General features: G+C 46.3%; 1 long non-coding RNA gene across 1 annotated transcript; it reads right to left on the bottom strand.

Annotated features, from left to right (window-relative positions):
• Positions 1-13,219: 13,219 nt before the first annotated feature.
• LOC144833376 (uncharacterized) lies at positions 13,220-59,772 on the bottom strand. Its single transcript, XR_013610966.1, has 3 exons — positions 59,676-59,772; positions 25,418-25,467; positions 13,220-15,521 (listed from the first exon to the last, which is right to left on the bottom strand). It is a non-coding gene; the product is annotated as an uncharacterized LOC144833376 (long non-coding RNA).
• Between the last annotated feature and the right edge of the window lie 12,317 nt (positions 59,773-72,089).

Raw genomic sequence — 72,089 nt, forward strand, 5'->3', positions numbered from 1 at the left:
GTCCCTGGGCGGTGCTCCACTGTAAAGTCCATCCCCTGTAGGGAAATGGCCCACCTGAGCAGTTTGGGATTTTCACCCTTCATCTGATTAAGCCACAAGAGGGGCTTATGGTCTGTCTGAACTAGGAAGTGAGTTCCAAACAAGTAGGACCTCAACTTCTTCAGGGCCCAAACCACAGCAAAGGCCTCCCTCTCAATGGCTGACCAACGTTTCTCTCTAGGGGTCAGCCTTCTGCTAATGAAAGCAATGGGCTGGTCTTGACCATCTTGATTAAGTTGTGAGAGCACAGCTCCCACCCCCAACTCAGAAGCATCTGTCTGTACAATGAACTGTTTGGAGTAGTCAGGACTCTTCAGGATAGGTGCAGAGCACATGGCCTTCTTCAGGTCATCAAATGCCTTCTGACAGCTAACTGTCCACTGAACCTTTTTTGGCATCTTCTTGGATGTCAAGTCATTTAATGGTGTCACTATAGACCCATAGTTTTTCACAAACTTTCTGTAATACCCAGTCAGGCCCAAGAAGGCTCTGACTTGTGTCTGGGTAACTGGAGGAGCCCAGTCCTGTATGGCCTGGATTTTGCTCTCCAGTGGCTGAACCTGGCCTCCACCTACTAGGTGGCCCAGGTATACAACCTTACTCTGCCCTATCTGGCACTTAGTAGCCTTGATAGTTAGGCCTGCCTTTTGCAGGGCCTCCAAAACTTTCTTCAGGTGGATCAGGTGATCCTCCCAGGTGGAGCTAAAGACAGCAATATCATCTAGATATGCTGCACAAAAGTCATCCAACCCAGTAAGGACTTGGTTCACCAACCTTTGGAAAGTGGCAGGTGCATTCTTCAAGCCAAAGGGCATTACCACAAACTGATAATGTCCACTAGGGGTAGAGAATGCTGTTTTGGCTTTTGACTCTTCAGCTAGTCTGATTTGCCAGTAGCCAGCTGTCAAATCAAATGTGCTCAGAAACTTGGCAGAAGCCAATCTGTCAATGAGCTCATCTGCTCTTGGAATGGGGTGAGCATCTGTCCTAGTGACAGCATTGAGACCCCTGTAGTCCACCCAAAATCTCATTTCTCTCTTTCCAACTTGGGTATGAGGTTTTGGCACCAGGACTACTGGGCTGGCCCATGGGCTCTCTGATTGCTCAATCACTCCAAGCTCCAACATCTTTTGCACCTCAGCCTTGATGCAATCCCTGACATGGTCAGGTTGCCTGTAGATCTTATTCTTCACAGGCAGACTGTCACCAGTGTCCACCACATGGGTACACCAGTCAGTCTGGCTGGGTGTGAGTGAAAACAAATGCCTGTGGGCCTGCAAAACTTGTCTGCAGTCCATCTGTTGCTGGTCAGTGAGGCTGCCCGCCAAGGCTACTCCATCAACTGAACCATCATCAGGGTTCTGAGAAAGCAGGTCTGGGAGAGGGTCACTCTCTTCCTCCTGATCCCCATCTGTGGCCATGAGCAAGCTCATGTCCTCCCTGTCCACAAATGCTTTCAAGCGATTCACATGGATTACCCTGTGAGGGCTCCTGGGTGTTCCAAAGTCAACCAAGTAGGTGACCTCTCCCTTCTTTTCAATGATAGGATAGGGTCCACTCCATTTGTCCTGGAGTGCTGCTGGGGCCACTGGCTCCAGTACCCACACCTTCTGTCCTGGTTGGAACTCTACCAGTACAGCCTTTTGGTCATGCCAAGCTTTTTGTAATTCTTGGCTGGCCTCCAGGTTTTTGGATGCTCTCTCCATGTATTCAGCCATCCTGGAGCGGAGACCAAGTACATAGTCCACTATGTCTAGTTTGGGCTTTTTGAGAGGTAACTCCCATCCTTCCTTCACCAAACACAATGGACCTCTCACAGGGTGGCCAAACAAAAGTTCAAAAGGGCTGTAGCCAACCCCCTTCTGTGGGACCTCTCTGTAAGCAAAGAGCAGGCAAGGTAAAAGAATGTCCCATTTCCGCCTGAGCTTCTCTGGTAATCCTTTTATCATGCCTTTAAGGGTCTTGTTAAATCTCTCCACAAGCCCATTGCACTGTGGATGATAGGGGGTGGTAAACTTATAGTTTACTCCACACTCCTTCCACATTGCTTTCAGATAGCTAGACATAAAGTTCGTGCCTCTATCTGATAGTACCTCCTTTGGAAAGCCCACTCTTGAGAAAACTGCAATGAGGGCTTTTGCCACCACAGGTGCTGTGGTGGTCCTTAGGGGAATAGCCTCTGGATACCTGGTGGCATGATCCACTACCACCAGTATAAATCTGTTCCCAGATGCTGTTTGGGGGTCCATTGGACCCACAATATCAATTCCAACTCTTTCAAAGGGAACCCCCACCACAGGTAGTGGTATTAGGGGGGCCTTTGTTGTGCCACCTGACTTACCACTGGCTTGGCAAGTGACACAGGAGCGACAAAACTCCTTGAAATTTTCTGACATATGAGGCCAGTGAAAGTGTGAAACAAGCCTGTCCCACGTCTTGTTCTGGCCTAAGTGTCCTGCAAGGGGAATATCATGGGCCAAGGTAAGAAGGAACCCCCTAAACTGCAGAGTTATGACCAACCTCCTGGTCATGCCAGGCTTGGGGTCTCTAGTCTCTGAGTAAAGGAGTCCATCATCCCAATACACAGTATGGGTACCTTGGGCATCCCCAGCAGCCTCAGCAGCAGCCTGCTGTCTGAGGGGTTCAAGGGAAGGGCAATCTAATTGAGCCTGCCTCAGGTCTGCCCTTGAGGGTCCCCCTGTCCCCAGAAACTCAACCTGGTCAGGTTCAAGTTCCTCAGAGACAGTCTCCTCTTGGACTGCAGAATCAGTTTCCTCTGAAACTTGATCCTCAACCTGGGGCAAGGTGGAAGGCTCAGCCTTTCCTCTCTTGCTCCTTCTCTTGGATTGTGGTTGGTCTATTGTTCCAAGATCCACCACTGGTTCAGGAAGGAACTTCTTAGCCTGAGACCTTGTCACTGCAAGGACATGCTCTGAAATCCCTAGCATTTCTGCATGAGTCCTGTACTCCACTTCTGACCATGCTGAGCTTTCAAGATCATTGCCTAACAGACAGTCTACTGGAAGGTCTGCACTCACAACAACTTTCTTTAGGCCATTTACCCCTCCCAAGGAGAAGTTCACAACTGCCACACTATGGGAAGTAGTGCAGTTGCTTGCATTGGTCACTAGGTAACTTTCACCTAGTACAATCTGTCCAGGGTCCACAAAGTCAGGTGTCACCATTGTGACACTGGCACATGTGTCCCTGTAGGCCTGAGCCAGTTTCTCATTAATTAAAGGCGTCTGCCTATATTTGCCCAGGTTACTGGGACTCACTGCAGTGGGCAAATCTATGTCCACATCATATAGGAGAACTGCCTGTGTAGGGATTCTGACTAGGCCAGATCCTACTTCAATACCCAGGGTCAACCCAGCTACACCCTTGGACTGTGTTCCACCACTGCTTACTGTACTAGGGGTTGCAGTTGCTTTAGGAGCTGGAGTGGTGGGGACTGGATTTGCCTTGGTGCATTCACTGCCCCAGTGTGAAACTGATTTGCAGGTATTACACCAAGGTGTCTTTGGACCTTTGTTCTTCTTCTTCTTGTTTCCATTTTGGGAACCACCCTCCTTACTATTAGTTTGGGGGCCTGAAGACTTCTGGTCTTTTTCTTTATCTTTCTGATTTCCACCCTTCTGGTCTGTTTTCTTCTGGTCACCACCTTGGTTCTGGGGTTTCTGCTTAATCCTTGTTCTGACCCATTTGTCCGACTTCTTTCCCAATTCTTGGGGAGAGGTCAGATCAGAGTCAATAAGGTATTGATGCAACAGCTGGTTTGTACAGTTATTAAGGATCTGCTCTCTCATTATAAGATTGTACAATCCTGTATAGTCTGAAACTTTACTTCCCTGCAACCAACCCTCCAAAGCGTTAGTGGCACACTCAACGAAATCAGTCCAGTCTTGAGTCTGTGCTTTTTGGGTGTCTCTGAACAACAACCTGTATTGCTCAGTGGTTAGGCCAAACCCTTCAATAAGAGCACTCTTCAAAACAGAGTAGTTTTTGGCATCCTCAGGTCTAACTGTGAGGAGCCTGTCCCTCCCTTTCTCAGAAAAGGAGTACCATAAAATTGCAGCCTACTGATCCTGAGGAACCTGCTGTACCATGCAGGCTCTCTCCAGAGCAGTCATCCATTTGTGGATGTCATCCCCTTCTTTGTAGGGGGGCACAATTTTTGTCAGGTTTCTATTGTCATAGCCCCTGTCTTTTTCTCTTGGAAAATTGCTGCCACCAGTGGCATCTAAGCCACTTAATTTCTGCTCTCTTGCCAAGGCAAGTCTAGCTTGAGCCAAGGCTACCTCCTCCCTCTCTATCTGGAGTTTGACAGCCCTCATTCTGGCCCTATGCTCTAGCTTTTGAGAAGCAGTCATGCCTCTCTGTGATTCCCTTGAGGCACTAGAAATATGAGAGTCCCCTGAGGGAGATCTCACTCTTCTGTTGCCTGGGAGAATGACATGGTGGGATCTGGGGAGGTGCTGGCCCTCTCCATTCCCCAGTAGGTCTAAGTTGGCCTGGTTAAGCCTGGCAACTGGGACCTGGCTACCCCTCTGATCCTGATCTTCTGGGTCCTCTACTTCTGAGTCCTCCTCCTCCTCTTCTTCTTCCTCTTCTCCTTCCTCCTGAGGGGGATCAGTTACAGGGGGGTTCACTCCATCTCCTGACTCTAGGGAAGCTTCCTTCGCCCTCTCTAAGTCATCCTGTTCTAGGATGTCTATCAGGATCTGGCAGGTGGGACTTCTGCCCCTTTTTAACCCTCTTGAAATGCACAAGGCAATCAAGTCCTTTCGGGTTAACTTGTCATAGCTGGAAGTTGCCTTGGTAAGGTCAACTGTCACAGGAGCAGACCCTGAGGCTTTTCCTGTGTCAGACATGACTGCTAGTGAGGTGTAAGTGGTGCACTTACCTACACTAAGTGTTTTCCTACTGTACCTTGCTAGTGAGTTGTAGTCAGGGTGTGCTAATCCCTTTAATCTACAACTACTAAGTTCAGTAGAACTTAATATGCTAAGCTTTTGATTTATATGTACCTAGAGGTACTTGATGTGATCTTTCAATTTGATACAAAGATTGCAATGGTAAAACAACAGCAAGCTCAAATCCGCACCGCTGCTCACCAATGTGAGAAGTTGGCCTGATAGGTGATGTTTCCAATTCTGGAACCACCTATTATCAGACCAAACAATCCCTTATGGTGTCTGGTTGTAAGTCAACCTTATTAGACAAGCTATCCTAGGGGTAGCATGGACTAAGCAGCCTAAAGGCTTAACTTAAGAGGTCGTGTTAAGCGAGCTGTTTTACCACATACAATCCTGTAATATCAAATGAAAGGACACCACACAAGTATATATTATAAAAATATATGTGTTTATTACTAAAAACAATCCCCAGTATTCTTTATGAATAAAGGGGCACAAGCGTTAAATCAAAAGCACTGTTTAAACATACAAAGTTGCACAATTATGGATGAGGGCAGGGGGCCACTCAAACCATATACTAAACAAGTGGTATAAGAGATGCCACTCGAGCAGTGGTTAGGCCTAGGGCCTAGGGAATCGCTGGGAGCAGTCGGGACAAGCAATGCTGAAGTCGGGAACGGCCCACGGGATTCGGGAGCAGTGCGGAAAGCGCACGCATGCACCAATGTTAACCAATGGTGCGTAAAAAGTGTAAAGTTAGAGTTTAAGGACACTTCCGCTGAACCTAGAGGAACAAAACTTAAGACACAGACCCTAGAGATGTGTACCAGTGTGGGAACACCGGCGGAGCAAAGTTACCTCACCCACAGGAAGCGGGTGCACAGGGTCGAAGTGGCGTCGGGTTTTGACACGCAGGCTCTTGGTGCTTGAAGCTGAAAGGGCTGCAGGCGGGGTGAAAGTGAAGTGTCCGGTGGAGTCCAAGGGAGGACTCAAGTTGAAGAGTACCTGAAAGCAGAGGGGACAGAGTCTGGGTCACTCAGCAGTGACCAGGGTGGAACCAGGACGGAACCAGGCAATGTCGGGCGCAATCAGGTGGTCGTCGAGGAGCTTCTCTCCGCTGTCACGTGGGCTGTGGGGCATCTGCGACGTCCAGGAGCAGGTCACGATCTGTCCCACGTAGGCTCTCGCCGACGGCGCTGTCGGCTTCAAGATTGGAGCAAACAACACTTGGCAAAAGCAATCCACGCGGGACCAGGAGATTGCTTCTCACTCGAACCAGGAAGGTCAGAGTGGGTGCTCCTTTTCAGGGGAGCTGGTGTAGATCTGGAGCAACCAGATTCACAAGTCGTCTTTGTAGTTTCATCGGCACAGGGACCACTAGCCAGCTGGCAAGTGACCGGGCCAACGCGTTGAGCCAAATGGAGCAGAAGGGCCCCACGCAGCACTCGTCGAGTGTGGGGGGCTGAACTTCGTTGCAAGAGTGGCTCAGGGTGGGGGCTTCTCAAACCCCGGTGCACAGCTTCGAGGGTCACTCGCGGGCTGCACGGTCAGCGTCTTGTGGTCAATTCAAGATGGCGTGCCCCACGCTTCCGGTCGCCTCCACGGGTCTCAGCTCTGCAGGGACTGTGGATCGGGCTGTTGGAAGGCAGGCAAGCTTGATCTCGTCGATCTCTGTCGCTCGAGTTCCGGCGGGAACTGCAACAAAGTAGACGTCGAGGGCTGGATGGTGCCTGCTGGTGCAGGGTGGTCACTCCTTGACCACAAGGGAGATTCTTCGGGCTTCCACGTTGAGTAGGAGGTCCAAGGGTCCAGAGTTTTGTTTCTTATGTTTCTTCCAGGAAATCTGATGTGCATTGGCACTGCTCCCACTCTTATTCGAATCTGGGGGGCGTGATTACCTGCTAGGTCCCCCCCTATGGGAGGGACCCAGGAAGTGGGTGGATACACCCCCTTCCTTTGATCCAGGCCGCCCTGGCACGAGGGCTGGAGTGCCCCAGAACCGGTTTGGCCGGATTATGCAAGGGGCAGCCTTGTGCGCCCCAAGCAGTGTCTGGTTTCTTTCAAACCTCCCTGCTACAATCCACTATCTCCTGTCTGGAGGGCGGTGACACCCTCCTGTGACAGGAAACCCTTTGTCCAGCCCCCATTTGGCTGAGTTTCGGTCAGCTGCAGGGGTCCAGACTCTTGTCTGTGGCAGAGGCATCCATTTTGTGGATCTAAGGTCTTTGTAGAAATTAACCGCATTTAAGTAAAGCAACATGTCCTACCCCTCTAGAGGGGTGGAATGCTATCCCCGTCGCCAGAACTGGCGAGGGGATAGTATTCCAAATCGTATGACACCTTACACGACATGTTTTGATAAAGCCAAACCAAAGTTGCTATATAACCGCGAGGATTATAAGGCACTTAAGAGTATATGGTATGGCATTATCCTGAAACAGCTTAGGGAGTTGTTCCCGACAGCTGCAGACAGGCTCAGCTCATGCTAGAGCTCCATCTCACATAAAACCACGCACTCTGCCTCCAGGATTGATGAGGCCTTCCATAGGAGTGGCTCACAGGTTTATATGTGTCCAGATATAGGTTTAGATATAGGTATACTATATCTAAGCAAGGGGTGATTACACCACCTTACCCCAGCTGAGTGAATCAGCCAGTTGTGTTAATTTAAGAACCAGCCAGGGGTGGCAAAAGATATGCTGCAGCCCCTGGTAGGCCTTGGTGGCCCCTATGCCCTGGGCACCTATAGTGCATTATACAGGGGCTGACAAGGAGTCCATTTCCAATTGTGGTATGTGCCTATAGCACATGTGTCAGGAATTTAGTGAGAGAACAGCAGGCTGGGGGTCTGATCAGCAGGCCCACAGCCTCAGTAGTCGAAAACCAGTGAAGCAAAAGCAAAAATTTGGGGTGACCATAGGATAGCAGACCCTACTCTCCTACAGTTATTGTAGTGTTTTTGTAATCCACTCATCGCATGCCAGAAGGGAGATGTATTTGGCTAAAGTTGTTTATATAGCGCCAGACTAGATCTGATCTGTGTCTCCTGCTCCACAGCTTGTACCCGTAAAAGTGCATCAATGTCTCCTTCCCTTGGAAGCAAATCCACCTGTATTCCAGTTTAAGCATATTTATTCTCATAGAATCACTTTCAACATCCACTGTTCCGCAAGTAAATTCAAATTCAACTACATTCATTTTGGGGGTTCTCCCTTCATCAGGGTATGCATGCAAGGAATCTATGTTGTATGTTGTGTGCGGAAAATAGTGCCATAAGAATTAACTTGCAATGCAATCTAATCCTACAGATACATAAATTAATAGTTTACTACATGTCCTGGTTGAGCCTAACCGCATGTCTGCGTTTGTGTTATACCAGGGTCTCCACCTTTTCAATAGTGAGAGCTACTTCTGATCTACTGCCTTTATCACGTGGCTTAGCTAAGGGTAGATGAATGCCAAGCAACTTAATTGCGCCCCTAGAGCGCCCAGTCCTGCTGCACTGAGCACATAGCATTTGTAGCACTGGGTTAGGAAAGGTTTACCTGTAGGGCCCTAAGCCTTTGTAGCACTGTTAGGTTTACCTGCGGGACCCCAAGCATTTATAGAACTGTTAGGAACCTGTGGGTTCCTCAAAAGTCACGAACAGGAGACATCTGGTTGCACGTAGCACTTTATAATAATAAGGGCATAAACAAGTGTATATTAAAACGCAGTGTATGAATACACCTACATTCTCATACACACACACACATCAAGATTAAACCTGTACTAAACACACAGGCCTCAATAACAGGTAGATAATACAAAGACTGATGGACATAATGAAGCAGACCTAGAGATACATGCATAGCACAGACAAGATCAAGGTCTTGATTTAGAGTTTGGTGAGCTGGGTACTCCTTCACAAGCGTGGTGGAGTATCCTGTCCAACAAACGGATCGTCTGCCTGACCTAGTGCAAGTCCGGTGGATTGTTTTACGCCCAGCCTTACTTGGGTGCCGTCGGTGTAAATACATAGGGCTGCCCATCCTCTTTAGATCGGGCTGTCTGTATTTTTTTCTTCTTGGGGACTACCAGGGAAAACGTGGCGGTCATGAACAGAAAAACTTTAAAATTAACCCCACTCCCTGGGAGAAAATGTCATGGGTGAGTAGTTATTTGTTTTTAGAAACACCCACTTTGGAAGCGTGTTTATAAAAAATACCAACGTTGGTGAGTGGCCGCCTGAAACATGGCAGTCGCTCACCCATCTTTCCATGCCTTCAGAGAAACCACTGTGGCTCCTCTGAACTGACAGGGCCAGTAAAAATCTCGACACGAAGTAGGCAGCCCGTTGGACCTAAAATCAGGCCTACAGTATTGATCATTGATAAATAGAAGAGGAGAGAAAAGAAAAAGATAGTTAGAAGGCTGTTTGTATGTGACCTTCTGCATAGGAATAAGTAAATGACAAGACACTGCTATGTCCCTTGCCAAGGATCAAAGGCCTTAGCTTGACAAACCCTAGCAAGGGATTTTTTTTCCAGCCTCTATGTTCAATCCAGTTCCGGAGGCACGGTGTAGGCAGGGGCTACTGGGTTGAGGTCATTTCCCAGAATGACTGTGCAAACTGGACTGAGTAAATCCTTTTTGTACTTGACTCTCAAGGTAACGAGGGCGAGCAGTTGCAGAATTCTCAGCTAGGTATTGTCGGCTGCTTGAACTCAGCGCTAAGCAATAAACCAAGAGTCGCAATAGAATGAATGACCAGCACACTGCTTATCTTGCCAAAAAAATGTGCTTTACTCTCTCAGTTGCACCCAGTACTACATACTACATTAATCAAAAACAAGTCAATATCTCTAGCCTCTTAAGTTGGCAGGTGCTGCTCTCCCTCATGTCTATCCCTCTAGTATCAGATTTGTTCTTCCGGTCTGGCCCCCTCTAATTCTCTTGGTGCATTTAGGAGTGGCATGAATATAGTACAATGTGACTCAGGCCTGCCATTGCAGAGCCTGTTGGCATGCCTGGGGTTACAATGTCGATTTGGCAAGTGCACTCACTTGCCAGTCCCTAAACTTCCCCTTTTCTACATATTAGCCACCCCTAAGGTAGGCCCAAGGTACCCCCATGGTCATGGTGCATTGTATGTAAAAGGTAGGATTTGCCGTGATGTGTGTGGCATGTCCTGATAGTGAATTACAGCCAATTGCGTTTTTCACTATTGCAATGCTACCTGCTCCCATAGGCCAGAATGGGCAGCTTGATTATAACAAGTTATAATCCTAACTGACCCAGGGAACTAGGTAGAAATTGGAGTTTTATATGCCTGAACTCAGAATGATAAAATACACCTTTTCGTGAAGCTGGTTTTAACATTCTGTGTTTGAAAATGCCACTTTTAGAAAGAAGGTATTTTCTTGCCTAACCATCCAGCCTGCCTCTGCTAGGTTGTGTATTCCATGTCTGGTTTGTGAGTGACAGAGGCTGGGGTGGCTCCAGGAGAGAGGGTGAGTCAGCACTGGGCTGAATAGACCTATATGCATTGGGAGTGGTTGGAGGAGTACCACCCGGGCCTGAATAGGGCTGTGCCTGCCTTCCACAATGCTGGCTCCACCTCTTGTTGTGCGTCTAATGACCCTGGCCCACACTGACAAAGGAAGAAGTTGTGCACTGGCAGAGTGCACCCAGAACTGGTTTTGGCTGAACACAGGCACCCTCTGCATTTAGAGGACAAAGGATTTTGCAATATAAATATTGGGGGCCAGGCCCCAGAACTTTATATCACTACTGGGAATCGGGGCCCACCTTTGCCAAGGAGAAGAACCAAGGAAGCTGAAGGAGGAGTGCTGTTGGGGTTGGCCTGCAGTGGTTACTTTACTGCCAAGGAAAGGAGAAAAGGAACTTTATGTATACTTTTACTATCTTGAGGACGATTTCCAAGGGCTTGAAGCTGAGCTTGCCTCCTGTTCTGAAGTCTCAGGGACACAAAGACTTCACCACCAGCTCCCCCTGAATTTCACACTGCCTCTGAGATAAGCTTGTCTGCTCATGCCAAGCTACCAAGGGGGTGAGCAGGGGTTATGTTAGAAGTGTAGCCCTGTACCCTGACTAGAGGAAGGGTCCCTATTTGGTCAAAGGTACCTACCTCTGCCAACTAGAGACCCCAATTTCTAACATTGGTGGTCAGGAGTGAGGATTTGGACTTGCATTTGTGGCTCATATACAGTGATTGGTGTACACTACTTGTGAGTGCAGACCATAACGCAACCACATACTTTTTGGTAGAATTTTCCTTGGAACTTCTTTTTGCTTTTTGAGAACTACCAACTGTTTTTCACCATGAGCAAAGCAGCATCCACTGCACCTGTTGACATTAATTTCGAAGAAGATAGGATTAACACTTACACTGCATCTTCTCAAAGCTGCTTGCAGGAAATTTAAAGTCTCTATGAAAGGCCTCACCAAGAAGGAGGAATACCAGAAGGCGCTGAAAGCCTGGGTAGAATGTAGGAATGCCACTGAGCATCCTGAAGAGCCTAGGGAGGAGGCAGAGAATTTAGATGGGCAGCTAGAGGGGCCAGTGGGCCTGGATGAGAGGAAAGTGCCTTCCAGAGCAGGCACCAGTGTTTCTTCAAAGCACCTGTCCCCAAGAGAGTTGGAGGACAGGGAGAGAGATAGAGTGCATAAAATGGAGCCGGTGTAAAGGAGCAATTTTTGCCAATAATCAGGCCATGCAAGCTCATTCCTCTTGGGACCAAAAGATACAACACTCCACTCCACACTACTTACCCCCAAAAAAGGACTAATAATAATTTAATTTAATTTCTAATTTAAAACATTTGTAAAGCGCGGCGTACACCTGTCGGTTTCTTGGCGCTGAAGGAGGGTATTAACTACTGAGACAAAATGGGAACCGGTAGTAGAGCCGGGAAGTAGAAAGGGTTACGCAGGGAAAGCCTGTTTAAAAAGAAACGTTTTAAGTTCCTTGCGAAAGGATACATAATGGGTAGAGGCACGAAGGTGGTCAGGGAGGGAGTTCCAAAAAGTGGGGGCTAAGGTGGAAAAATTGGACCCACCCCACTTTTTACGCCTGAAGCGTGGAATTTGAAGAAGGGACTTGGTGGAGGATCGAAGATCTCTTGGGGGAGCGTAATCTTTTATAAGTGAAGAAATGAAGGCAGGGGCGGTGCCTTGACGGGCCTGGAAAACCATACATGCGGTTTTGAACAGGGAACGCTCCTTAACAGGTAGCCAATGTAGCTCCCTGAGGAGGGGTGTGGAGTGGTGGAAGCGTGGAAGACCAAAAACCAGCCGGGCAGCTTGGTTTTGAACCAACTGTAGCCTCCTTAGGCTATATGCTGGTATGCCATTATAGACGGCGTTGGCATAGTCCAGCCGTGATATCACAAGCGCGGCCATGATCATTTTGAGTGCCTGGGGAGTGAAGAAACGGGAGACAGTGCGAATAGTGCGGAGGGTAAGGAAACAAGAAGAAACTACAGAACTGATTTGAGAGTGAAGGGTAAGCTGATTATTCATTTTAACCCCCAGTGTTTTCACCGTGGTTGAAGGAGTGGGGGCGGGACCAAGGGTTTGGGGCCAGAAGAGGGAGTTCCAGGGACTGGAAGAACCACCGGTAAGAACCAACTCGGTCTTGTCCGGGTTCAGCTTAAGGTGGTTGTGGTTCATCCAGTCCCTGATGAATGTCATAGTGTGCTGAAAACTGGAGACAGAGTAAGGGGAAGAAGATAGATCAAAGATGAGCTGGAGGTCATCCGCGTAATTATACACGGTGACCTCCAGCTGCTGAAGAGCGAAGATAAGAGGAAAGATGTAAAGATTGAATAGTAGGGGAGACAAGGAGGAACCCTGGGGGACACCACACGTGACGGGGAGTGGGGTGGTTGTGAAGTCTCCTAGCCGGACCGCCTGGGTGCGGTCCCTCAGGAAGGAGGAAAGCCATACTATACCTTGCCGAAAGGGCTCATACACACTACAATCTCCCTAGAGACAGGCGTTGTGTGTGAGGCAATTTGCTGCTCCTCTCCGCTACAGAATACTCACCTAGGAAGAACTACATATACCCAATGCACAAATACACACAATGCCTTTCACAACAAGGCTGGGGGTGGAAGAATTAGAATTTCACTCCTTGCTGGGAGCCGGTTTCCCTCACGTATCAACAATTTCCCATTGGAAGGGAATTCACCCATCCTTCCGTAAGCACTTGGTAAAAAATGGCCCGACTTTCCTCCACAAGGAACACAAACAAATAATTATATACTCTGGGGTTTCTTTATTAGTATCATGAATACACGGTATGCCAAATTGTATTATAAGCAAATATCCATCCTCAAACTATCACCTAGGCAATTGCTAAATGCAATCAGTAAAACATATATAGAACACATATGAATATAAATGTATAGAACCTGAAAACATAAGAAGATAGTTAGATAAGAATAATAGAAATATAAGAATTAGTGGAACACCTCACCAACTGTCTGCTCATCCCGCTTCCACTTTGCCAGAGGGGAGCCCATTTCTCCGGCAGAATCAGGAGACAGAGTGACACCATTTGTTCCACCGTCACATCTCCACGTCTGCCCTGTGATGGACTTTCAACGAACAGAGCTCAGACACCTCCTTTAGTACTAGTGGGAACGTAAGACAAAGCCCCTATGAGCCTCGCCCCCTATTTCCCATCAGATTCCATACCACTCCGCACCAAGGCCACAGCTTCAGCTGGCCAGGCGTATGTTATGACTTCGGAGCAGAGTACATTCCTCTGACAAGAAACGGTTTCTACCAACATGCGAAGTGCAGAAAACAAGTGAAAAGCAAAACATGGCTTCTCACCTAGAAACGTTCAGAAGATGACGAAAGCCTAGAAAATGGAGTCGCTCAAGCATAGGCCTCTATTCCTGCAAACAAGCAAAATTAGTATGCAAGACGGCATAAGAGTATGCCAAAGCCGTTAGGCAAGCACTGCCATGAAGCCAGATAAAGTTGGAAACAGAAAAGGCAGAATTAAGCCCTACTTTGTAGCGTATTCATACTATTCAGGCCTATACATCAGTATATTGGGTCAGAATATACTGAGATGGTGATGGGCAATGGTCATAATTGGGCCATTCAACCATATAAATGGCACATTCATTACATTCCACCCATGACCATTGTCCAACACCATCGAATCAAACAAAAACATTAAACAGTACGCAATCATTGCCAGAATAATAGGAGACATAAGTGAAAGATCTAGTTAAAGTACCAGGTCGAAACATACTTAAAAGATTAGGTACACATTGAATTCAACAACATATTGCAATTAGAAAGCAAACGACCAATAGTGCACCACCCAAAATGGAACGAAGTAAACCAAGATCAGGTAACCACCCAAAGAGCCAATCCCACCATCCCTGATCCAAATTTTGTCAGACTTCTGAAGATAATTCAGGTAAACCATTAATATGAGACTGGATAGATTTAGAGTGGTCAGAAAGATTAAAACAACATAAACCTTCAAAATCGGAGCAACCATGATTATGTTTTAAAAGTAAGTAATTAATGGCAGCTCTATTCTGCAAAATAGCTCGTCGTTCACCCTGTGCATCGAGTAAAAATTCAGATAAAGCAGTCGAAGTGTGGTTGATTGACTTAACCATGAGACAAGCTAATCTACTAATAGCTCTAGAATTGTAAATTGATAGTCCAGGGATGCCTACAATTGAGGCAGCTAAACTAATATATTCAGATTTAGAAATCAAATGCAAATTAGATTTGCAGTGTTCATCTAACTGAGGAGCCTCACGTACAGTCCGACTATGAATAGAAGGAGTTAAAGAAAACATCATCAAACTAAGCCTTGTTAAAGCACACGGTCCATCAGAAATGTTCGCTGGAATAAAGGACCGTAAAATATTTCCACATGAAAAGAGCCATACGGTTGGCAATAAGATATTTCTATAGTGACTAATAGCAAAAACAATATTTTTGCAAAACACAGAATTATGAACACATGTTAAGTTTACGATTGTGGCACAAAGTCCGTACATGTTGAGAAAGTGCAGAAACATTTTCTAGTTTAATCTGTGCACATTTGCCAATTAACTGTGATCGCACGTAAAATTGTAACAAACATCACACTCAGTGATGTTGTAAGTGTTTATCTCAAAGGTCTGTAATTCATTAGATTTAGTAGTCCTTTGGCTAGATTTGCAAAAAACAATAAATTGATAGATGATGTCGTACATCATCAATGCCAGTATTTCTGTCGATATTGTTAACGTTGAAGATATTCATCAAAACAGCAACAGGAGTTGGAACAGTTTCTAAACAGGTTGATGCGATATCAAGAACACTCCTCATGTTCGTCATGCAAAAGTAGGAAGGGTTTTGCACCCTGTGTGCAAGATTCTCCCAAACGTTCAGTTTGTTGGTCAAAATCGAATTCATCCTGTGCTCGCGGTCGACCGTCTTGCCTTGGGATGCCTCCAGCCCACCTTGGCCCTATGCGCACCATGCCGAAAGGAGTCCTGCGACGACAAATCCTGCAGCAGCAATCCATACAATGACCTAAAGAAAGGAGTCAAAAACAGGTATTACTCATTCTCGAAGATAACATTTATCTGCTGGGACGCAGTCCCATTTTTACTGTCTAGGTTTCATGACCAATATTGTATTATCACTGCCCGTGGCAATTACTTCAGCCGGTTCGGGGGGTTGATTGGGTGACTGAACCCACACTCTGGCTCCTGGATTTTTATCAGTGAGTCAAAACCTCCTTCTCCATGTACAGTCAGGAGCGTTGGGGCAGTTCCCTTACTGACCACACCTCCCAAAACTGGCATTATGACCAACTGGGCAACTCGGTCTCTGGGCTGGATTATTTCTTTATTTCGGCCAGTTTGGCCATAAAAAACACATATACACATTAAAGATAAAACATTCATAGCAACATACATAGTAACAATTAATTAAAAAGTAGTGCTAAAAATAATCTTTACAATCTCCATTTAAGATACATTTCATTTTGGCAGAGTTTTGTAAACATATACACGAGTCCTGCTCAGAGTACCTGGCCATGTTTCTTACGGATGATGTAAACAGAGTAAAGGAACCTACTTATGCTAAATACAATGTACTGGGTTGAATTACTTTTCATGACCCTATAGGCTATAGAACAGGATCTGGTTCCTAAAAGGTTACACATTGGTTTTAGCCATTTCTTTCTAGCGTTCGTGTACGCCCCACATATAAAAAACATATGAACCTCATTCTCCGTGCAGGCATTGAAACACATAGGACAACACCCGCCTTTAACATTCAATTCTCCCAGTTTTTTCTGTAACCATCGATCTGTGTTATAATTCAGCATAAGTATCCCATATCTGAACTTTAAGTAAAGGGACTTTGCGATAGGTGGCTCTATCTCGTCCAAGAATGATTCAAAACGGAACTCATCCTTGAATGATAGAAAGTCCTGGACTGCGGACCCTACTCTACTTCCATCTACTAATTTGTCACTCATGTAAGTCCAGAAGGCTCGCTTGACTATTAATTTGGAAGAGGTCGGTAAATTTTCAGGCGTCTCCCACATTGAGTATAAGCCCAAGAGGGTAAACCATTTTTTGATATGCACAAGCCACTGGATAGAATTAAAAGAATCAAGTTTTAACAGTTCTTGTAGACCATTTCTGTATTCTACCAATTCTGGGGTGGTCCATAACCTAACCCAAAATATTAGTGGTCTTAAAATGGCAAAATAATCTGTTCTTCTGAAATTCAGGTCAAGTTGTAGGGGTATTAAAGGTGTGCTATTTGGGACCCTTACAATGGCACGCATAAATTTGTTGTCCAGGCTTTGAAAACTATCTTTTGTCCAAGGTCCCCATATCTCTGCTCCATATAACACAGCAGATTGAATTTTAAATTTAAAAAGTTCTAAAACAGGGGTTACACTTTTACTTGTGCTGGCATTCAGTTTGCATATAATCGGTTTGACATTGTGAGCATATGATATCTTACTTTTCTCAATTTGGGCTTTCCAACTTAGTTTCGAGTCAAGTGCAACGCCCAAATAGGAAAAGTTTTCCACAGTACCTAATTTCTGACTGTTCAAGGTCAAGAACCCTCTGTCTGGATTACTGGGATTTAATGACATACATTTTGTTTTATCTGCATTAATTTCCAAACCCTTTGTCGTGCAATAACAGCTAAAGGAGTTAAGAAGTGCCTGCAGTCCCTTCTTGGTCTGAGATATGAGAATGGTGTCGTCTGCGAAGAGCAACGCAGGCACCCTTTCTCCATTAAGCTGCGGGGAATCATTAGTACAACTATTCAGATAATCAGGGACATCATTAACAAACAAAGAAAACAAAGTAGGGGCCAAAACACACCCCTGGCGAACCCCTCGTTCAATGGGAATGTTTCGCGTCAGCTCACCATTTGGACCCCACCTAATATTTGCAACGTTTCCAGCGTGCAGCTCAACTATTTGAGCCAGGAGGCATCCTGGTAGACCCACTTCACTTAATGTTTTCCAGAGGAGGCTGCGCGGGACAAGATCGAATGCAGCTTTCAGGTCAACGAAAGCTACATACAGGTGACCTTTCCTAATATACACGTACTTCCAGATCAAACAACAGAATCGAAATATTTGGTCTATAGTGCTGGTCTTACTCCTAAACCCAGCTTGGAATTTGGAGATTATATTAGAATCGTCCAGCCAGTCGTTAATCCGGAATAACAGATGTTTGGCATATAGTTTTTGCAGCGTATCCATAAGACTAATTGGTCTATAATTAGAAGGTGTCAGTCTATTCCCCTTTTTAAAGATTAACACAACTTCCGCTGCACGCCAACTATCTGGAAAGCAACAATTTGTAGACAAAACATTAAACAAGCGGTTCACGTAAGGGGCCCAGACTCCTACATCATGTTTATATAGATCCCCCGGTATTTTATCTGGGCCTGGTGCTTTAGTGTTTTTTAGTTCGTTAATTGCCCTTACTGTTTCCTCCAGTGTAAAGTTAAGGGGTTCAATAGGAGGGGGAGACCATATACTCCTGTTGTTATCGCCATCGTATTGTTTGTAAAGAGATGTGAAATGGGTCACCCAAGTCATTTCATCCAGAAACATGTCTTTCACAGCTCTACCTGCGTGCCCCTCATTTGCCACCAGCCTCCAGAATCCAACATTATCGTTGATTTTTGCAGCAGCTAACATTTCAGCCCAGATCGACTCCTCCCACAGTTTTTTTGATGTTCTTTGGACACGTTTGTATTCCTCCCTTGCAAGTATAACTTCGTCTTTTGACTTATTTTTGATGGCAAGCAATAAGTTTCTCTTAGCAATCCTGCAAGAGTGGTCGTACCATAATTTTCCATGACTGCCCACTCTTATGTTTTGTTGTTTTTTCCTTGGCATTTTTGACAGGTATGTTTTTAATTCACTAAAGAAAACATTATGGAGTTCAGTAAAGTGATCAAAATGTACAGGTAAAAAGATTTGGTCAGCTATGTGTGCAAACGTCTGCTCAAAGAGAGAATACACCGCTGCCAAAGCCTTACCATCTGCCAAAATGCGGGGCCATTTTACTGCGCGTCTATTGTTATTTATGTGAACATCCTCACACATTCTTCCGTGGATGTTCTCAGTTGGTGAGATGATAGTATCACTAAACAGAAGCACATCAATGTGAAGTTCCAAAGGATAGTGATCACTTTCCCCCCTACTTGTCACTTTTAAGTCAATCAAAAAATACCAGATACTAAGTGATACAAGTATAAAGTCTAAATTGCTGTTGGCTTTGGGGAAAGTTGGTTGTTTTAACAAATCCGAATGGAGACGGCCGTTACATGCCCTGAGACCATGATCTGCAGTTAGCCTTAGTAATTGGCCGGCCAAGGTAGAGTACTTGACAAATTTTGAATTTTCGAGTTGGGGAATTTTGTAAGCTTGGTCTTCATCTTCAAAAACATCATTGATGCCAGGAACAGGTTCGAAATTACAATTTAGATCTCCTCCCAAGATAACCGGAATGTCTCCAACTACATTTTTCAAAAAGAGATCCAAAGCTTCCAAAGTAGGTGAGACCTTAGAATGACCAATTGGTCTGTTGTATACATTAATGATGTAGCATTCATTTCCGTTAGGGGGAGTAACCTTTAGGGCCAAAATGTCAGGAGTGCCTGTATCAATAGATTCAACCCTCATGACCAGAGTGATTTTAAGCCAGATGATCAGACCCCCTGATGGTCTTCCTCTGTCAGACTGGACTGCCTCAATTCCATAAGTTTTGTATCCAACTCGGTGTGGAATTACAGTCGCCCAGGTTTCTTGCAGCAGACAAATATCACTGGTGTCGATATAGTCTGCCCATTCGGGGTCCTTTAAGTTCTTGGCAACACCAGCAATGTTCCATGATAGGATAAGCAGGCGAGGTGTTGGGCTCTGGTTATCAAAGGCTGACATGATTACCGGTTGATTGCGGACACTACCTAACTGGGGGATGGCCATTTCTTTCTCTACCTGTTTAGCCATTTCCCTAGCTCCAGTAACAAAACCCCCGTCCAAACAACCCATGTCTAGGCTATAACATACTTTGTTAACTGGTAGGGACAGTTCCTTCTTCTGGTGATTTGGCATTATCCTACGCATCCTATCCTTGACATCCTTGTTAACATCAAACATTCGTTGGTCTATTCTGGGATGAGAATTGTCATTACCAAGATTACAAAAGGTGTCATATAGCTTGGAAATACAATCTGGCATGATTCCAAGTCAGTCGACGGCATCTAGACAACTGTATCTATTAAAAGTGGGAATGCCAGACCACATATTTTGATCAACCTGTCTAGCCATGTTAGGTGCGTGACCATGATACTGATTAACAGAATTCCAGTTGGAGCCATATTGAATGGGCCTGGGTGGAGGGTAAAAAAACGATAGAGGTCTAGCTTCAATGGATGGTGTTGCTCCATATGATTTCCATTTGCAGATCTGTTCAGCACTATGGGGTTCCTCAAAAGATATGACGATACAATCACCCATAATTGATTTGGCCATGGGACCTACCCACGGTACCCTCCGAACCATAAGGATTTTGCTTTTCAAGTGGTTCGGAATGGGTTTATTTGCATTCAACCAATGTATCACTTTATTTTTTAGGGATTGGAAGTTCTCTTCATATTGCTTTCTAATACGGGCACCCCTGTGAGAACAGCTACAAATGGGCTGGCGTCAGGTGGTAAGTCTATATACCCTCCTTTAAAGTTATTATACGTATGGCTAGATTGGTATTTTGTCTTATTAGTAATATTTACAAAGGATCTGTCAGACAAGAGTTTGTTACTTGCCGGAGTGATATAGGGGTAGGCAGAAGGATTTGATGGGGGTTTCGTTAGGGCCGGTGCACTCTGGATAGAAGAGTGGGTAGTGGCAGCATTTGGCAATTGAGGTATATTGCTATTGCCCTGACTTTTCTGAGAGGGTTTATTAATGGTGTTTACAGATGTAGAAGTTGTGGGAAGTGAGTATGATTTATCAATAGTGTTTATTGATTGTTTAGTGTTTATATGTTTTACTATTCCCTCCTTTTGTTCTTGTTCATTAACTGGGTTTTTATTCGTTGGAAGTACAAGGGCAGGGGCCGGAGCTTGCTTAGGGACTATGGGTACATCAGTACAATTAAGGCTCAAGCTTGATAAGGTGATGACACTTTTCTCTACCTCAAGCAACTGGTTCTCAATACCAGTTAGCCTGACTTCTAACGGTTTAAGTAGTCTCTTAAGTGTCTCCCACACCAATTTTAAAAATTCATCCCTCCCCCCTTCTTTTTCTGTCATATCTAAAGAAACTCTTTGGCCCTCATGAACAGAATGGTCAGCCATTGTAATCGAGTTTTGCTCAACTATGCTATCATTAATACTTTCTTCAGTTAAAGGCGCCTCCTCAGATATACTATTGTCAATAATTGTCCTAGGCATATGTGGAGCACCCCACTTAATGTTCTGACTAAGTGCTACCTTTGCCTTTTTCCTAGCATAGGCAGTTAAGTGTTTGCGTTTTCTCTTATGCTTTAATGACGCCTTAACTGGCACGTGGCTTTTGTTAGACCCTTTTTCAACCAGTACTTTAGGGTTCGCCTCGTTTTTGGTACCCTAGATACTCTCTATCGTGAGATCCAAAGGAAGAGGGCTTCCGGGTTCAGAACTAACGGAGGGCCCAACGAAATCATGATTGATAAGGGGGGTTGTTCCCTCTGCAGTAGAATGAACCTCGGCCAGAGTGATAATTGCCATGGGTCCAGTAGTGCGCTCGGGAGTTTTTGAATTAGCAATACTACCTAAGGAAGATTTTTTCTTAAGTGCAAGCTCAGTGGAGAGCCTCCTAGCACACTCTAATTCTAGTGACACTTTGTGCTGGAGTTTGGTTATTTCGTTATCAATTGAAAGGCTAGTCCTGGTGATGAAATCGTCTAAGGTGCCTGTAGGCTTTTTAGAAGTCTTACTGGATTTACTCCTAGTTTTACGGACAGACATTATGTGGGCTGTACGTGAGGCAAATCAAAACAGGGAAACCAACTATATAGTTCACATAGAAAGGCCAAGAGGGAGGGCCCGGTCCGGTCGTAATCGGTCTATAACGGCCTAAAACGGCCCTGTCTTTGCCCAGTCTTAGCCCGGGCTGCGTCCCGCGCTGCGGGAGTAGAATGTTGTTATGAAGCCTCAGGAGGGCGGGGGGCGGGCCAGCAGGGAGAGCGGACCGGAAGCTCTCCGTCGGTCTAGCAGGGACTTCTGGGAATTGAAGTCCCCGCACGCTCGCAGCCCCGCTGCAGCCACACGCCCGGTACCGCTTTTCCTCCTCACCGCCTTAATGCTCCTCAAGGACGTCAGGTATTATTCCCACCTCAGCACAGGCGAAGGGGCACCCGCGGAGCGGGTGCGCCGAGTCGTAGGTGAGTGAGCCGCTGTAACTCGCTGTCAGTGTAATTTTCCTCCGTTAGGTATGCAAGCAGTTTAGCAAAGTGTCCCACTCGTTTGGCGGCAAACTGCTGTTATGAAGCCTCAGGAGGGCGGGGGGCGGGCCAGCAGGGAGAGCGGACCGGAAGCTCTCCGTCGGTCTAGCAGGGACTTCTGGGAATTGAAGTCCCCGCACGCTCGCAGCCCCGCTGCAGCCACACGCCCGGTACCGCTTTTCCTCCTCACCGCCTTAATGCTCCTCAAGGACGTCAGGTATTATTCCCACCTCAGCACAGGCGAAGGGGCACCCGCGGAGCGGGTGCGCCGAGTCGTAGGTGAGTGAGCCGCTGTAACTCGCTGTCAGTGTAATTTTCCTCCGTTAGGTATGCAAGCAGTTTAGCAAAGTGTCCCACTCGTTTGGCGGCAAACTGCTGTTATGAAGCCTCAGGAGGGCGGGGGGCGGGCCAGCAGGGAGAGCGGACCGGAAGCTCTCCGTCGGTCTAGCAGGGACTTCTGGGAATTTAAGTCCCCGCACGCTCGCAGCCCCGCTGCAGCCACACGCCCGGTACCGCTTTTCCTCCTCACCGCCTTAATGCTCCTCAAGGACGTCAGGTATTATTCCCACCTCAGCACAGGCGAAGGGGCACCCGCGGAGCGGGTGCGCCGAGTCGTAGGTGAGTGAGGTGAGTGAGGTGAGTGAGCCGCTGTAACTCGCTGTCAGTGTAATTTTCCTCCGTTAGGTATGCAAGCAGTTTAGCAAAGTGTTATTAAATCCAGATCACCACTGTTCAACAGAATAATGTTTATTTCACCTTGGTAATCAGAATCAATCACGCCACTCTGCACCTGGATGCCTTTCAGTGCTAGTCCAGAGCGTGGGGCGATCAACCCAAAATGTCCTGCTGGTATTTGGACACCAATTCCAGTTTCAATAAGAACAATGTTTCTTGGTTTCAAAGTATGCTGCTTCAAAGTATGTAAATCCAGACCAGCAGCTTCAGGGGTCGCTCTATGTGGAGCCAAGATTCCGGCAGATATTTCCCAATAGATTATCGTGGCAACTGCTGTGTGGGGCTAAAACATTCACAGAAGGAGTTAACGTTCCCATTAAGGGAGTTTCAGAGTTGTTCAAAGGACGATTATTCAGAATTTGTAAACGATCAAATAAATTATCTTTCCAGTTTCCAAAGAACCGTTCAACAGTTTTTTCAATTGATCTTTCAAAAGACCATTCATGCATTCAATTAAGCCTGCGCCTTGTGGGTATTAAGGAATATGAAAAATCCACCCGGTATTATGTTGTGCACAATATTCTTGTACCATCGTCCCTTTAAAATGTGAACCATTATCTGCCTGAATCTGTAAAGGAATTCCATAATATAAAATTAACATATCCAAAGTTTTACGTGTATTTATCTGAGTAGCATGTTTGTATAGTGATGCAATCAAATATCCAGAGTAGGTATCTGCAATAGGCAGTCTTCTAGGCTCTTCAGGACAGGTACCAGCAATTAATTCAGACTGCAGATGTTGTCCCTTCAAGTGGGTTAGACTGTCAGGCAGACACCAGCCCTGGTGGCAAGCAAGCACCTGAGTTCTCTGCAGAGCAATTTATTCCTTGGTAACAAAGGACTTTGAAATGGGGCATAAAAGAGGGCTAGATGGTCCCACTTGTATACACAACTGGTAGAAACAAGATGTAGTTTACTCTGGCACACTCTCACATTCTGAGTATTTCCCTTACAAGCTAAACACACCAACATGGTTAACACGCACTTGAGATGTTAGCGCAAAGCCTGGACAGGGACATAGAAACAGAGCATTACATGAGTGAGTGAGTATGAGGCCATCCAATGATCCTGATGAAAAGATCTCATCAGACTATTGATCCTTACAACAGGGTGCATTGCCACCACCGCTCTATCTGTTAAACCCATGACAGTTCTCTGTCGTAAAAAACGGGCACACTTGGTGTGACCCTCCAGGTCACAGGACCGGTCCAAGACCTCTCATAGTCCCTTGTAGGTAGGTTGCTTTGTGTGACTATCTATGATTTGCTGAATATACAGAGAAGATGACATACTAGGGTCAGTACTACAGCATCTCTGCATTCACTTTGCCAAATTAATATATTTTAATATATTTTTTATTTTAGAGGCACCCCATATCCATTAAAAAAGACTGAAAAAAAGTTTTCAGATTTGGAAGACATCACAGAACTTTGCATTGGCCAACCGAACCAACTGTCTATCCTCTCCTTTCTCTAAGGCCATCAAGCATGGTTCCCAAAGAGGAAACTGCCCACATCAAGAGATTTGCTCCACTCTTGTATCCGGATATGATAAATTGTTTGCGATCGCCATTGTGGTCAAATACCTTTGATGTGTCTTCGCAGCTTGCAGTTAAGCAGGCGGTGCTCCTTCGGTCACCCTCCTAATTGCACTGTGCAACAAATTACTTACACCTTTTTGTGAGTTGGAAATCCTCAAAAAGAATTATTTGTGGTCGCAAAATTCACACTCTTGAGATTATGCTACTTTTTATTTGACTGTGTACGAGGTTTAAGGTAAGCTCAATACATAATCATTTGTTATCACATGGACTCTTTCAGGTGGCACTTCGCATGTTGAGCTACCAATTTAAACGGGCATCTGTACAGCTGAACTGTGAATGGCATGTGGCTAAGGATATAGGGGCCAGATGTATCAAGCCTTTTTGTACTCGGAAACAGGTCGATTCGCAGAATCAGCCCGTTTGCGAGCGGAAAAAGCACTTTTCCTATGAATGAAAGGCTTAGGAATTCACAATGTAGGTAATCTTTATTTTTTGTGTTTACCCAAATTGCGAATGCAAATCGGGATTCGCAATTTGCGAATCCCTATTGCACATGTAAGAAGCCTTAGCTAGATGCGAACTGTGCATTTAGGAAGCGCTAATTACCATCAACTTCTAGTTGATGGAACCATGTGCGAATGTTGAAAAATGCAAAATAAATGCATTATGTCAAAGTGCAATGTTGTGCACACATGCCCGTAAGGCATGTGTCCCCTTTAGATGTGCACTATTTACATTTTGGGGATTCTTCAGGAGGGCCTTAGGCCACCGGGCACCATTGGATTTTCATTCGCTAATTTGCAGTTACCAATTTGGTAATTGCAAATTAGAAAATGCAATACCATTAATTCCTAAGGGCCTGTAGGCCCATTGGAATGAATGGAGTCATGTTATCTAATAGCGATTTGTTATTTACCGAATCGCTATTAGGTAATAATACGGAATCGCGAAATAATATGCGATTCCAAAATAGTGATTCGGTAAAAATCGCTATTTTAGAATCGCAAAATTCTAGGCACATACACCTGGCCCCTAAAGTCTTACCCCATCATTGTAGTTTAAGCACAGCACACTGCTTATAATATTGTGAGGTAGGGAAAACACTCTATGTACTGAGAAAATGCATTAAAAATAATGGAACGTTGATAATCCTATTTAAAACCTTCTCATACCAGGTTTTTCCAGAAGAGAAGTCTGTTCTTTCTACCAGATGTGATAAGGTCTGAAACAAACAAGATGGAATATATTAAACCAGGAGATTTGTTTTTCATAATTCCCAGCCTCCCCTTGTGACAAATTGTTTTCTCAAGATCTATCTCGTCTTTGTTTAACAGTATTTGGAATAACAAATCAAACTAAACACTTTAAGTAAGTATGTGATGGAAAAACAGGACTGTAACCCAACAATGCAATTAATTTTACACGTGGTGAAAGGACATCCCGTCTCAGAGTGCACTCACTGAAAGATGATATATTGAGAATATTATTGACTGATAAACAAGGAGACTTGTGCTGTGGAGTTAGGACTCCTACTTCACTACATAGCTTGATCAAGATGTGCGTTGAACAAAAACTTTTCTTGTCTTTGAGGTAATGTTCACCTGCACTCATTATTGGACCTACATGAATCAAGTTGTATTTCGGAAAAAAAAGGTATTTAGGTGAATAATTGAATGAACTACATAAGAAACTGATGAACTACAGCTACCTTCTTGAATAGAATGCTGTTAGTTTTGAGAAGACATGGGTGAACCCTCAAAAGCTGTGGATCCATGGCCTAATTGAGCCATTGTGGGAGCAATTCCTGAAGGTTGCAATTTCTGAGAATCTATTAGTGAACCCTCAAAGGTTGAAATTCTGACACTTTTAGCTGCAGGTTTCTAACCTTTTGAATATTCCCCAGCATCAGAGAAGATCTGGAAAATCTTCAGCAGTACCCCTGTGTGCCTGTGGGTGGTACCGTGCAGTTCTGTGCCAACGTTGTTCCACTTCTGAAGGGTCATAATAGTAAGGAGTAGATGAGTGTCCCCCTAACTGTGTCCATGATTTTATCAAAACATTTGAATATAGCACTCTTTCTTTCTTAATCCATAACCAGTCCTATAAACCAGACTGAGGGCCTTATTACTATCTTGGCTGACAAGGTTACTCCGTCACAAACGTGACAGATATCCAGTCCGCCAAATTACAATTCCATAGGATATAATGGAATTGTATTTTGGTGCACGGGATATCCTTAACGTTTGTGACGGAGTAACCCATCTGCCAAGATCGTAATCAGGCCCTGAGTGAGTGTGAGAGGTAATGAGATGTGGGAAGGTAATGAGATGTGCCTGTGAGTAACCGTGCAATACACAGACTTTCTATCCTTAAGGGTCTTACATAGATCCATTGAATACACTGCAAAATGGAAAGACACTACAAACCCTGCATTATTTTTCCTTTAACCGCATGCGTGCGGCAGTTATTTTTGCGCTGTGCGGCTTTTTTCTAAAAGCCGCGTTGTTGGACCTAGAGTTGTCAGGTCACCTAGGGTAGCCTGGCCTAGGGTAAGACAGTCAACTATCAGAGGCACATATGTAAAGATTGCATACCACCCAGCAGTAACTCAAAGCAATTCCACTCAAAAATGACGCTACACCAATGTCTTGGAAAAATATGAATTGGTTTAAAAAAATAGATTTGTTTTACTCTGTCTCCTTTACACCAGTATTTCTCCATCATCGTTTTCACCTTGAGTGTTGGGTCACATTTAACAATTCCAACTTATTCTTCTCGGTACATTTACATCAAGATACAGTACTAGTTTCACCCCTCCTTTTTAACAATATAATGCAGCTAGAAAAGGATAACAGTGATTATCCTAGAATATCCTATGCACCCGTAACTATTATGAGGTCTTTACACTTTTCTCTGACAGAAGGTACTTTTAGCAATACTTCGACAGATAGAACTACCCCCAGATCACTGTTCTGTGTCCGCTCTCCTCTGAACCTGAAACCAAAAGGATTACTTCATCTCATCAGTTACCAACTTCTGGGACTCAGCATGGGGAGCGAACGGGTTTCCTGGGGAAATCTCAAGGGCACAATGACTGAATTTCCCCTCACAATGAGACCTTCTGGGAGGAACCGCTCCTCAGTCCCTCTTAGCGGTAAAACTCTGGGTTGTAGTCTTCCCCCACCACACACTCCTTACTTTACAGTTGGGCCCACTAGGCCAAAGTCTCAGATCGCTGAGCGGAAAGGGAGACCACGACAGAAGTCTTAGCCGGTAACCTCTGGCTGCTCAATCCGCCTCTCCCGCCCGACCAGCCACTCGATACCAGAGCTGGCGCGGGGCGAAGGGCCACACCGGCTGACGAGAGTCGATTCTCGCCTCCCGCCCGTGTGCTCTTTTCCAGCCGACTCCGCCTCTCAAGGACAATCGGCCCAACCAGGCATGCGCGGGAGTGTAGTGGCTCCACACCCGAGCCCGCTCAGCTCCGACGGCTCTTCTTTCTCCGCTCCGCCCACTCCAGGACCGGCGGCTGCCGCACCAGATCTGCGCCGCTCAGGGGAATGCTTTCCTCAGGCAAAGCCTCTGCCTATCTCACACTGGCCCAGGGAAGGATGAGATCGCCTCTCCTGCTCGTTCACGCTACCGGCGATCTCCGCCCCTACCAGACAGTTCCTGCCTTCCCCCCTTTGGTGAGCCTCTATCCACACCAGCAGCCTGACACCACAGGTATGAGGGGGGAAACTCCGCTTGGGTAAATTGCAGAGGGAAATCAAAGGCAACTACGTCCTCAGTCCATTTAAGGAGCCAATCGAGGGGGTCACAATCAACGATCCCTCCGCATTAACCCTTCCTTCTGCTCGGCAAAACACTGCTAGAGTCTCACTGAGGCTTCCTACTGGACAATGGACTGTGCTCCTCAGCAATACAGTCACCCTCAACCATTCATAACCCTTACTTCTAGGCTAGGGGTTGGTCAGGCGCCCAGGGTCTCTAGGATTCCCACGCACCGGGGTCAGGTCAAGTAACCACAAGGGAGGAAGGGTGGTGAATCAATAAGGAAGCGTCCCTAGACTGGGAGGTCAACCCTTTGGCTATCCTACCCCCACCTTATGCTTCATCCTGTCCTCCAGCTGACTCTCTCTGGCAAGACAAAATGGCTGCCCAGCATTCCGCCTTATATAGGCTGACCCTCAGAGGTCCAGAAAGGGCCAAAAGGTTCTGGAATGCCCTATTCTGTCCTATAGGTGTGATCTCAGGTGTGACAGTTGTGGCAGTTGATGGCGACCATTTTGTGGGTCCCATCTTTTCCAGTCAGAAAAGGGCACCTAGGCCTGAGGTGAAAAACTATGAGGGCAAAAGAGCATCGAACCCCTTGGCCGACACCGTAAAACTAGTAGACACAAAAAGAGTAGAAAGGTATGAGGGGGCAAAAGGGGACAAAATAAATAATACATTGGAGGGACTACCCACAGGCAGACAGGTCTAACACGCGTCCCCCCCAGCTGAAAGTGGGGAGTGCTACCCAACCCCTTGGGAGTCCTCATCACTAAGGCGGAAATACCTAGAGAGACCGTCTGCATTGGCGTGGTCCACTCCAGGCCGATGGTCCACCCGGAAGTCCATTCCCTGTAGGGAGATGGACCATCTCAGCAACTTGGGATTCTCCCCCTTCATCTGCATCAGCCAACGAAGGGGTCGGTGGTCAGTCTGAACCAGGAAGTGCGAGCCAAACAGGTATGGCCGCAACTTCTTCAGAGCCCACACCACCGCAAAAACATCCCTCTCAATTGCACTCCACTTCTGTTCCCGGGGAAGCAGCCTTCTGGATAGGAAAACTACAGGCTGATCCAGGCCCTCTTCATTCAGTTGCGATAACACTGCCCCAATGCCATGTTCTGATGCATCTGTCTGGACAATGAAATCCTTGGAGAAGTCTGGGGCCTTCAGGACCGGTGCTGCACACATTGCCTGCTTCAACTTTTCAAAGGCTTGCTGACAAGCCTCTGTCCAAACTACCCGTGGAGGTTGTTTCTTTGAGGTAAGCTCTGTGAAGGCCGCTACAATAGTGCCATATCCCTTCACAAAGCGACGGTAGTAACCGGTGAGGCCCAGGAAAGCTCGGACCTCAGTCTGGGTCCTGGGGGGTTCCCAGGCCATGATTGCCTCAATCTTTGCCTGGAGGGGCTGCACTGTTCCCCTACCCACCAAGTGTTCAAGGTACACAACCGACCCCTGCCCAATCTAACATTTGCTGGCTTTGATTGTCAAGCCAGATTGTTTCAGGGCCTGGAGAACTGCTTGCAAATGTTGCAAATGGTCCTCCCAACTGCTGCTGAAGACAGCAATGTCATCCAGGTAGGCAGCGGAGAAACCCTCCATTCCGGAGAGGACCTGGTTCACCAGCCGCTGAAATGTAGCAGGGGCATTCTTGAGCCCAAAGAGCATCACACAAAATTGGAAGTGTCCCTCAGGCGTGGAGAAGGCTGACCTTTCCTTTGCTCCATCTGTCAAGGAGATCTGCCAGTACCCTGAAGTGAGGTCAAAGGTACTGAGATATTGGGCAGCTCCTAGCCGGTCAATTAATTCATCCGCCCTAGGGATCGGATGAGCATCAGTTTTGGTAACTGAGTTCAGTCCCCGGTAATCCACACAGAACCTCAGTTCTGGAGTGGTGCCTGGTGGAGCGGCTTTTGGCACTAGAACCACCGGACTGGACCAGGGGCTGCTGGAAGGTTCTATAACTCCTAGCTCCAGCATCTTGGTAACCTCTCCATGAATGCTAGCCTTCACCTTGTCTGACAGCCGGTAGGTCTTTGACTTCACTGGTGGGCTGTCTCCTGTGTCCACATCATGGGTACACAGGTGAGTCCTTCCCGGGACAAGGGAGAACAACGTAGAGTACTGCTCCAGTATCTGGCGGCAGTCCTCCCGCTGTTCAGGAGTTAGGGATGGGGAGAGAATCACTCCCTCCACTGACCCATCCTTTTCTTGAGACGAGAACAAGTCTGGGAGAGGTTCGCTTTCCGCTTCCTCTCCTCCATCAGTCACCATCATTAAGATGACCTCGGGCCTCTCATGGTGGGGTTTGAGTCGGTTAGCATGTAGCACCCGTAGGGGCTGTCGAGGGGTCTTAAGGTCCACCAGGTATGTGGCCTTACCCTTCTTTTCTAACACCTCAAAGGGGCCTGTCCAGCGATCCTGGAGGGCACTTAGCTCTCCAGGCTCCATCACCCACACTTTCTGGCCAGGCTCCAACTCCACCGGGTGAGCGTTGTGGTCATACCACTCCTTCATTACTGCCTGACTGGCCTCCAAGTTGTCAGAAGCTTGCTTCCACAACTTCGCCATTTGGCTCCTGAAGGCCAGCATGTAGCTCACCACATCCGGGGGGGGTTCCTGGGAGACTTTTCCCATCCATCCTTCACCAGGCTGAGAGGACCGCGTACAGGGTGCCCATACAGAAGCTCAAAGGGGCTGAAGCCCACTCCCTTCTGTGGCACTTCCCTGTAGGAGAATAGCAAACAGGGTAGGAGGACGTCCCATTTCCTCCGCAGGCTTTCAGGCAGACTTCTGATCATGCCCTTCAAGGTCTTGTTGAACCTTTCTACCAGACCATTGGACTGGGGGTGATAGGGAGTGGTGAACCGGTAGGTCACTCCACACTCCTTCCACATTGCCCGCATGTACGCTGACATAAAGTTGGTCCCCCTGTCGGACACAACTTCCTTGGGGAATCCCACTCGGGTAAAGATCCCCATCAGGGCCCTAGCCACCACATGTGCAGTGACAGTCCTCAGAGGAATTGCCTCTGGGTACCCTGTGGCATGATCCACCAGAACCAGGATGAACCTGTGACCAGCTGTTGTTGGTGGATCCAATGGCCCTACAATGTCGATGCCCACCCTTTCAAAGGGGGTGCTACCGACAGGAAGTGGTTCCAGGGGAGCTTTCAGCTTCACCCCTGTTTTCCCACTGGCTTGGCAGGTTACACACGTCCGACAGTAGGTGTTAGACGCCACTTTCATCTGAGGCCAGTAAAAGTGGGGGACAAGCCGAGCAAAGGTCTTGTCCTGACCTAAGTGTCCTGCCAAGGGAATTTCATGAGCCAATTCCAGCAGAAAGGCTCGGTACCGTTGCGGGACTACCAAGGCCCTTGATGAACCAGGTAAGGGTACCTTGGATTCATTGTAGAGGAGTCCATCCTCCCAGTAAATGTGGTAGTGTCCCGCAACGTCCCCTGCTGCCGGGGCTTCAGCCTGTCGCCTCAGTCCCTCAAGGGTAGGGCACTCCTTCTGGCCCTTACAGAACTCTTCTCTGGTAGGCCCCCCTCCACATGCCACTCAGCAGGGAGGCGCAGGTCCTCCAGAGAAACTACTCCCCCCTCCACGGACTCCTGGTCCACCACCGCAGGTGGCCGATCTGTCACATGGGGTGTGGAAGCCGAAGCAGGCTTCTCCTGTCTTCGGGTCTGTCCCTTTTTGGCAGCGGGTTGGGCCATTGTTCCAGGCTCCAACCCAGGCGAACTCCCTCACCGGGCAGTCGCAGACCTTGTGCTTACACAGGCCCAGTCAGGTGTACCTAGCATCGCTGAATGCGTCCGGTATTCCACCTCTCTCCAAGCATTGTGCTCCATGTCATTCCCCAACAGACAATCAACTGGCACGGCAGGGCTTACGGCAACTCGAAGTGAACCTGCAACCCCTTCCCACTCAAAGGGAACCTCGGCCACGGGGCAGTGGCCCATTCTGCCGTCAGCCATCGCGGCGGGGTGGAGTACATTGGGAATCACCTGCTCTGGAGACACCAGATGACTTCTCACCATAGTCATACTGGCTCCTGTATCTCTCAGAGCCTCCCCTCTCTGGCCATTGATGGTGATCCACTGCCCATACTTGGTAGTATTTGGGGGCACCTGGATCTTAGGAACCATCTCCCGTTCTCCCAGGGACACTAAGGTGACACCCGCCCACTAACCCCCCTTATCTAAGGGCAACTCCTCCCCGAGCGCTACACTAGCTACTCCCGGGGCTTTTCCTCCGGTGGGAGGGGGTGGTCTCTTTGGGCATCTGACATCCCCCTTATAATGTCCAATACCACCACACTCAAAACAGTGGACAACCCTTGGCTGCTGGCTTTGGCCAGGATGAGGGTTTCTGGGCGGGTTAGCCTTAGGGGTGAAACCTGTTCCTTTTCCCTGGAAACTGTTTTGGGGACCTTTAGAGAACTCTTGCTTTTTATCTCCCCCCTCCTTCTTCTAAGGGGCGCCCTGTCCGGCCTTTTGGGAATCCCCTCCAGTCCCCTTTGAGGACACCCGGGTACTTGCCCAGATGTCCGCCTCCTCTGCAAGCTTCCGGGGGCTGGTCAGCTTGCTGTCCACCAGGTGTTGGCGCAGCTCGGGAAAACATTTCTTGAGTAGATGCTCTTTAAGAAAAAGGTCATACAACCCCTCATAATCCTTCACCTCACTGCCCTGTACCCAGCCCTCCAATGCCTTCCTTGCATAATCCAGGAAATCCACCCAGTTCTGGGTGCTTAACTTGTGGCTCCCCCTGAACTTTTGGCGATACTTTTCCGGGGTTAGCCCAAACTTTCTAATCAACGCTAACTTCATAGTGGGGTAGTTGGTCTGCTCCTTTGGTTCTAAGGCTAACAAGGTGACCCGACCAGTAGGAGGCATGTACTTGTACAACCCACCCCCCCAGTGTTTCTCCTGGATCCCATGGGCTCTTAAGGAGACCTCATAGGCAGCCAGCCACTTGGCTATGTCATCCCCCTGACTATAGCTGGCAATTATATCCTTAGGCAGGTAGGGTCTGGACTCCCTGGTTGGTTCTCTGGTTTCGCTGCCACCATTTGGAGAGTTGGCGAGTCCTAACTGTAGAGCCTTGAGTTCTAGCTCTTTTAGTCTAAGCTCATGAGTCATCCTCTGTTCCTCCTTCTCCTGTTCTAACCTGGCTAACTCCCACTTCAGCTTCCTTTTTTCCCTCCTGTCTGTGAGTTCCGCTTCGGTCAAGCTTCCCCCGGAGACACTACTGCCCCTCCTAGAAGAGGTCATTGGTCCTGGGAGTAGGTTTCCCACCTCAGGGTGGAATAATCCCTCTACCTCTATGACCGTGTCCCGGTCTGTCCCCTCATCCTCCTCCTTCCCTTCTCTGCGCGCTTCCACCCAAGCCCTCAAACTGGTCTGGAGTTCCCCCTTCTTGGCACCACGCTTAAAGAACACTCCCATTTGTTGACAGAAGTCTTTTAGCTGGGCCACTGAATACGTGTCCAGTTTTTCCAGTGAAAATTCCATTTTGCTAAAGGCAATTCAAGGTCAAGCACACAAAAAGAATAGAGTTACAAGGGCAACCTGAAGCTACCTCCACCCCACCACCAGGAATAAATTTTGAAAAAGCAAAAGTAAAAATTAGGAAGGCCGCCAGGAGAAAACTCCAGGTGTAGGTTAGTGGATTTCACTTAGTTACTGCAGAGTAGTCGCAACCACAGTTTTCATCCCACCGCTAGACACCAATATGTTGGACCTAGAGTTGTCAGGTCACCTAGGGTAGCCTGGCCTAGGGTAAGACAGTCAACTATCAGAGGCACATATGTAAAGATTGCATACCACCCAGCAGTAAGTCAAAGCAATTCCACTCAAAAATGACGCTACACCATTGTCTTGGAAAAATATGAATTGATTTATAAAAATAGATTTGTTTTACTCTGTCTCCTTTACACCAGTATTTCTCCTTAATCGTTTTCACCTTGAGTGTTGGGTCACATTTAACAATTCCAACTTATTCTTCTCGGTACATTTACATCAAGATACAGTACTAGTTTCACCCCTCCTTTCTAACAATATAATGCAGCTAGAAAAGGATAACAGTGATTATCCTAGAATATCCTATGCACCCGTAACTATTATGAGGTCTTTACACTTTTCTCTGACAGAAGGTACTTTTAGCAATACTTCGACAGATAGAACTACCTCCAGATCACTGTTCTGTGTCCGCTCTCCTCTGAACCTGAAACCAAAAGGATTACTTCATCTCATCAGTTACCAACTTCTGGGACTCAGCATGGGGAGCGAACGGGTTTCCTGGGGAAATCTCAAGGGCACAATGACTGAATTTCCCCTCACAATGAGACCTTCTGGGAGGAACCGCTCCTCAGTCCCTCTTGGCGGTAAAACTCTGGGTTTTAGTCTTCCCCCATCACGCACTCCTTACACTTGTCAGTTGGGCCCACTAGGCCAAAGTCTCAGATCGCTGAGCGGAAAGGGAGACCACGACAGAAGTCTTAGCCGGTAACCTCTGGCTGCTCGATCCGCCTCTCCCGCCCGACCAGCCACTCGATACCAGAGCTGGCGCGGGGCGAAGGGCCACACCGGCTGACGAGAGTCGATTCTCGCCTCCCGCCCATGTGCTCTTTTCCAGCCGACTCCGCCGGCCCAACCAGGCATGCGCGGGAGTGTAGTGGCTCCACACCCGAGCCCGCTCAGCTCTGACGGCTCTTCTTTCTCCGCTCCGCCCACTCCAGGACCGGTGGCTGCCGCACCAGATCTGCGCCGCTCAGGGGAATGCTTTCCTCAGGCAAAGCCTCTGCCTATCTCACACTGGCCCAGGGAAGGATGAGATCGCCTCTCCTGCTCGTTCACGCTACTGGCGATCTCCGCCCCCAACCAGACAGTTCCTGCCTTCCCCCCTTTGGTGAGCCGCTATCCACACCAGCAGCCTGACACCACAGGTATGAGGGGGAAACTCCGCTTGGGTAAATTACAGAGGGAAATCAAAGGCAACTACGTCCTCAGTCCATTTAAGGAGCCAATCGAGGGGGTCACAATCAACGATCCCTCCGCATTAACCCTTCCTTCTGCTCGGCAAAACACTGCTAGAGTCTCAAAGAGGCTTCCTACTGGACAATGGACTGTGCTCCTCAGCAATACAGTCACCCTCAACCATTCATAACCCTTACTTCTAGGCTAGGGGTTGGTCAGGCGCCCAGGGTCTCCAGGATTCCCACGCAGCGGGGTCAGGTCAAGTAACCACAAGGGAGGAAGGGTGGTGAATCAATAAGGAAGCGTCCCTAGACTGGGAGGTCAACCCTTTGGCTATCCTACCCCCACCTTATGCTTCAGCCTGTCCTCCAGCTGACTCTCTCTGGCAAGACAAAATGGCTGCCCAGCATTCCGCCTTATATAGGCTGACCCTCAGAAGTCCAGAAAGGGCCAGAAGGTTCTGGAATGCCCTATTCTGTCCTATAGGTGAGATCTCAGGTGTGACAGTTGTGGCAGTTGATGGCGACCATTTTGTGGGTCCCATCTTTTCCAGTCAGAAAAGGGCACCTAGGCCTGAGGTGAAAAACTATGAGGGCAAAAGAGCATCTAACCCATTGGCCGACACCGTAAAACTAGTGGACACAAAAAGAGTAGAAAGGTATGAGGGGCAAAAAGGGGACAAAATAAATAATACATTGGAGGGACTACCCACAGGCAGACAGGTCTAACACGCGTGAGCATGCGAGCGGCACAACTCATGACGAGCTGAGCTCGTCATGAGCAGGCAAGGTGTTAAATCAAATAGGTACTTTATAGCAATCACTACAAAAACATGTTTTGTAAATTCTGGAAAAACATAGTTTTGGAAAACCATGGGAAACTTTCAAACACTACTTCCTTGTTCAGTGCTCTTAAATGTACACACAATCTCACCTTGCTGTCAGCTTTCGTGCTCCCAGAATGGGAGCTAACCACTCTGTGGCTTCGACTGGCTCAATGACATTCTGTTCACACAATCTCTCCAATTCGGGCTCACCACATAATTTTATGTTCACTGGCAGTCTTCAGACCTTGGATACAACAGGGGTTGCATTAGGTTTTAACTTACTTTTGTGGATGTATGATTTGAGGCATCCTAATTTTCTGCTAAATACTTCTGGACACGTGTACAAAACTGTTGTCCTTGATCGCTTGCACTTGGATTTGTAGTGAGGAATTAGGGTCAAGAACTACACCTAAGATTTTCTGGACTGGCCATCCTAAAATGTTGTCACCTATCTCAGACAAGTACACTTTGCTTAGGGTTTTCTTTCCACAGTCCTGAATATTCCCCAAACAGTAGCCTTTCATGATGTGTTGGCCCCCACACCCACTAGGTTGTATGTCCATGTTATTGAACTGGGCTCTATCTTTGAACTTGTATCTGAATACTGGTCAGAAATAATGGTTAGTCTGGAGCAAGAATCAAACATTGCATCTACAATATCCTTGGGACTACCTTCACCTGACGCATTTATTTGCAAGACTATTTCATCACATATTTCAGATACTTTGGGGCTTTTATACCTTTTCTGGTTTTTCTGGTACCTTCAACATGGAAAAAAATGCCCCTTCCTGCCAAAACCCTCAGACACAGCCTACCATTCTGGGCATTCTCTCCAGTTAGCCAAATGGCCTGTTATGCCACACCTGAAGCACTGCCCTTTGAAGCTCTGGTCATTTGTTTTATTTATTTCCTTCTTCTCTTTCACAACAGTTACCTCCCTCTTATTTTCAAGTGAACTGCTTTTGTTCTCAACTTTTGCTTTTACACTGGAAAACCTATATTCTACTTGCTTTGAAACAATTAACACCCCATTAAAGGGGGGGGAGGGTCATCCTTGAGCCGTAATTCTTCGTGTATCCTAGCTATGTTACAATAGAACAACACACTCCCATCAGTCATGCCAACGGATGTTGATACTTTGCTTGAACCAGTAACGGCCCATGCACTGTGTGGTCCCCAGCGGCTTCCGATTCTGATGACGGCATTCATTGAGATCTCAAAGACGCAAGTACTACTGCCGTAATTCATGAATTTATATGTTGTGTTCTGATTAACTTGGACATATTATATTTGTCAATCTGTAACTTGGAAGATGTTTTTCTTTTATAAAACCGAATAAAGTTTGTTGATAATAATCACTAGGGGATTCATTTACAGGGTAGCATGGCATCCCTCACAATAACTCCAGGAGTCACAGTCCACACAATGTACATGCTTTGTTTTCCCTACTTCCAACCTTACATGTACCCCTAGTCACCTGCCCAAACCTCTCCCTGCTGATGCCAATGTGGTCCTTCGTCATCCCACAGACCATATTTTTGGCCCCTTTGAAACTGACCCACACTATAAAAATGCTGCAGTTGTAAATACATATCAACTACCATTTGTTGTGTTTGAAACATTTTATTGAATAATAAAACCTAATAAACATAAGCTGATTATTAAAGCAAAACAAAACATCAGTTGCCATACACATAGGAGACAAAAGTAGTACATACAAATCAACATACTGTAACACAGCAAAGTTATGTAGAGCACAATTCCTAATTTCGGGCAATCTTTAAAGTTCAGCAATAGAAACGTTCATAAAGAACAGGAAAGGAAACAAAGAAGGTGGGATACAGTGATTTCATTAATGTAATGCTTCCTACATATAGAAAAACAAATACTAATTATTTTCCTTAAACAATAAAGTCCTCACATTAAAATACTAAGAGAAATATATTGAACATTGAACATTTCATATGTAATTAGAATTCAATTTGAATATTTTAACCTCCTCAGCATTATTTGACTCATGATTACAACCTGAATGCTTTCCGGAAAGGAACCGCCTCATGGGGTTCAAAATCACATCTTTTCCAACAATAGGATTCAAATGATAAATTGAATTTCAATTCAATTTATTGATTTAGGCCATTTTGGAGATCAATAATTTGAAATATATACAAAATCCATACACTTTTGTAAAATTGTCTCCTAAACTTGAATTCCATCCACTTTTTGAATAAACACTTCCCATTCCAGCAAGCATCACAAGACCACTTGTTGTTATCGTCCCAATTAGTGATAATATTTCGGCTGGCAAGAACAATAAATAGGTTTAGAATTTTACTTCCAAAAGCAAAAACATGCCATTTCTGAATCATGGTACACAATCAAATGTAGGAACAGAAGGGCATCTTTTGTTGTAGCATTCATTAAGGTTTGACCAGGCTTGAAACTAGAATTCCTGATTTTTTGGACATTTAAATGTCATATTTTAAAAGAGTTCTAACAGACCCAGCACGAGCTCCGCGAAAAATAGAAATTAACTGAATTGTACTTAGAGAAAATGTGCTGATAAGTAATCTATTGATGTAAAATACAGTGGTCAGGCAATGCTTGTGAATCAAATCTATTCAGATTTTAACTCCATAGTTTGTTCAATAAATTGACTGAGCATAATACTTGAAGGTCCACTTCTCAGATCAGTTCTATTACAGTTGCAATAACACTAATAGAGATCATTGATAAATAGATTTTAAAAGCTATGGGTGGAATTGATCTTTGGTCTAAATCTAGATTATTGTCTGCAATAGAAACACGTACAAACAGATCAAATCTAAAAGCATTGAATATGTTTATTATAGTAGTTTAGAGTAAACCCAGAAGACACACATTGTTCCTGAAACTCAGAAAATGTATCTAAAGATTATGATCACATCCTATTTTATGTCCAGAGACTGCTTTTGCTGCTTTCCTGTTTAAGTGACAACATTTGCAAATATATTTAACAAAACATTAACGCTGGATGTCAGAAATTCTGTCTTTAAGTATTGTGTAAGAGTTATGTGTGATGGTTTTTATTTGATCTGAAGCAACACTAACACTAAATAGGTACATGCACCGGTTATCATTCAATTAACAATATTAGCAAACTTAATTTGGAGGGAATTGAGAAAAATTGCCTCACGTTTTATTGTTAAAAAAATCCACTGGTTCAGTAATTCACAGAGTTTGCAAATGCTAAACCCCTTTTTGAAATGTACTAAGCCCATTTAACAATCCCGAATTTGGAAGGGGAATGTTAATAGTTTCCCTTCTGAATATTTAATACATTGTTAAGGTATGTATTGAGCTTTGAAACCATATGTGGACTGAAAAACAGTAACAGGAGGTAGTAACCCAAGGGGACATTTGTGAATCTGAAAGTAAAATGGGGTGCATTAAGAAATGCCTTCATTTAAAAGCTATCACAGACAAAGTAGTGTGCTGACTCTACAAGCAACCACTTTTTACCAAATGGATTATTAGTACATGAACCTCAGTTTTTCCTATATTGCTGAAATTTAATCTCTATTATTTTTGTATTGTTGTGTAAATATTTATTCCTGTTAGTTCCCATTTCAATATTGTCATGAAATGTACCTATTCTTTTTGTCAAACATATTGAAATATATTTATCAAAATTTTCGGGGCATTCTAAAAAGTGTTTTCACTCTATAACTTTAAGCTTCCTAAGAAAAATACTGACGCCAGTTCCTGGTTTCTCCTAGATCATTTAGCTTTCTCACTAAAACAAGCACAATATTGATTTGAGAGAGGTGGCTATTGTAGTCATACGCACTGGAGTTAGTTTAGAAAAGACAAATATAGAATTTCCTTTATATTTAGAAATAATACTTGCAAAAGTATATGTGCAATAATTTCAGATAATTTACTGATAAAGATATCAGATAAAGATCCCCTAATTTCTTATACCTTGTGGTATTAAAAAACTGCTTGAATTAACAGACTTCTCTTCTAGATAAATCCAGGTATGAGAAGGTATTAAATGCAATTATCTACTTTCCGTTATTTTAACACATTTTCTCAGCGCACAGAGTATTTTTCCTACATTGATCACAACATTTCAAGCAATGGTCTGTGCTTAAACGTACAATGAAGGGGTAAAAATGTATTTCCACCACAATCAAAAAACCCTTTGGTCTATGAGGATTACTGTTGCACATGAAAATAGCTAAGATGAAATATCCCTTTAAAGGGAAGATTTCCCTCACCCACCATAGTTGGCATGCTTCCTCATTCAGAAGCTCCTCCCACCGTTATACCTAGTTAAAGTACAGGGTACAGCCCCCTCACTGAGAGGGAGGAGTTCAGGCATGTTTTGTTATAGAGAATGGTATACGAAATACCACAAAAATGAGCTAGGGTAGTGGGGGCAGATAAGAGGTCAACATGTTTCAGCCTATTAACCCTCCAAAGAGGTGTTTGCGGCTTTCTTCAGGACCTAATCAAAAGTGCTGCTGCTCATTGTACTCAATCAATAACAAGCATTGGCATAGCCAATAGGTCTCGCCTTTGGGACCTTATAAGTGTTTAGCCATGCAGATCCAGTAACAATGTGAAATAATTTCTCTTAAAAAGAAGACTATAAAATAACTAAGCTAGACGTGACTTTATAACTGGTTAATCAAATGTTTCTGGAGGTTTAGTATATATAAAGAACTCCTTTTTTCTATGGCGTGTCATATAAAATTGATGCTCTAAATTTTGGTAAGAGTACACAATGTCAAAAAATTCAATACTGCTTTTATATCAATTTACTTTTGAAAGCTTGAAGTGAAAGAGAATTCTAAATGTCATTTGCTTATGAGTAGGCGCTAATGACTATTTCCAGATGACAATGTAGTTAACATTTTTTTGTAAAAGATGTGTTAGAAGTATGGGTAGGGAAAATGGCTATTTTGGCCAAAGGCTCCCTTTTCTTTATGCATGCTAGTTTGAATTTGTAAACAGAATCACCATTTTTTTATGTGGTACACTGTAATGTTAGATGAATCTGTTTTACCCTTTTGATAAGCAAGAGATGACGATGAACCGTTTTTTCGTCCCTGGTTTTAAATGGATTCAGGTTGGAACAGACAAGGTGTTGGTTGACTGCCTCAGAAAATATTTGTTTCCCGCATGCTGCTTCAGTGGAAGAGGCGGCTGCATGCCTGCAGATATGGCCAGATCATTACTTGGCTGGTTCAGTTCACCAGTGGGGCTAGAATAGAAGCTGTTCAGGGCAGGGGCTTAGCTTTCTATTGGTGCAGCAGGTGCAGTGGCACCAGCTCCCAGACGCCTTAAAGGCCCACTGAACCCTGATAACTGTGTTTGTCACAGTTCACACAGAGGCCTGAGGGCCCCACAGAACAATGATTATTGCTGTTTTCCACAGTCCAAACAGAGGGCAGGGGTCACATTTCCTTTCTTGTTTTGGGGCCTGGGGCACACAGGCTAGGCCACTGGTTAAGGATGCATTGGGGAAGAGGTGGGGAGACAGGTGGATATTTAAACAGCTCGACAATGACTTCATGCCTGGGTATTAAAGTATTCATTGCAATTAAGGACTGAAGCAGGAATAGATATCATAATATCGGGAGGCCTACTTACAAATGCAGCTCGATAAGCGGCTGCCTTTTAACATCTCACTTATCACCTCTCCTAATTTACAGTTTTATTTTAGATGCAGACTTAAATCGTGACCTATGAATATGTTTTATCTATCTTTAGGTTCCAAATGGCCCATCTTTTCCATATGCAAGTATCAGACAGGTCGGGAACACCCTATGGCGTTGAACTTCATAAAGCCACATTAATCACTGGTCTTGAAATGCAAATGGCAGCCTTAAGCAAGCAGGTGTAATCTACGTAATCTCATTATGTTCAGGGTACGGGAGGGTGTTTAGGGCGTAAAGACTTTGACAAAAACATTGCTGCCACCGTAGAAATTCAATCTTCCTTGTCCTACCTTTGTATACAAGTAGTACCACATACTTTGTATACCTGAATTAAATAGGCACACAAAATAGTACAGTATTTAAAGGCCCAGTTCAGAATTACAGGGAAGGTGCACTGTCCCAGACTACACAACGGTGCAGTCTTCAGCGGGTGCTGTCATGTCACACAGGGGGAGTACACCAGATTATGCTGGAAAAAGCATGTGGTGCCCCAACGTAGGGGCAGTTGTAAACCACCAGTCTGCTTACAAAGTAGCTTCTGGCAGCTATTAAACAAGGTGGCACGTTTTCCCTGCAGGTGGTTGGGGTCTGTCACCATCCTGTCAGGTGGGGGTATACAATCAGTGCGCCTCCTAACTGCTTGTTTGCCCTTTTGCCCGTGTCAATAATACAGTGCAGTCGCAAGACATAAGGTTTTCCCACATTTGAATGTGGCCATGCCCAATACAAAGGAAAGCATGTCCGCTGAGAATCTCTCCTACGTGATCCACACTACATAAAGGGCTATGGAAGTGTCTGCAGCCTCTTCTGTAGAACAAAAACCAAAATGCCCATGGGACACAGAAAGAGGGTGCACCTATCTCAGACAAGTACATTATGTACGAGGACCTTTGGAGTTCGTCTGTACTAAGCGAGTGACAGAGTTAGTGGAGTGTTTTTTGCCCTCTATGTCACTCTACTTCTAAGCACCTAATCAGACCCCCCAGGATATAGCAGCATGGATTCGCAAATTTAGCGGCACAAATATGGAAATTTAGCGGCACAAATATTGAAATTTAGCGGCATTTTTGCGGCACTTTATTTTACTCATAATCATTAATTTTCAGCCTTAAATCAATGGACACCGTTTTAGCAGAGTATTCCACTTTGAATAGGCAACCTGGAATATGGAATAGAGGAAGCAGCCCACAGGTGAAGGTTGTTATCCCTTGGAAATGCAATTCTCCATTTGCTTTAGCATAGCCTGGGATTTCTTCAGGCAGCGCAGCCTTTGAGACGGCTGCTGGCCCGAACGCTGCTCAGATAAACGCCTTCTTGAGACTGGCACTTTTTATTCTCAATCACTGCCTGCACATACAAAGCAATGGGCACGTCTGCAATGAGGGTGAACATTTTCCTACTAGGGTGACATTACAATCTCTAAAAAACACTGGAGGAAAATGCAAGATGTGCGGAAGGGGGCCGCACATCAGTAGGGGCTGAGGGGGCCCCCTCAAGGACGGGTAAGCCTGGGGCCCCCTCCCGCACTGCGTGGGCTGCGGGGGGCCTTTGTTACACCCCTGATCCGCTCTCCTCTCTCACTTTATTAGGCTTTTCGTACCCCTTTCATTCACTCTGTGCTCCCTTTCCCTCATCCTGGGTGAGCTGAGGGGTTTTCATTATAAGGCGCCGTCATTCCACCTTTGTTCTGCGCCCTGCGGGTTATCCTGCTTTTCATTCAAAGAGGGGCAGGGAGAAATTCACAGGTAAGGGCTCCCTAATTATCTGTCTAATCGCTGCTATCCTCATGCAGATGCAGCGATTAGGCCCAGAGAGACGGGCCAGCCGGCAGATATTGATCAAAATCCCCTGGGCTTCCTGGGCCCCCTGGGCCTCCAAACTCTGTAGCTTTTGAAAGCGTGAGGCCCCCTGGCTGCGAGCCGGCGTGGGGGCCCTGGCACTGTTGTCATGTGGGCACGTGTCTGGCACACAATCTGTCGCTGGTGTGGCATCAGTGTAGTTTTGGTTGAGAGGTCTCTCCCATGAGGTTACCAGCTTTCCATCACCGAGTGGAGTCTAGTGCACCTGCACCATTAGTCGTATGAGTGGCTGTGTCCCTGTGTCAGATGAAGCCCATCTTCAATGAGCCATGGGTGTACGCGAGTGTGAGTGCTCGACTCGTATTCATCTGTGGGGCGGCACGGAATCACTAACGAATCTTCTAGAACGGCATGCATGCCTGTTGCCTGTCTGTTGCGTATGTGTGCAAGACAACCGGTGGCAGCAAGTGCTAGGCATATCTGGGCATGTGGGATGTGTGTCCTTACAGGGCACTTTGTGCATTGAGGTGGACGAGGGGCCTGAACAGGTAAGGAGTGTGTGTAAAATGCCCCTCCCCACACACACACACACACACATGTCTCAGAATCTCCCACATATGCCAACGGCTCAGCCTGGCTCGGGGCGCTGGGCCTGCCGACTCCAAGGCCAGGCCGTCATGGAGAGGGGCTCAGAGATGTCACATCCACTTATGGGTGGAGGGAGGCAGAGTAAAAGCAGTTAGCATAGCGGCGGCCCTGACGGGATAAACATCTCTTCTGCGGCTCGCGCACACCCCTCTGCTGCACGGGTCCCGATTTCGCGGCACTTTAAAAAAAAATCTCGGCACTTTAACAAAAGTGCCGATTTTGCGGCAAACCGTGAAATCGCGATATCCTGGAGGGTCTGCCTAATACAGCTTGTACAGTGGTTATGGTCATCTGTTCACTTACATTATGCGTAATATAAATAGTGCACAATTTCGGCGTTTGTGTCTGCCTCTGTGGTTCTGAAATTCTGGACCCTACTGTCATCCCAGTATCGAGATCCAATACCCGTGCCACAAAATATCAACATCCCATGACGAATTTGGTGTCAACGGACCGGTAATGATTATGACATCATCCCTGTATATTTGCGTCATGATCGAGGAATGCCAACACCCCTAAATCGTAGTTTCCGTTCCGACCCCTCAGACTCCATTTTGTAAACGGCATCCATCTTGTGTCTTGCCCTCCTGATAAGTCAATTGAGTAAGGTCGAGCTTGATCTAAAAGGACACGTCCACCTCTCCCTGACTCCCCCCTGACCTGTCCCAACTGACTCCCTTGCCTCCAGCCAAACCTGTTTGAGCAGCTCCTCGCCCAGTGGCCGAATACGATAGCATCAATGCATAACATACCATAAACCACTCACCGCGTACGGATCATGTTTTCTACACACACACACACACCTGTCCGCGTTCCTTGTTTATGGCCAGTTTTATGACTAGGAGGTGCCCTTCTTTATTGGGGTTTCATCGATATCTGATGGGAGTTCCGGGACTGGCTGGGTAATCTATCACGAACGGGACGTCCAAAATATGGGCTTGCCTACATGACTTCGCTCTTTGTATTGTTGTAGAAATATGTGTACAGCCATATCATAAACTCAAGAATTCTTGCTTGCAGCTATTATTTCTGTATATAAGGAGAAGGCTTGTTCTGTAAAAACGAACAGTCTCCTGAGAACACACGATCCGCGTTGTCGTGCTTCTAGGACACATGTTACTTGGTAGCTGCCAATAAAACTTGATCTCTGACTGCGACTAGAAGACTCCGTGTTTCTGTGGTCCGGAACAAGGGAGAACTCAGAGGTCTTCGGGTGTTATTCCCTGGCACCACCGGGTTCTTAAAAACCCGGCACCTCAGTTGGCGCCCAACTCGGGGCGGTATCAAGCGGCGACGGTCCAAGCCAGATGTTCGTGAGGAGCTTCGTGTGAAAATTCCAGAGGACGGCCAGCCACTTCAGCGACCCCTGTATGTCGACGTGGTTCCGAAGGTCTTTGCTGCGAGGTTCCCCGCGTCCCGACGGCTACGAAGGACTGCTGCCCTGACTATCGCCTTGTTTTGGACCCAGTGATTCTTGGTAGAGCGAAACGATAGACGAGTCTTCTAGCGACGTCATCGATCTTCAAATACTTCAGTTAAGTATAAGTGGAGCGTCTCCCAGTCCTTAGTTTGATCCTTAGTTTTTGGTATCCTTGAGATACGCTTTGATTTGGTACTTGCAAGCCCCAAAGCCGAAGGACTCGTGTTTTCATGAGAAATATCGTAATCGATAATCCTTTGAAGTTTGAAGCTAAACGAGTGAGCAAAGATGCCTTGCTTTAGCGGACTTGGAAACTTGTTTTGTCTTGGTTGTAGTAAGGACTCCCGATTAGAGGATTCTTGTCCGGTTCCTCCGATTGGAACTCCAACGTATGAGCTCTATGTGAAGCATGGCGTAGGTCCTATCACATATAATGAAGTGTGGATAAAATACACCCGCAAGGATGGTGTTTTAAAGTGGCCCCAATATGGTAGTTTTGACCCAGAAATCTTAGACAACCTAGAGGTCAAATTGTTCAAGAAAAAAGCCCGTCCGGCGATGTTTGACTCTTTTCGCTTATGGCGCAAAGAAGCCAAACAGAAAGAAATAAAATTAGCAAAAAGGAATAAAAGAGGTATGTCAATGGTGCAAGCTGCCGTTGCATACAGGGATAACGAGGAAGAGCAAGAAAGCGAACAAATACTTAGGAGCAAGAAACTAGCAGTAGATAAATGCTACCCGATGTTACCAAATGAGGGACGAGGTCAAGAGGAAAGATCCGAGAAAGATCCGTTAATGTCCCAATTATTGAGCTCACCTCCACCGTATGCGTTAGACGCTACCGCACCACCAAAGCATTTTACTATACCGCGCCCCGGCGCACGTAACCCAGCTCTTGCACGAACGGCAGCTCCTCTTCAGCTGGTTTCTACTTCTCCGGCGCAGCCTTCTCAAGGGCCGCCATCTTTGCTACATACTCCATCTACTTCTACCACTTTGCCTACAGCTCCAACTGTTCCCTATGATACTACGTCTGCCACTGTTTCAACTTCCTCTGCTATGGCCTCGATTTCTTCTTCGCCTCAGCCTGTCTTTTCTGATGCATTTGCCCCTCCGCAAGCTTCTCCTTCTATTAGACAAAGAGTGACAGGTACCGTCACTGGTCTGCTTTCACCTTTCTTCGGGTCGCCTAAAACGACCCCCAAAACAGAAGATAGACAGTTACGTAGTCAACTGCCTGATTACGAGGAAAGAAAAGTGCTGAATGAACTAGCACGCCAATGGATTGCGGATACTGTTAGATATGATGTTCAGTCTGTTATGGAAGTTTTCCGTCAATGGAATGCACCCACTCAGAGATACGTATTCGAAGAGATGTGTGTATATCTGTGCGAAAATTTGGAGACGAATGATCCCAAATACACAATGGACGAACTATGGCGTGCGCGTTTTAAGTTCCATGAAGGTATGATTACAGGTGCAGATGTTGAGAAAGCGATAGAGTTGTTGTTCTCTTATAGGAGTAAGGGAAACGTCTCTAGATCATTGTACCAAGACGACGTATCAGGTAGGAAAAGAGCGAGACAGTACCCCATGAGAGAGGTTCCTCCGGTTTGGAGGGAAGGCGATGCGAATGTAGTACCGCCAATTCTGCCATATTTCCAGCGTGTATGGGTACATGTCCCCTGGAAAAGATCAGAAGTTTTAGCGCTCAAGCAGACACTACCTGATCCCCGTAAAAACCTGACTGGGTATTATAAGGAGTTATCGCAGACTGCAAACTCATGCATAATGAATTTAGCAGATGTAGACATGTTGTTTGGGAATGTTGTCCCACATCCTTTATGGAGTAAAATTCGTCATACGGACCATGACCAAGAACTAGGTGATTCATGGGCTAATATTACCGCTATAGATGCTAGACAAATTGGTGGTTCTAAACCTGAGCCGTTAATAGCCGAACTTCCCGGTAGAATTGTCACGTACATGAAAACATTAATGCCTGAGTTACGGGTAAACTGGGACAAGCTATCTGCGTGCAAGCAGAAGAAGGATGAGAATGTGTCTGACTTTTTCACGAGATTTGAGGAGACTTTCACTGATCATAGTGGTCAAGATATGGCTACCGAGGGTGGTCAAAGATTGTTTGTAGACAAATTCGTACATAATTTGCTTCCTGAACTGTGTACTAAACTAAAAGATTCAGAGAGTGCTTGGGCTGTCTCTACGTCAGCGCAGATTTTAGCTACAGCCCAGTACTATGAAAATAGGCGCAAAGACGAGCAAGATAAGGTAGAGAAAAAGACTAAAGATTTGAAAACTAAGGTTCTTCTCCAGCAGGCCTATCCGCCTCGCACGGCTAGTCAGCCCAATTATCAACCACAACAGCAGTATTCGAGAAACGCGCAAGGAAACGAGTTTTCCCATCAGCGTCTTCCGTATGGCCCGAATCAATGTGCGTATTGCAAGGAAGAGGGTCATTTTAAAGGTAATTGTCCGGCTCTTGCGCGACGTTTAAACGGTGTTTCAGGTATAAGGGGTAGAGGTGTTCAAAATGTTCATAAGGGTAGGGGCCGTGGAAATTTCTCCCAGAACACAGCTTCTTTTCCGCCTCAGAATTCCATGAACAGCTTTGACCAACAGAATAATGCATCGTCTAGGTCAGCTCAGTACTATGCTGACGACTATTACACCGAACACGAAAATGAGGGTAATGATTGCTAGGACAGCCATGGACAAAGAGAGGGAGTCGTTTCAGTTCCAGTAGATCAGAATGGACCCTATGTCGAGGTGATTGCCTCAGGAGTGTCAGAGCCATTTCTGCTGGATACTGGTGCTACAAAAAGTTCTATTATGCACTCAAAACTTCCTGGCGCACCTTTGTCTGGCGAAATGAATGTCTCAGTAGGTTTCTCTGGCACCCCTGTTAGAAACCCGATCTCTAGTCCCATGTCCCTTTCTGTTGGCCCATGCGAATTAGAAGCACCCCTCATTTTGACAACAGGTTGCGGTGAAAATTTGTTAGGTTTGGATTTACTAAAGAGGTTGTATGCGACTTTGTACTGTTCTCCCTTGGGAGTACAGCTTACTTTAGGTAAGAAAGTCGTTTCTCCAATGTATGTGTCAAAAGAAAATATTGCAACTGAATTGTCGTGTCTTCCTGATGTACTCTGGGCTAATGGTTCTACTGATGTAGGTCGTTTGGAGATAGCACCGTATGTCATAACATTGAAAGCCAACGTTAGGTTGCCACGTATTCCCCAATATAAAATATCTAGCGAATGTGAAAAGGCGTTATTGACGATTGTTTATGACCTGATTGATAAAGACGTCATCGAAGAAACAACAGGAAATGTTTGTAACAGTCCAGTTTTACCGGTCTTAAAGCGTACCGATCCTTCACAGCCCCGTGTGTACAGGTTCGTGATCGACCTCAGAGAAGTGAACAAGGTAGTTATCCCACAGTTTCCAGTTGTCCCCGACATTACTGCCTTGTTGACGATGGTTCCAGCTTCAGCAAATTGGTTCTCGGTGATCGACCTGAAGAACGCTTTCTTCAGCATCCCGATTGCTGAGGAGAGTAGAGATATTTTTGGATTCAATTTAGGAGGACGAAGCTTCCGCTTCAAGTGCGCTCCTCAAGGCTACTGCGAAAGCCCATCAATATTCAGTCAGGCCCTGAAAACACAACTGGACACAATTGTTCTACCAGATGGGTCAACTCTGATTCAGTATGTAGATGATCTGCTGATCGCTGCAGACACTGAAGAAATTTGCAAACAAGCCACGCTGTCATTATTGCATCACTTATGTGACATGAAGCACAAAGTCTCTCTCTCCAAACTACAATTTTGTCGACAAGAAGTTACCTACCTAGGTCACATCTTGTCGAAGGAGGGAAGGAGACTGACACCAGAAAGAATACAGGCAATAGCAGAGCTGAGTGCCCCAAGGACACAGAGAGAGGTTCGAGCCTTCTTGGGCATTACATCGTACTGTAGACAATGGATACCGAATTTCTCACTACTAGCCAAACCCTTGCTGGCACTACTCTGTAAAGACACGCTCAATCCTATGCCCTGGTCTGAAGATTGTCAGACGAGTTTCCACGAGTTGCGTGATGCATTGTGTTCGGCTCCTGTGTTGGGAAACCCCAACTACAGTAAGCCTTTTACATTATACGTCCATGAGAAGGAAGGTTGTGCATTATCAGTCCTAACACAACACTTTGGGGACAAACAGCGCCCATGCGCGTATTTTTCGGCAACTCTAGACCCTGTGGCTAAAGCCCTACCAAGTTGTCTGAGGGCTACCGCCGCAGCAGCTGTCTGCATTCAACAGTCTGCTAGATTAGTCATGAATAATACTCTGATCGTTATGGTCCCGCATGCAGTAGACATTTTGCTAAACAGGACGAGCACACAACATCTTACTAGCGCTCGACTATCCAGTTATGAACTTACACTGTTAGCAAGTCACATCCACATAAAGAGGTGTGATACACTCAACCCCGCTACGCTACTACCCATCCCGACAGAAACAGACGAGATTGATAAACATGACTGTTGCTTTAGGACAGAAGAAGAGACAAAAGGGAGAGTAAACTTACAGGACACTCCCCTTCCTGAATGCAATGATACTTTATGGGTTGATGGTTCATGTTTCAAGTTGCCAAATGGTGATACGACTGCAGCCTATGCCGTAACAACATTACACACCATTATAGAGACCGCGCGCATTTCCCACAATTCTGCACAAGCTGCAGAGCTAATTGCACTTACAAGAGCATGTGTGTTGGCGAAAGGAAAGCGAGTGAATGTGTACACTGACAGCCAATACGCCTTTGGTGTGGCTCACAGTTTTGGGAGATTGTGGCGTGAACGTGGATTCCTGACGTCACATGGTGCAAAGATACAGCATGGTCAGCTAGTTAATGAGCTCCTCGAGTCACTGACCTTGCCACTACAAGTTGCCATTGTGAAATGCAGTGCACACAAAAAGATTCAAGACGATGTTGGCCGCGGGAATGCATTTGCAGACGAGGTTGCGAAAGAGACTGCAAGGAACACAATGAGTCGGATGTATGTTGTAGGTCCCGCTAGATGGATTACTGATGTGGGAATGTGTGAGGACACCATCGAAAGCGTGAAATCTATACAAGCCGAGGCAACTGAGAAAGAGGTGAATGAATGGAGAGAAAGTAAGGGTAGGTTAGATGCGAATGGTTGTTGGGTCGAATTGTCAGAACACCAGCGATGGCTATTACCTAACGCCTATGTACTTGCAGTAGTAACAATGGCTCATGGATTTGCGCACATCAGTTCGAAAGGAATATGTAAGCTATTGGCCCCAGTATGGCAGAATAGCAATATCCCAAAATATGCAGAGAACGTGGTCAGAAAATGTATGGTGTGTTTGAAGCATAATCCCGGTAAGGGAACCCCAACTCCAGCTGGTCATTTTGCGCCTCCAACGTATCCGTTCGAGGTTTTGCAGCTCGATTTCATCCACATGGATGGGTGCAACAATCTGAAGTATGTGCTCGTTGTTGTTTGCGCTTTTTCAAGGTGGGTGGAAGCATACCCCCTTAAGGACAATACCGCCTTGTCAACTGCCAAAACCCTTGTCAAAGAATTCTTCCCTAGATTCGGCATGCCTAGAATGATCTGGAGTGATAATGGAAGTGAATTCGTAGGACGTGTGATGAGGAGAGTGTGTGAGTGTCTAGGCATACGCCAAAAGTTCCACGCTGCAAACCACCCCCAATCAGCTGGATTAGTGGAGTGCTACAATGGCACATTGAAACTCAAACTAGCCAAGGTCCAAGCCAGCACAGGTCTTAAATGGCCTGACGCCTTGCCTCTAGCACTCCTGTCGACCAGAATGACCGTCCATTCTAGATTAGGACTTAGCCCCCATGAAATAGTGTTTGGCCGCCCAGCCAACGTCTGGGGCGTGCCAAGGCCAAAGAAACTCAGCGAAATAGAACACCCCGTACTGCTTGACTATTTGTGCGAATTGACAACTAAATTGCGTGTTTTACACCAACAGGTTCACAGTTCCTCTCCGCCAGCCTCCGATGATCCAGGTCACTCCATCGAACCCGGCACTTGGGTTCTAGTGCGGAATTTTCGGCGCACAAACAACGAACAACCCAGGTGGACCGGACCGTACCTTGTGCTTCTTTCCACGAGATCAGCCGTTCGGGTGGAAGGAAAGAAAAGTTGGATACACGGGACCCACTGCAAACGGGTCCCTCTGCCCCTTCCATACGACCGGTGGGTCAACGAAGGAGTTGCCGACTCCGAGACAGAATCCATACCTCGCTTCATCCCTTTCAGCGATGCACGTTTAAAAGAAACTGGTACCGAAAAGGAGAGTGATCATATTTTACAAGGACTTGTGCCACCGTCAATGCAGTTGGACACTTCAGAACCTAAGACATTGTTTGAAGACCACACCGTACCTGGGAAACAACAATATAATCTAAGGTCAAGACAAAGAGACTAATAAAAAGCAAATTAATGTGATTTCCCTTCCCCCAAGAACTATTTTTGATTTTTCAGCTCTCTCACTCTCAGGGAACTTGCTCATTTTTGATTTTCGAACCGCCATCCGGTTCTGCTGCTAGGGTCGCGGTTGAAGTCTGGTGAGTGCAGCTGGGGACGTTTAGGTCAACGGTTCTGGTTGGTCCAAGGGAGTTACCCCGGACTGAACAGAGTGCACTCCCTGGCAGAATCAATCTACCACCGCGGGCAGCAACTAGAGGATGGAGTTTCCTAGGGTAAAGAGACCTACCAGATTCACGAACATTGAAAGACAACTATGCACTGTACTGGCCAAAAGAAGGTTTTTGATAACATGTATTTTAATGTTGTGTAGCATAACGATGTTTTTGACTGGTTATACTCTATTCGTATTCCAAGTTACTTTTTCAAATGACACCCGGCCACCACCTCCTCCTACTATCTCTCCACACTACTTTCACCCTCTACCTGAACACGAGTCTGCCAGAAGACTCGAATTTGTAAACAACTCATTTATTCAACTCCTACACCAACACCAGTCCATAATGAACACATCGAACTGTTGGATATGTGGACTCATGCCACACACAACGGATAAGGGTATCCCATACTTCATCCTGCCATTCAGTTATTATGGTTCTCTGTGGGCTTTTCAGACCATGTTCCTGTTCGCCCTAGAACCATACCCAACCCGTTCCATTGAAAGCGATTCCAACAACAAGGCACTAGTGGCAGGGATAAGAAATATGAGTAGGGAGTTCGACACATATCAAACGATCCCCAAAGATGAACTCACTCCATACAGTCGTTGGAACATAACTAAGAATGGGATTTCCCTGAGTAAGGGACAGACAGCAAAGAAATCCCGCCCAGTTTGGATAGTGCCCCACAAAGGTCGCTTATGTCTACAAGGTATCAGCAGGGATCGAAAAGCACAATTAGGAAAGAGCATATGCACGGAAACATATGTATTCGCTTCCCGAACTTCCCCGCTATTCTTAGCAGCCAAAGGCACGTATTTCGTCTGCCACGACCAAGCCTATACATGGTTGCCCCCTGACTTCTCAGGCACGTGTTTCATCTCATTTCTGCTGCCTCCCACCTACACGGCCAGAGCAGATTACCATCGGACAAGGACAGCTAGAGGTGTCGTGAGTAAAGACGACACCGCGGGTCAGGAATTTGCAGACTTCGCAAAGGGTTTTCTGCCATTTTGGGGACCTATGGTGAACAGCAGGAATATTCGCCAGTTATCGAGGATAGTTGAATCCGCCGTGATTACAACGGCCGGAGCCCTTGAAAACTTGACAACCGAGCTTCAGTCGGATCGACTTATGACCCTTCAGAACCGAGTTGCCCTAGATATCATGATCGCCGATCGTGGTGGTGTATGCAGAGTGATCCAATCTAGTTGCTGTATTTTCATCCCTGATAATGCACCGACAGTGTACCAGGCCATCTCCAAACTACACGAAATATCTGGCTCCCTTCACGTGGAAAAAGGAGATTGGTCCCTTCTAGTGTGGTTCTGGGGCCTGATCACTGCCTGGGGATGGAAAACACTGATCTTCGTTGGGATGGTCTTAGCGCTTCTGTTTATGTTCTGCCTGTGTGTACAGTGCGCTCCTGCACTATGTGGCCTCTGTGCTACCCCATGTGTAAGGAAGCCTGTGTCAAGGGACGAACTGAGCAACAGAATGATGCTACAGCAACATCTCCACGAATTCATTAATACAGATTTGGACTCAGACTAACATGAGTTATTGCCTTATATGAGGGCAAAAGGAGGGTCTGTGGTTCTGAAATTCTGGACCCTACTGTCATCCCAGTATCGAGATCCAATACCCGTGCCACAAAATATCAACATCCCATGACGTATTTGGTGTCAACGGACCGGTAATGATTATGACATCATCCCTGTATATTTGCGTCATGATTGAGGAATGCCAACACCCCTAAATCATAGTTTCCGTTCCGACCCCTCAGACTCCATTTTGTAAACGGCATCCATCTTGTGTCTTGCCCTCATGATAAGTCAATTGAGTAAGGTCGAGCATGATCTAAAAGGACACGTCCACCTCTCCCTGACTCCCCCCTGACCTGTCCCAACTGACTCCCTTGCCTCCAGCCAAACCTGTTTGAGCAGCTCCTCGCCCAGTGGCCGAATACGATAGCATCAATGCATAACATACCATAAACCATTCACCGCATACAGATCATGTTTTCTACACACACACACACCTGTCCGCGTTCCTTGTTTATGGCCAGTTTTATGACTAGGAGGTGCCCTTCTTTATTGGGGTTTCATCGATATCTGATGGGAGTTCCGGGACTGGCTGGGTAATCTATCACGAACGGGACGTCCAAAATATGGGCTTGCCTACATGACTTCGCTCTTTGTATTGTTGTAGAAATATGTGTACAGCCATATCATAAACTCAAGAATTCTTATTATTTCTGTATATAAGGAGAAGGCTTGTTCTGTAAAAACGAACAGTCTCCTGAGAACACACGATCCGCGTTGTCGTGCTTCTAGGACACATGTTACTTGGTAGCTGCCAATAAAACTTGATCTCTGACTGCGACTAGAAGACTCCGTGTTTCTGTGGTCCGGAACAAGGGAGAACTCAGAGGTCTTCGGGTGTTATTCCCTGGCACCACCGGGTTCTTAAAAACCCGGCACCTCACCTACAACATGGACCTGATACAAATAGCAGTACCTACAAGTTGGATGGGACAATTCAACAAGAGTCTAGGATACTCCAGCACAGATGACTTTGCATCAACATTACGGGGCATCAGTCTTGCTGGCAAGCCAACTTTGTATACATTATTATCAGAGACTATACTTGCCTCTTGGATACAACAGAATTTTATGAATTTTCGTACAGTTGTATTTATATAATAAAACAACCTACCCACAATAATTGATCTATCTATTTATCTTTTTGGGTTCTGGAGTAGCATGCTACTCGCTGAAAAGCACTTCAACACTCTCAAAAACATTTTATATTTCCCTACACTAATTCACCACTAATCATTTTTGGATTCTGGAGTAGCGTGCTACTGACCGAAAAAGCGCTTCAAATTGACCCTAACGCACTCCGCTGCTCACAGAACTCTGCGTTGAGCGGTTGAGTTTTTTTGACACTTTGCGGAGTTCTTCATTGCGGAACACCGCCTAGGCCTAATCTTATCATGAACATTTAGATTTCAGTCATATGTTAAGAAACAAGCGTGAGTAGAAACCTTTTGGGTGGAGAAAATTAAAGACATTAATATTGTGAATTTTTTGTTAATTAGTTGATGTTTGCAAGTATGAACACTTCTCTGTATCAAGTAAAGACCTTGAGAGTTTTGTAACTTTCAGATAGTCAAATTGTGCATTTTGTTGCAATTAAAACATTTTCAAGGCCTGAAATTTCTTTGGAGGTTGCATGCGGGCAGCCTAAGTTATCCTGCAAGAATTTCTTGCTGAATCCTATTGCAACTACAATATGTGCTCTCTCATGTAAAGTCAGGTTATTAGAAGCTTTTCTGCAACTCAAGATACGCCTTACTTTTCACCTGGTGTGGGTGCATTTCTCATGTTAAGTGAGATCTCCTTTCTGAGTATAACATTTCTGGCTTTCCCCTCCTGTATAAGGCTTTAGTCCAGTGTGAATTCTCTCATGTGAAATGACATTGTATTCGTGAATAAACCTTATCTGACATTCCGAACACACATAAGGCGTTTTTCTCCCTTGTGAGTTTACTCATGTCAAGTGAGAAGTAATTTGTGACCAAAACTTGGCTTGCATTTCGAGCACTCATAAGGTTTTTCCCCAGAGTGGGATCTCTCATGAAGCATAACTCTGTTTTTCAGATTCAAGCTTTTATGGCATAAGGATTTTCTCCAGTTTCGAGTTTCTCATGGTGAGATAGCGTTTTTCTCTGCAGCTTTTCTGGCGTTCAGAGCACTCATAAGGTTTTCATCAGTATGGAGTTGATTATGGTTAGTGAGGCTGTGCCTATCAAAAAATAGGAATTTCTAGCATTCACAGCATTGGTAATATTTTTTCCCTGTGTGCGTCTGCTCATGTAGAGTGAGATTGCATTTAAAATTGATGCTTTTCTGGCACTTGGAGCACTGAAGTATTTTTGATGGTGTGTTTTCTTATGGTGCATGTAACCATCACTACCTCTGAATCTTTTCTGACATTTAGAGCACTGATAATGTTTTTCCCCCAGTGTGGATTCTCACATGTGCAGTGAGATCAGATTTACGGCTGAAACATTTTTGGCATTCGGAGCACTGATAAGGTTTTTCACCAGTGTGGGTTCTTATATGGTGAGTGAGATTGATTTTTTCACTGAAACATTTGTGGCATTCAATGCACTGATAAGATTTTTCCCCAGTGTGGGTTCTTGTATATGTAGTGAGTATTATTTTCTCACTGGAACATTTCTGGCATTCAATGCAATGATAAGGTTTTTCCCCAGTGTGGATTCTTATATGCTGCGTGAGACTACTTTTTATACTGAAACATTTCTGGCATTCAGAGCACTGATAAGGATGTTCCACAGAATGGGTCATTGCATGTTGAGAAAGACTTGGTTGGTTACAAAACCTTTCCTGGCTTTCAGAGCACTAATAAGGTTTTTCCCCAGTGTGGGTCTGTATATGCTGGGTGAGACCGAGTTTGTTTTTGAAACATTTCTGGCATTCGGAGCACTGATAAGGTTTTTCCCCAGTGTGGATTCTTATGTGCTTTGTGAGACTACTTTTTAAACTGAAACCTTTCTGGCATTCAGAGCACTGATAAGGTTTTTCCCCAGTGTGGGTTAATACATGTTGAGAAAGACTTTGTTTTTTACAAAACCTTTTCTGGCATTCAGAGCACTGATATGGTTTTTCCCCAGTGTGGGTTCTTATATGATGAGTGAGACTGTTTTTGTCAATGAAACATTTCTGGCATTCCGTGCAATGATAAGGTTTTTCCCCAGTGTGGGTTCTTATATGATGAATGAGATTGTTTTTTGTACTGAAACATTTGTGGCATTCAGAGCACTGGTAAAGTTTTTCCCCAGTGTGGGTTAATACATGTTGAGAAAGACTTTGTTTTTTACAAAACCTTTTCTGGCATTCAGAGCACTGATAAGGTTTTTCCCCAGTGTGGGTCCTTGTATGTACAGTAAGGTCTCTTTTTTCACTGAAATATTTATGGCATTCAGAGCACTGGTAAGGTTTTTCCACAGAGTGGGTTAATAGATGTCGATTTAGACTCCCTTTGAAACTAAACCTTTTCTGGCATTCAGGGCACTGGTAAGGTTTTTCGCCAGAGTGGGTTATTACATGTCGAGAAAGACTTTGTTTTTTGCAAAACCTTTTCTGACATTCAGAGCACTGATATGGCTTTTCCCCAGTGTGGGTTCTTATATGATGAGTGAGACTGTTTTTGTCAATGAAACATTTCTGGCATTCCGTGCAATGATAAGGTTTTTCCCCAGTGTGGGTTCTTATATGATGAATGAGATTGTTTTTTGTACTGAAACATTTGTGGCATTCAGAGCACTGGTAAAGTTTTTCCCCAGTGTGGGTTAATACATGTTGAGAAAGACTTTGTTTTTTACAAAACCTTTTCTGGCATTCAGAGCACTGATAAGGTTTTTCCCCAGTGTGGGTCCTTGTATGTACAGTAAGGTCTCTTTTTTCACTGAAATATTTATGGCATTCAGAGCACTGGTAAGGTTTTTCCACAAAGTGGGTTAATAGATGTCGATTTAGACTCCCTTTGAAACTAAACCTTTTCTGGCATTCAGAGCACTGGTAAGGTTTTTCGCCAGAGTGGGTTATTACATGTCGAGAAAGACTTTGTTTGTTATAAAACCTTTCCTGGCATTCAGAGCACTGATAAGGTTTGTCCCCAGTGTGGATTCTTATATGTTCAGTGAGATAAGAATTACTGCTGAAACTTTTTTGGCATTCAGAGCACTGATAAGGGTTTTCCACAGAGTGGATTTGTATGTGATGTGTGAGCCTACTTTTTAAACTGAAAAATTTCTGGCATTCAGAGCACTGGTAAGGTTTTTCTACAGAGTGGGTTAATACATGTCGAGAAAGACTTTGTTTTTTACAAAACCTTTTCTGGCATTCAGAGCACTGATAAGGTTTTTCCCCAGTGTGGGTCCTTGTATGTACAGTAAGGTCTCTTTTTTCACTGAAATATTTATGGCATTCAGAGCACTGGTAAGGTTTTTCCACAAAGTGGGTTAATAGATGTCGATTTAGACTCCCTTTGAAACTAAACCTTTTCTGGCATTCAGAGCACTGGTAAGGTTTTTCGCCAGAGTGGGTTATTACATGTCGAGAAAGACTTTGTTTGTTACAAAACCTTTTCTGGCATTCAGAGCACGGATAAGGTTTTTCCCCAGTGTGGATTCTCATATGCTCAGTGAGATAAGATTTACTGCTGAAACTTTTTTGGCATTCAGAGCACTGAGAGAGGATTTTCCCAGTGTGCATTCTCTCAAATTCAGTGAGATGAGATTTATGGCTTAATCTTTTTTGGCTCAGGTAACTTTTTCCCCAACTTGGGTTATTTTGCTTTGATTGAGGCAGGTTTGAACACTGAAATTGTTCTAACAGCCCGTGTTTTTAAAAGGTGTATTCCTAGAGTTAATATCTCTACATTTAGTTTTCTCTTGCTTATATGCCACGGTAAGAGTGAACCTGATTTTAGAGTCGGGCTTGTTTAGATAATGTTCAGCATTTATCTCTAAAAGATATTGTGTGTAATCTTCTTAACACTTGCATTGAGAAAAATATGTCTGGATGCAGCCCTGTAACACCTGTCGAAATGTTTGTAGCAGATAATAGTCTTTTGCTTATAGCCTCTCCGGCAGCAACTTATTTTGTGACTGAGGTTTCTCTCAAATCTATTTGTATAGGTTCTTAGCAATGCAGTGATAAGGAGTTAGTCTGATATTTAATGATTAAAGTGAGAAGTACCTTTTTGCACTGGCGCAATGGCAGTAACTGAGAACATTAGAACATGCACAGTAATATTGTGGCTCATCAGTCACAGAACATCAGTTCCTTTTACCCGTTCTGTGTTTGGTGTAAGGTTAAGGATTGTAGTTCTGAAGACGAGGATTTATTTAAATTAGCTATAGCGCAACGGTGCTCATTTAATCCATTTTGATATTTAACAGTTTTACATATCATTCCTGCACAACAGATAAGGTTGAGGCGATTTACATAGAATTACAGAACAATACACAATAAAAAGGAAACAATCTGAGATGGTCATGAACAACACAAATAAAGTGGTGAATTTTTAAGGTTTTCGCCAGAGTGAGCAGAGTGGGTCGAGGTGTTCTATCCCGAGGCAGATAGTCTCAAACTTGCGTAACTGGTTAAAAACGGTTGTTGAACAAAGGTGATTTTCCAATCTTTTGGTTGTTAGCGTGTCAGCTTCGGAGTCTTCTTTCAGTGTCTTTTCTTTGATGGTTTGCAGAAGAAACCTTTTGTTATATCTTTCTTTTATGCAGTGTGTGCTTCCACTCTGGAATTACATGATGCTTTAGATCATGCGTCATTTAGATGAACGTTATTCTGTCATGCTGAGGCAATTTGTCTTTCTGATAATATTTCAGATGAGGATGTTGTGATTGGTCTTTCTGGCACTATTTCTGATGCTGTGTGGACAGATATAACTTTGCTCTGGGTTAACGAAATGCAAAATTAGAGACTTCACTTACAGGTATAGTACTTTCCTCAGCTCCCACTTCCTCGCCACACCTAGATTTTGGAAATTGTTTAAACTTAGAATGCTGGATGTCCTTCGGTTTTTCAAAATAATCCTTCTTATGGCACTAACATTCAGTTGGCTGGTGCTAAATCTTGCTTTCTTCGTCCGTAATTTCAATCACCTATAGTATTAAAATTAAATAGTTAATACATGTAAATATCCCCCAAAATAATTTACAAGCCATATCAATGCAGAATTGCAGAATTTTGAAAGTGTTGAGCTGTTCTTCAGCCAGAGCAGAGTGTAGAATGGTAGCCTGAGAGTACTTGGATCTAGGAGTGAGGATTTGTAGAATTTCCAACATTTTATTAAGCTCAGAAAGGAAACATGTACACTATGGACTTGTAACATGGAATCCCAAAAGCAGACATTAAAGTCATATGGACTGGCACCAAAAAGATATTTAAAATAGAATACTATTAATTAATTTCTAATGTAGATTTCTAGGACAGGAATTTCCCCTCCAAGGACAACAGGCGTTTCCCCTGCCCTGAGTTACCACCTAGTTGTATCTGGTACCCTGACTTTAGTGCTCTGGCCTCTGCCGCACGCAAATCTATTGTGTGTTGCGAGGACTATGCCTAGACCTATCCCTCAACTATGGTCCAGAGTATGAATCAAGGGCAATGAAATTAAGGAGTACTTTCATGTGTTCACTTTATTCCACCTGATTATCAGTCGTTAGGCTTTTGTGCAGAAAAACAGGGCACAATTTTTTTCCAGACAGAAAAATTAGACTGAAAAGACCCACAAGACTCTGGGTGCAGCAGAAGCAGCCAAGACTTATGCTGTTTTTTTTACTAACTGGGGGAAACACACAATTCTTCCCTCTGTTAGAAATATCTTTCCCCTTCCCTCCCCTGCTTCGCCCATCTCCCCCCCCCCAACCAACCACATGCATAAAACAAGTGGTAAATAAAAGCAGAAAAACACTATGAAATAGTGAATGGCATGTGGTTTGACAGGCAGAAGAATCTCAGACCATTCGCTGGTGGAGGTGCAACTCGATGGTCCGGTTGGTATGAATTACGCGACTAAATACGGTTCTGACATTTGCAGGTGGGTCACGCTCTGCAAGGTAACATCTGGGAAGGGGGGAAGTTGCCTGATGCATCCCCACTGGAGGACCAGCTGCTAACTAATCCCCTGACCGAAAAAGCAAAAACTTGGGTAAAAGTTATTGTAATTTATAATGGCAATTGCTTAAACTTTTGTAGATAACTTTTGTGAAGATTATGTTCAGTGTATTTTATTGTGACGAAAATCCAAGAACAGAAGTGAAATATTAACATCTTTTTGTGACATTTGTAATAAAGCTTGAAACATTGAGAGAACATATTTGAACTAGTTGTTGAATTGTTGCACAGATTGCCGCTGTGGTGGCGCTGAAGGATGTTTTGGTGGCGCTGAGTGATGCTGTCGCGTTCAGTGATGCTGTGGTAGCACATAGTGATGTTGTGGTGCCCCTGAGTGATGCTGTGGTGATGCGACAGACAGACAGAGGGAGGGCGACAGACAGAGTGAGGGCGACAGTCATGTGAAAGTCATTAGATATGGTCCAAACTCCAGCCAATCAGGCGACAGCACCCTCTGGAACCTTCACCTCAGAGGCTCAGGCTCTCCAATTTTTTAGCACAAGTGTGGCATAAGAGCCAAGGAGAAGAGGGGAGCCTCTGAGGGGAGGTGGGTGAGTCACATGTGAATCTATGAAAGATATCAATACTGGAGAAGCACAGTTTTCAGGTAAGTAACTTATGTTCTTCTCCAGTATTGGGGTATCTTTCATAGATTCACATGCTTGAATCAGAGTAGATAGCAGTAATTCGAGAACTGTGCATAGTAAGCCATAAGTACATTGTAAACAGAGTACGAGAGAATACATATACGTATATTACAGTATAGCAGTAAACATGGGCACATCTGCAAAAGCAGAAATATATACATATATACATTGTGTGCAGGAGGAGGTAAGAAACAGAGGCTCACCTTACTTAAAAAGATTACGTAGCACCGCTTGCCCCACAGCAGTGTCAGCATTGTTGGCAGCTTCCAGACAGTTGTGCTTGGTCGCAGCTCTGCAAATCTGATGAAGAGGCACATCAGCAAAGAGAGAAGTAGAAGAGGAGACTGCTCTAGTAGAGTGCGCTTTAATCGTTGCATGAAGTGTCTTGCCTGCTTGCTGATGGCAAAAGTAAATTTCTCTAGATATCCAACGTGCAATAGTCTGTTTAGCAACTGGAGGTTCTTTACGCATCCTGCCGAAGGGTATGAAGAGCTGATCAGTTTTACGGATACTGGTTGTTCTTTGCAAATAAAATTTCAAACATATCTTAACATCTAGAGAATGTAAAGTCTTTTCTGCTGCCGACTGTGGATTAGGGAAAAAAGTCTTTCAGATGACTGGCTCGTTCAGGTTGAAATCAGATGGAACTTTTGAAATAAAGGCCGGAATTAGAGCGTCTTTGGTGAATTGAAGAAAAGGAGGTTTGATAGTAAAAGCTTGTATCTCGCTGACTCGAAGTCGGAGCTAAAAGCAGCGATGTCTTCCAGGAGATGAATTTAAGATCAGCCCTACGAATGGGCTCAAATGGGGACTTCATGAGTTGTGCCAACACAATGCTCAGATGCCAAGGAGGAGGTGGGCGTCGATTGGAGGGAACATCTGAAATAAGCCTTTGAAAAATTGTTGAATAATTCTTGAAGAATAAAGAGAATTGGAGCCATCGCGCTGGAATCTGGAAACTGCATTCAGAAAAACCTTCAGGGTAGAGTGAGAGTGGCCGGATTTTGCTAATTGTACGAAAAAAGGCAGAAGCTGCTCTGGCGTAGAGTGAACAGGGTGAACATTTATTTATTTATTTAATTTATCATTATTTGTAAAGCGCAACTGACACCCTACGGGTAACCTGGCGCTGTGATACAAGCGACTAGCTTAGGGCCGAGAGACTGTGTCCCCTGCCAGGAAGGAGTTAGCAGGATGCCAAAGAGCATACTCGAGGGTAGAGCCAGGTTTTTAACCTTTTTCTAAACTGCAGGATGTTGTCCATTTGTCTCGTATCAAACGGAAGAGTATTCCAAAGGCGGGACGTTGCCGCACTGAAGGCCCTACCTCCTGATTTGACTTTCCTAACTCTGGGCACCCTCACCAGATTAGCCGATGAGGAGCGCAGTGCTTGTGGAGGGACATACCATGTCAGTTTCTCCTGCAGAGATTTGGGCCTGTGACCATGTAGAGCCTTAAATACTATACTTAGTGCCCTAAATCGTATCCTCTGCGAGACTGGCAGCCAGTGTAAATCTGAGAGTGCCCGGGAGGCAGAGGAGTGGCGTAGTTGCACTAGTACCAGTTTGGCCACCATGGTCGGTACTCTCTGCAATCTCTCAATCAGATATTGCGGGGATTCTAGTAACAGGGCATTACAATAGTCCAGCTTACTGAGGATGGTGCTCCGGACTATCATCGCTCTGTTCTGTAAGAGAACATCTGAAGGATTTTCCGAAATGCTCTGATCAGAGTAAAACCACTTCCAGCTGTTTTGTTGACAGTTTTCTAATGTCAATTTGTTGTCAACCATGACTCCCAGGTTATGTACCACGCTACTGGGAGCCAATGGAGTAGCATGGGATGTTGGCCAAAACTCAAGCGTAAGTTTAGGAGGGATTCTATCTACTGCACAGTGTAGAATCTCTGTCTTCTCAGAGTTAAACTGAAGAATTTGAAGCTTCACACCAACGATAGAACCGTTTCCACTTGAGTTTGTAGGTTTTGATAGTGGAGGGTGCTCTAGCGTTAGTGAGGACCTCCCTGCAGTCCGGAGGAATAATCAATTTAGCAAACTCATAGTGCTTAGGCACCAGTAGGATTCGGATGGCAGATCAGGCCATGGTTCATAGTAAGAAGATTCGAAATTGGGCGCACCCAAATTGGATTGCACTCCGACAGAAGGAGGAGCTCCGTAAACCAGAACTGGCGAGGCCATCTGGGGGCTATGAGAAGAATGCCGCAGGGTTCTTTCTGCATTTTCCAAAGTAGCCTTGCGACTAGAGGAATCAGTGGAAAAGCATGAGCATATATTTTTGACCAGTTCATCAAAAACGCATTTCTGCACGATTCTGAGTTGGGAAGCCAACTTGCATAGAATGGGCATTTGCGGTTCAGGTTGGTCACGAATAAATCCAGATTGGGGTGTCCCCAAAGCTGAAAGATGCGGTCCAGCGTCGGCTGATGAAGTTCCCACTAGTGGTTTGACGAGACCGACCTGCTCAGGGAGACACCCCCAGAACATGGACTGCTGTGATCTGATGTTGAATCGCCCAATCCCAAATTTGCTGAGCTTGTAGGGATAGCAAAGTGTATCTCGTGCCCCCTTGTTTGGTCACATAATGCATGCTTGTTCAATCAATCAATCCACAGATTTGTAAAGCGCGCTACTCACCCGTAAGGGTCTCAGGCGCTGGGAGGAGGGGGTGGGGGGGTCGCTACTGCTCGAAGTGCCAGGTCTTGAGTTGTTTCCTGAAGGAGAGGTGGTCCTGGGTCAGCCGGAGGTGGGTGGGGAGGATGTTCCATGTCTTGGACGTCAGGTTGGAGAAGGATCTTCCTCCGGCGGGGGCTTTGCGAATGCATGGGATGGTGGCGAGGGCGAGGCTGGCGGATCGGAGCTGGCGGGTGGGTGTGTAGAATGTGAGGCGGCTGTTGAGGTATTTGGGGCCCATGTCGTGGAGAGCCTTGTGTGCGTGGGTGAGGAGTCTAAATGTGATCCTCTTGTTGACGGGGAGCCAGTGCAGGTCTTTCAGATGGGGAGAGATGTGGCTGTGATGGGGGATGTCCAGGATGAGTCGTGCAGAGGCGTTCTGTATGCGCTGGAGTCTTTTCTGGAGTTTGGCTGTGGTTCCAGCGTAGAGGGTGTTCCCGTAGTCCAGTCGGCTGGTGACGAGGGCCTGGGTGACCGTCCTCCTGGTTTCGGTGGGGATCTTCCGGAAGATTTTTCGAAGCATGCGCAGGGTGTTGCAACAGGATGACGAGACGGCGTTGACTTGCTTGGTCATCTTGAGGGAGGAGTCCAAGAAGAAGCCCAGATTGCGTGCATGGTCCTTTGGCTTGGGGGCGGTGCCCAGGGCAGGGGGCCACCAGGAATCGTCCCAGGCAGAGGGGGATGGTCCCAGGATGAAGACTTCCGTCTTGTCTGAGTTCAGTTTCAGACGGCTGAGCTTCATCCATTCCGCGACGTCTTTCATTCCTTCCTGGAGGCTGGCTTTGGCGGTGGCGGGGTCGTTGGTGAGGGAGAGGATCAGCTGGGTGTCGTCAGCGTAGATGATGCTTAGGTTGTGTTGATGTGCGATGGCTGCGAGGGGGCTCATGTAGACGTTGAAGAGGGTGGGGCTGAGCGAGGATCCTTGCGGTACGCCGCAGATGACTTCGGTGGACGCGGATCGGAACGGGGGGAAGCGGACTCTCTGGGTTCTTCCGGCGAGGAACGAGATGATCCACTCCAAGGCCTTTCCTTGGATTCCGGTGTTGCTGAGGCGCTGTATTAGGGTGCGGTGGCACACAGTGTCGAAGGCTGCTGAGAGGTCCAGGAGGATGAGGGCAGCTGTTTCCCTATTGTCGAGCAAGGACCTGATGTCGTCGGTAGCTGCGATGAGGGCGGTCTCGGTGCTGTGGTTTGCTCGGAAACCGGACTGCGAGAGGTCGAGGGATCCGTTTGTCTCGAGGAAGGCGGAGAGTTGTTTGTTGACCATCTTCTCGATGACTTTGGCCGGAAACGGGAGGAGCGAGATGGGGCGAAAGTTCTTGAGGTCCGTGGGGTCCGCGGTGGGTTTCTTCAGGAGGGCGCTGAGCTCGGCATGTTTCCAGCTCTCCGGGAAGGTGGCGGATGCGAAGGAGCTGTTGATGATGTCCCGGAGTTGGGGTGCGAAGATGGAGTCGGCTTTGTTGAAGATGTGGTGTGGCCAGGGGTCGGTTGGGGAGCCGGAGTGGATGGTGTTAATCGTTCGGGTGGTATCTTCGGTGCTAACCGAGGTCCAGGTGCATAGGGTGGTGGTGGCGGGGGGCGATGGTTCGGTGGTAGGGTGCCTGGTCTGTGCGCCAAAGCTGTTTTGTATGTCGGCGATCTTGCGGTGAAAGAACGAGGCGAGTGAGTCGCAGAGGTCTTGCGATGGTTTAATGTTGTTGTTGCAGGTGCTGGGGTTGGATAGCTCTTTAATGATGCTGAAGAGTTCCTTGCTGTTGTGGGTGTTGTTGTCCAGTCGTTCTTTGAATGTTGTCCTTTTGGTGGTGCGGATCAGCTGGGGGTGTTTGCGGGTGGCGTACTTGAGGGCTGTCATGTTTTCTGTTGTCTGGTTGTGGCGCCAGGCTATCTCGAGTGTGCGGAAGGTTTTCTTGGAGTTTTTGAGGTCGTTGGTAAACCACAAGGCTTTCTTGCTGCCGTCTGCTGGGTGGGTTCTTCAATAGTGCGAGTTCATCGGCGCAGTTGGTAAGCCACTGTGCGAGGTTGCGGGCTGCTTCGTTGGGGTCCGTCGTGTTGGTGGGAGAGTTCTGGTGAGGGAGGTGGTGAGCTGGTCAGTGGTGATCTTGCGCCAGCTTCTGCGAGGAACCTATTGCGGGTGGTGGTGGGTCGTGGTTCTCCTGAAGTTGAAGTGGACGCAGCTGTGATCTGTCCAGAGTAGGCCGGTGGAGTGGCTGAAGGAGATGTGCTTGCTGGAGGAGAAGATGGGGTCAAGCGTGTGGCCGGCGTAGTGGGTGGGGGTGTTCACCAGTTGCTTGAGTCCGAGGTTGGTGAGGTTGTCCAGCAGGGCGGCGGTGTTGCTGTCATTGTTGTTCTCCAGGTGGAAGTTGAGGTTCCCTAGGAGGATGTAGTCTGAGGAGGTTAGGGCGTGCGGGCTGACGAAGTCTGCGATGGCTTCGCTGAATTGTGTGTGTGGTCCCGGGGGTCTGTAGAGGAGAGTGCCCCTGAGGGTGGTCTTGGGGTCGGTGTGTATCTGGAAGTGAAGGTGCTCGGCGGCAGTGAGGGTGTCGTCGGAGTTGGTCGTGATTTGGATGGGGTTTCTGTGGACGATGGCGATGCCTCCTCTGGTTTGGTTGACGCGGTCCCTCCGGGTGATTTTGTAGCCATCCGGGATGGCTATGGCGATGTCGGGGGCTGAGAAGGCGTTCATCCAGGTTTCTGTGAGGAAGGCAACGTCTAGTGATGTGTCCAGGAGGTTCCAGAGTTCCAGAGTTCGACTGTGTGCCTGTGGACGGAGCGGGTGTTGAGCAGGATGCACTTGAGGTGATTGTTGCTGGTAGCTGACTTGGCCGGTGCTGTTCAAGTTTGGAGGCAGGTGAATTTGCAGGCTTGGCAGGTGAAGGGTCCGTGGGTGCGTTTCGGGATGGCTCGGTAGCAGGCGGGGTTCCGGCCGGCGTTGAGTGTGTGGATGGTGGCGGCGTCGTAAGTCCGTCGGGTGGGCAGGCATCATTGAGGGCCAGGGGTCCTGGCGCTGGGCGTGGTCCAGGCGCAGACGGGCTTGCCTTTGGCATGCCTTCTGCGCGCGGCCGTCTTGCGGCCTCCATATGAGACGAAGTGGGAGGGAGGAGCAGCTGGGAGGCGGGAGTGGGGCGGCCAATGAGCAGGGGGTATAAAAGAAAAGGGGCGGGCCGCGGGGCAGCTGCGGCGGGAAGCGGGGAGCGCGGGGGCACACACAGAGTGCAGGGATACAACAGCAACTACGAAAAATACAGAAAAATGCAGAAGTCCTGAAAAAAAAGCACAATTCACAAGTGAGGGCAGCAGCAGAAAGGAGAAGGTAGCAGCAGGGGGACACCAAGGTCAGGGGCGAACCTGCGGCGCCAGGGTCAAAGACGCGGTCACAGCGGAGGAGCCGTTGCGGCATGGGGGGTGGCCTGGGGTCAGGTTGTTGTGTTGTCCATTCGGATCAACACTGAAGCTCCTTGAATGAGGGTGCAAAAGGACTTCAGAGCCGGAAATATTGCTAGTAACTCCAAAAGGTTTATGTGCCAAGTTCATAGGTGGTTGTCCCATTTCCCCTTGACTGTGAGGGCTTGAAGATGACTTTCCCACCATTCGAGGGAGGCATCTGTCGTGAGGATGAAACTTGAAGTGTCCACTACAAACGAACTGCAGAGATGTTTGGTATGCAAGTCCACCATAGCAATGCTCTTCATATCTGAGACGTGATGTTGATGACATTGTCGAAGGACCCTGAGACTTGTTGCAATTGGTTGTCGAGTTTTCCAGTCGGAGTTCTATTTTGAGGCGACAGTTGGGAATTAGGGGAATACCGGAAGACAGCATCCCCAGAAGCGATTTGAACTGTGGAACAAAAACATACTTTTATGTGCACAGGAGAGTTGCCAGTTTGGAAATCTGCTGTTGTCTTTCATTGGAGACAAAAGCCCTTGTTTGCTGTGTGTCTATGATGGCCCCCAAGAAGGTCCTCACTTGAGAGGGGGTGAACCGAGACTTCTCCAGAGTGATGGAAAGACACAGAGACAGGCATGACTGAGTGTGTCTGCTTGCGACTGCGAACGACTTGGCCTTTATAAGGCAGTCGTCGAGGTAGCGAAATATTTGGACATCAGCTTGACCAAGATATGCTGTCACCGGTGCCAAGACTTTAGTGAACATTCAGGTGCAGAGCGAAGGCCAGATGGAAGGACTTGGAATTGGAAATCTCTGCCAGCTACTCTAAAGCGCAGGAAGTTTCTGTGTCTGGGTAGGATAGGGACATGAAAATAGGCATCTTGAAGGTCCAGTGTTGGCTTGTAATGCCCTTGACACATTAATTGAAGCACTTCTAGGAGAGACAACATCCGGAAAGTTTGCTTCTTGAGGAACTTTTTGAGGGAACGAAGGTCTAGAATGGGGCACCACTCCCCCGATTGTTCCTTGATTTGGAAGAATCTTGAATAGAAGCCTGCATCCCCTTGAAGATTCGGTACACTTTGATCGTTCCTTTCCTTAACATGAGATGGATTTGGCATATGAGTTCCATCAGACGGGCAGGAGGAGGACCTCTGGGGGGAGATTTTTGATGGAATTTCACAAATTCCAGAGTGTAGTCTCTGGACACTATGTCCAAAACCCATCGATCTGTAGTTATTACAGACCAATTGGAGAAGAAATGGGAGATCCGCCCTCCAACTTTGGTCGGATTGATGGGAAGAGCGGTTGACAGTTGGCAGTTGGCAGCGCTTTTTTGAGGAATCTCTACCTCAGCAGGAGGATTTCCCTCTGTACTGCTTGTAAGAGGCAGCCTGCAGCTGTCGAAACGACTGCTGTTGCAGGGAGGAGGAGTAACGCGGTTGGCCCGGATAGGGACGGTACTGCTGATATTGGTTGTAACATCCCCGAAAGGGAGAGGAGGAGCCACGACCCCTCGCACCCCCAAAGGGCTGCATTTTAAACTGTACAGTAGACACTTCACACTACACACGGACTCAAGAGGCGTGGAATTTAGACTTTGACATTCCAAAGGAAGATCAAGACTGGCAGCGGTCCTGTGAACTAACAAACATGGTTTCTAGTAATGCCCATTTTCGAATGATACATTATAAATTTCTGTGAAGAACCTACTTAACGCCACAAGACCTTTATCGAATGGTCGTGTCTTGCCCAGATATATGCCTGCGCTGCAACACTGTAGGGGCTGATTTCTTACATTAACGATGGCCCTGCGATGCAATACACTCCTTCTGGCAACAAGCTGTCGAAGAAATGGTGCATGCCACACAACTAAGTATTGATCCGACACCGAAATGCTTATTATTAAGCTTCATTAGATGCCAGAAGGGCGCAAGATAACCTTTCAATTTGGTCAGTCGCCTATGGTACTGGCATGACGTAAAAATGCAATCACATGGCTGTCCCAGCATGCCCCAACGATTGCGCTCTGGCATAGAGATGCGCTCGACTGGGCCCTAGCTGAGGAGACACATATGCGCCTTAGTAGAAAGGATGACATATTTGAGGATACACTAAACACTTGCCGTGCTCATACAGATAATTCCTAGCTCCTGCTTCCTGAGTGACAACAGACACAGACTCTGGCTCTGAAACTGACGAGGCAAAACACTACGACAATGGGGAGGAGCAAGGAGGTGTCTCCACATGATAATTATAAGGTACATTCCCAATTAGGGGAATGGGACACTTATTGATCACCTGGAGAATCGGAAAGCAGATTAATGCATGTGTAATTATTGACTGCTTCTTGATTAACCTACTTACGTAGAATATATTGGTATTATATGTCTCTGTATACTCTGACTGCCAGGTTGCATGTTGTTAAAATTAAAATACAGTTCTAAAAAAAACAACAAAGCCATTACATTGTGGGTGGTAGAGGGTAGTGAACCGGTAACTCACGCCACACTCCTTCGACATGTGTTTCAAGTAGCCAGTCATGAAGTTGGTACCTCTGTATGACACCACCTCCTTAGGGAAGCCCACCCTGGTAAAGATGCTAATGAGGGCCCTAGCCACTGCAGAGGCAGTGGTAGTCCAGAGGGGAATAGCCTCGGAATACCTGGAGGCATGATCTACTACCAGCAGAACTGTGCCCTGATGCTGTAGGGGGGTCAAGGGGACCAACAATGTCAACCATTGCCTTTTCAAAGAGAACGCCTACAACTGGAAGCGGGATTAAGAGGGCCTTTGGGTGCCCACCTGTCATGCCACTGGCTTGACAGATGGGACAGGCGTTACAAATCTCCTTCACCTTCTGGTGCATCCCTGGCCTTTAGTTCTGGTCTGGTCAAGGTGTCCAGCTACGGGGATGCCACAACCAGGTCCTCCAGGAAAGATACAAACAAGTTTGCCCCACTGAAGGGAAGATAGCTTAACAGGAGCTTCTGAGAGTTACTTACCTTCAAGACTCTCATCCAGATATGCTTTGTGGCTGCTTTCACTGATCTTAAAGAAGATGTGGCTGCACAGACGCCAAACAATACGTCATATACAACTCTGACCCGAAGTTCTATCATGGAAAGCAGAGAAGAACAGTCCGTTCTTTGATAATCTCAAATAGTCTGGACAGAATAAGTCGTAAATGTGGCTGCTTATAATGCACAAATGGAGGCGCAGGAACTCCCCCAAACGCCAGAGGCTCTACCACTCTCCTAGTGGCACAAGGTTTGGGGTCTTTGGCCTCAGTGTAAAGGATTTCCTCCTCCCAATACGCCCTGTGCCATCACCTCCTTCCTGTGCTGCAGCTTGCAGTCACAGGTTTTCAAGAGTGGGACAGGTTTTCTGTCCCTGGCACAGATCTTCCCTAGAGGGTCGCCCCAGGGCCAAAAGTTCATCCTGGTAAAACTTCAGCTCCTGAGGCTCAGTTGTCTCTGGGGCTGACCCTTCTTCCTCCTGAGGAGAACGGTCTGGTGTCTGACTAGAAGCTGGTTCTCCAGTTTTCCTGCCTTTTCTCTTGGAGGACTGGGGCATTATTCCAGACTTCAGCACCTCTTTTACACCCGGGCTCTGCTCTGTGCTATGGTTTTCACACACACACACCCAGTGAGAGGTTCCAAGCATTCCTGCATGGATCCTCAGTTCTGCCTCAGCCCAGGCTAAGGGTTCCAAATCATTGCCAAGAAAACAATCAACTAGCATGGATAAAGACACTGCTACCTCTTCGTTGCCAGCAACTCCTCCTAAATCAAAAGACACCCTCGCCTGCGGGATGGGTTTTTGTCACATTTTCAGCATTGATGACTGGAAAGGTCCTTCCAGGCAGATGCTGTTCTAAGGAAACTATCTGCTCAGTCACCATGGTGATGCTGGCACCAGTGTCTCTCAAGGCCTCCACCCTAACCCCATGTGCATGTTAGTGGGTCAGGCAGCTAAGGTGGCTAAGGCCACATCCCTACTTGAGTCGGCTAAGAGAGCTCATTGGCATGGCCATTGCTCTCCTGAGATTCCATCTGGAGATTGGCAGCTGCAGGTACTGCAGGTGGACCAGAGGTATATTTCTTGTTTTTACAGCTAGAGTCTCAAGGAAAGTGCCCCAGTGACCTACAGCCATGGCACCAAGCCCATCTTAGGATCCCAGTTCTTACCCTGGTACGCACCCTTTGGCTGTCAAGAGTCTCTGGGCCCACTCTCTTGAACAGGTTTTTGGGGGCCTGAAGTAGAATCTTTCTTTTTCGGGTTACCCCATTTCCCTAGGGACGCTTTCTGGCCTCTTTCTTTTGGTCTTCCCCCACCAGCAGGAGTTCTGGTCACCCTTGTTTTGACCCAGTGGTCTGCCTTCTTCCCCAACTCTTGAGGAGAAAGTGGACCAAGGTCTACCAGGAATTGATGTAGCTTCCCTTGGTAACAATTACTTAACAGATGCTCCTTCATTACCAAATGATAAAGCCCTTCAAAGGCAT

This window comes from Lissotriton helveticus, chromosome 1_1, assembly GCF_964261635.1.
Source record: "Lissotriton helveticus chromosome 1_1, aLisHel1.1, whole genome shotgun sequence".
Lineage (NCBI taxonomy): Eukaryota > Metazoa > Chordata > Amphibia > Caudata > Salamandridae > Lissotriton > Lissotriton helveticus.